The sequence below is a fragment of the Vigna umbellata genome, chromosome 4 (assembly GCF_029865625.1).
Source record: "Vigna umbellata cultivar VRB3 chromosome 4, Vumbellata_1.0, whole genome shotgun sequence".
NCBI classification, from domain to species: Eukaryota; Viridiplantae; Streptophyta; class Magnoliopsida; order Fabales; family Fabaceae; genus Vigna; species Vigna umbellata.
The window spans coordinates 23,027,043-23,099,131 of NC_142168.1; the positions used below are offsets into that span (position 1 = coordinate 23,027,043).

Genomic DNA, 72,089 nt, shown 5'->3' on the forward strand with positions numbered 1-72,089 from the left:
AATAGTTGTTTGTGACGTGGACGATGAGATGATGAATTTTATCTTTAATATTGTTTTAAAAAAATATGAAAAATAAACAAGAGACGAATTGAAACAAATTAACCTTTTAAAGATTCCTAGTGTTATTTTAGAACTATCATTTTTTTGGTTTTTAGATATCTAATAATGATGTCAATAGCTTCTATTAGTACAGCAGGAAAAGAACAAAACCACAAAAAGGAAATGTACTGGGCCTTAGTGGCCCTATACTTTTTATGAATGTAACTCAAACAAGGTTGTTAGTTGGTTCTTTCTGCACCTCCTTTTCTTATTTCTGCACTCCCATAAAATTCATATATCTTAAATTATCCCTCATTAAAAATGAACTAAAATAGTGTTCAATAAATAAACATGAATTAAATCTATTTGGCACTGTAAACATAGTGTTCAAACATGAACTAAATTCATTCATCCTTTACTTGGCACAGGAAGAAAGCACATGTTTGGCATGAAAAATACAATGCAAACTGATTTTATGGAAGGTAACAACATACTCAGCTGTCTTTTAGTTTACTTTGTCTCTTCTTCCTCCAATTGGTACTCCTCATCGTCATCATTCTCATCTTCATCCTCTTCATCAAGTTTACTCATTTGGGAAAATTTGCTTAACTCCAACCTGCCTTCATCCTCTAAAACATCAAGCCCAAATTTTGTGTTACGTTGTTTGACCAAAAGCCAACGCAATAACCGGTCTTCTTTGTTTAGGTAATGCATCTCTTTGTTGATTTCAGGTGTAGCCATCATGCTCATTTGCATCAGCGTCCCCTACATCCATTAAAAAATGAAAATGGCACACATGCATCATTTCCATTCAAACTCAAAAAAAAATTTAATTTTTAAGTCATCCTGTTTCACTAAAGTCACACTCTCAAACTAAATAAAGTTCACAGAAACTTCAGTAGCTGCAAGCTTAAAACAGAACACTCAATAAACATTTCTCAATCATATGTCCCAATTCATGACTAACACCTGTATCTTATAGTTATTATATTTTTGGATAGTTGTTATATTTTTGGGCTTAGGAATATATGATGTAAAACCTTGGAGGGCAAGAATAAGAAGACAGCTCAAAGGCTTTCGGACTTGAATTTTCTGGCTTGAAGTATTGTTAACTTTGAATCAAATTATTTACTCTATACTTTTATTCTCCAGTTTAAGGCAATCAGCATTTTACCAGAACAATTGCACTAATTGTCATTTGTGTCAGTCTGGTTCATTAGATCACTGATATGCAAGATGGACATCTAGTGTGGTCTCATTCAACAGGTGGCTAATTAAGCAGCAGATTCTACTAAATATGCTCATTCTCCATATAGTCTAATGCCACTTTGGCCAATGTATCTCTCACTTGTTTTTCCTCATAGATTTTAGTGTTTCTTTTTGGGTAATCTCCTTTACACCCTAAAAATTAAATTATTCGAAATACTTCAAGCTATGCAAAACATTTCCAATGATCAAATACCTAAACTACCAAAGAACTTTTTATATCAATCTCTGTTATATTAATTTAATGATGTTATACAAACAGTTCTATCCATGACTAACAAAGCCCAGAACATTAAAGCAATGAAATTTTGACATAAATAGAACAAGAACTATGAAGGATTCACCTAAATGGTGGTGGTCTAGCTACATACTACTAGTGCAATGGTAGTTCAGTTACCGCAATGAGGTTAAATGGCCAGACAAAAATTTCATGAATCTATTACCACATAAATACTCTATCAGAATTAATGTTACAAGAAAATTTAACTATATTATTAGCAAATTAATTCGTTAACTGACAACTGTTAAATAAAATATGAGTTAATTGAATTGCACCATCTAAATAGTAGAGTAATTCAGTGAAGTTCCTGAAGTATTCTCTAGGCTCAAAATTACGTCAATACTTATATAAAAAAAGGTACTATAAACAGCACAACAACCAATGATGCATAAACTCTCTATAATGTATCACAAACAATCAACCTCACCTGATAATATCTACCATCCAACTTCTTCACACCATATCCCAACTGAATAGTTCCGAGATTCTTAACATCAGTGACAACCCCATTTCTTCCAGACACATGTTTTCCCACCCTTACAACTAAATCCAAAATAGCTTCTTTTGCGATATGAGGTTTAAAAAGAAACATACAGTCGTAAGGAGGCATCTTATTCCTCCTGCTTGAGCTAACAATCTATCTGCATGCAAAAAATAGAAGTTGGTCAAGAAGGTTAATCAAACTTTTTCACTACTGTAACACCCTTAATTTTAATGTCACAAAAACGTGTAAAAAAAAATTTTGCAATCATGAATAAAATCATTCTATTTTAATCTATAAGAATTCTGTACTAAAAATTCTTTCATATTCTACCACATGTAATTTTATCAATTTCATAGTTCAATAAATATACTCATTTAAAATCACAACATAATTAAAATTTTCAAAAAAAATTAAACTTTTACAACATAAAACTAGAAATTATCCAAATCCAACAATAACGTAAAAAGTTTGATACAACCATTTACATAAATAGATCAACTTTAAATAAAACTCCCATAGTCGATCCCCTCTCTCGTCAATCACACTGTTCCTGTAGAATCTACATTCCTATCTAACATATGTTCTACGATCATTGCCCAGGTGTACACACAGACAAGTAGAATCTAATAAAATCATAAAATAGTATAATTCTACACCTTTCCAAAATCAGATATATGACGTAATACCATTTCCCTTTTATACATCATGCTTAATACGACAATTCACGGCAAGTCATCCAGTTCATACTTTAGTCTCTTCAAACAGCATCACCACAAGTTTATGAACATATCTCTAGTGCCAAACACATCCCATACGTACCCTATCTGTTTTATTTTAATTTCCCTGTTCCTACTTAATGTAACTTTAACCTCAAATACTCATTAATTTACAGTAAGATTAACTATGTGAACCTAATTATAACTTAACAGCAACATTTTCTAATAGCCTAAAACCATTTACAATTAAACTTCTACTTATACTCCTATACAAATAATTTCAGCACCTATATATATATTATCAATCATAAGCAAATGTCATATTACAAGAAACACATACATCTCACTTACTTATCCAAGTTACAAGCTATATACTTACCTCAGTCCACACCAACGTTCCCTCCCTGCACATTCCTTAAAGCTATACTAATTCTAATAAAATGATGCAGATTAATTTTTCAAGCAATATATATATTACGCAACCTGAACCGGGTTTGAGACCTACATTATCCCAATCACTTGCTTCGATAATACCCGAAACCTCCTCCTATTCAATTAACTAATTTTATCTTTACTAAATTATAATTCCAATCACGAGGTATATGTTAGAATATTTACCTATTTTTCATAATTATATTGTGTTTAGAGTTACTTTATTTATCATGACTATATTGTGTCTAGAATTATCCTATCTATCATTATATTGTGTTTAGGACTACCTTATTTATCATGTATATTTGTAACAATTTATTCTTATAAATAGAAAATTAGGAGAGAGATCAATTAAGCCCTCAAGAACTATTTTACAGTTTCAATCTCAAGTGTATCCAAACAATCTTCATAATATATTTCCTCTTAGCGAATAATTATACATTTAATTTATTTTACTATTATTATTAATTATTATTATTATTTTCCAATTATGCAGATAGTTATCTGCACAATTTAATATTATCCTGGCTGTTGAAATGTATTGTTTACCAATCAAAACCTTAAAAATTAATTTTCTACTGTTATTCCCAAATCTAATTTCAATTCTTTCACTTTATTAGCCTTTATAATTGAAATAGCACACAGACATAATTAGTCTAAGTTCTAATATGCATACTTGCCATTTATTAATTACCATAAACCATCCTTTGAGCATATTACTGTAACATGAATTATAGCCTACCAACCCACATCAATGATTGCCAACTCTTTTTCAAAGTGTTTATATTACTGGACAGGGTTTCATAATACTCCTACTGCATTTTAGCATCAAATAAATTCATACAAGTAGAATCTACACCCCCTAATAACAACAACCGTTGCACGTTGCACCAATTTTATTTTTCATTAGGTTATACACACCAACCAGCCAATATACACATCATCAACCATTGATTTAGAGATGTTAATTTATAACCCAACAACATGACTTCCTCTCGCATAAAAATTTCCAGTTTATTATCATCTCAATTATAAAACCCAATAAAGTTGCAAAACATCAATGTTTTTAGTACAGAAACAGCAGTAAAAACAACCTAATACAGCAAAGATGTTAATGCAGTAACAACAATCAAAACAGCTCAATACAGCAAGGATTTTAGTCAAAACAGCAAATAATTTTCTGCAGCATTTTAATCAAAAAAACAAACAATTTTCTGCAGCAATTTAAACCCAAAGAGCCAACAATTCAGCATTTTAATCAAAACAGCAATGACAGAATGTGCAGAATTCTGAAACAGAAACTGCAATGACAGCAAGTAGTGACAGCAAACCTCTTTGATAACAAACCACAAAGTGTCTTATATAGATTTTATAAGAGAGCACTTAACACACAAGCTGGAATCTAACTTATACACAACCAAAACCATTTTGGAACTTATACAGTGACTTAAGGATGAACTAAAAATATACAAATGCATTAGAGTCTAATTCGCCACCTAAAACTTCCAAACAATTAGTCATAAAATTCATGCATCAACAACCTCACCCTTCAAACCACAATTATCCCAAACATTATACAATATTTTTTTTAACAATACATGATTTCCAACCCTTACATATTCAGACAGTTAATCACGGTTATGTAAAGTTTTTAGCAAGAATTAGTAATCCAATCAATCATTTTACAAGTCCCAATAACTTCTACTCTTTGTTGCAGTACAACTTTCCAATTACAATGTAACTCTTTGCTTTTAACTAATTGGTGCTCATTAGATATAATACTACCCTATGCCTATTTATTTCCGTTCAATTAGAGTATGCAACATAATTATAAGTTCAATTAATCAAAAATAGCGTAATTACTGAAAAACAGAACATGATATGAATTAGCATGCCATACTCTTAAATTCAAGACATTTTCATTGCGTAATCATTACTTAGAAGTGAGAAGAACCTATCATAAGCTATTCAATCTTATTATTTAAATTTGAATTTTCGATCAGAAGGGTAGTGTATACTATTTATTCAAAAAGCTTCTCAGTACAAACTTAAACTTAAGAAAACTTTTGGATTGATTCAACATCTATAGGCTGAACAGAAATACAACAATCGAATAACCCAATCAAAAGCTAACAAAACAAGTTTAGCTCCCTATACCTTGATCCGAAGTCCTGTCTTTATGGCAACCTCTCAAATCGAAAACTCTTCGAATACCTCACGTTCTCACCCTCCACGCCCACAGCTCACGATTCTCCTCCGTTCTGTGTCCTCTTCTCCTTCTTTCCCAAAACGCGTTGCTATTCCTCTCTATTGTTCTCACACCGCAGAACCTCCTCTTCCTCTAGGGTTTTTTTTTTCTTTAGGGTTTTGAAGAAGGAAAAGAAAAGGGAATTAGAGAGGCGAAGGAGCTCTTGTACCTAAAGAAGGTAAAGCAAAATAAAACACCCTTCAGACAAGTACACATGGAAACGCACTTAACACTAGGTGAATCTTATTTTGCTGATATTATGTTCTCTTTATTTTTATTATAATTTTTAGTTATTGAAATTAGGATCTTTGAGTCCTCCATAAAACTCTACTTATTGATACATATTCTAATCATTTAATTGCCTACCATACAAATATTTAGTTGGAAATTAAGTAAATTTTCAAATTCCATAAAAATTAGATTTAGATTAGCACAGAGAAATGAAGAACATAATTACTTAAAACAAAATAAAATAAAAAATCATATGCAAAAATTGTGCTATTTTATTGAGTATATAAAAAAAATTGATTCTTTGACGTTACATGCCAGTGAGTATATACAAAAGATTTGAATTCTATGATCACGGAGGCTGCGGTGAGTCACGAAGGCTGCGTTCATGGGTCACTGCTGCGAAGGCGGACGAAACCATGCTCGCGGCTGCGGATGAAGCGAAGCCGGCGGCGGCTCTGGACAAGGCCAAGCAGCCGCCAACTGCTGATGAGGCCATCTTGCCGCCACCGACGGCTGACGAAGCCATCCCACAGGCTGCAAACGAGGCGTTGTCGCCGGCGTCCTGCCTCTTGTTGCAGTGTCTTCAGAATTTTCAAGGTGTGAGAGATTTTCAGAGACTCCTTATGGGCGTCAATGTAATTTCTCATGCGAAGGAAATTGAGAGTTCGAGTAACGTAGATTTCGGTAAGTTCAATTTTGAAGTTATTACTACTATAATAAGATTAAAATATACCGGTTATTTTTCTTATAGGTATGTGTTCTTCAGACATATATGGATGAGATAAAAAGAGTAGGCTTTATCTCTTGGTCAAGGATCGAGATAAAACAAGATAGGATTATGCTTCAGTTTTTAGATAATCGAGGTAGTAGCGTATTTTTTTTTTCAAATTTTAGGACTCGGTTCATACTGTCATGCTTCGTTTTACTTTATCAGGTTGCAAATGAAATGGTAAAAACAGCATCTGCACATCCTGTTTTCAATTATCAGGAAATTAACAAAGTGAAAGGTGAAATAATATGGTAGCAAATCAGGGAGATTCTCAATTGATACCTACGTTGTTTCAATTTCTGAGGCTAAATCTGAATGTCAGAGGATAGAGGTTCCAACATGCACACAAGAAAACCCAAAAAATTATCAGCAGGAAGACAAGAAAACTCTCGCCACCGTCACCGGTTTCCTCTGCTCCCCCTCCTTCCATGAATCCTCCGGCGTTGTCATCCCCTCCGCCCTCCACCCTCACTCCTCCGTCCTCGGGTGGTTCTCTACTCGCCGCTGATCCGCACCGGGGTCCAGTGGTTCAAGCCCCGTTCCTCGACGTCGTCAACATCAGCCCTGCTTTTCGCGGCCACTACGGTGCTTTCAGCCCCACCTCGAGCCTCCTCGCACTCGACTGTGGGCTCCGTGGCTCCCCAATGGATGAAGCTGGTGACGAGAGGCTCGCCCGGATGAAGCAGGCCGCCAATGACCAGAGGGAGCTCGAGGGACGACGGCAACACTGTCTTGACCGCGTGACGCCGAGGCAGCAATGGGGAGGTAGCGGCGGTGACGTTGTGGACGCAACCGGGAGGGAGCAGTAGCGAGGCAACAACGGGGAGGCACGACGGTGAGGCAGTGGTTGGATGGCAGCACCAACATCTAGATCTTGCGCGATAAAAGGAATCGCGAAGCAATGCGAGAACACTGTAGCGACGGCGACCACCTATCGGCGACCCTGTGGTGGAGACGATGATGGAGCGCTTGGATGCAGCGAGAGAGAAGAAAAGTGGACAACTTTTTCTTGGATGTGGATGCAACGAGAGAGAAGAAAAGTGGAGAACTTTTTTCTTGGATGCAGTAGAGAGAAGAACATTGCAGCAGTAGGTAGGGTAACTGTGCAGTAGTAGGTAGGGTAACTTGCCTTGGTTATTATACCTTTAACCGAAGTAATACACTTCTACTGCCTCGAATTCCTTCCTCCAACCGATGCCTATACGCAGATTATATGCTTCAAGGTAGTTCTAACCGAGGTAACTGTGACTATTATGCCTCAATGCCTGTTGAACCGAGGTCTATAAGTTCACTCAAATTGTAATACTGTCACCGCATTTATATTTACTTTCGGGTTTGTGCAAACCAAAGCCTATTAGCTGCGTTAAAAAGCATTTTTTTTTACTAGTGAATATTTTGTTTGCTTACTTCTATTCGTACAAGTTTCTAAATACGTATAAATTTCAAAATCTAAGGATACAGACTAACTTTAAAAAAGAGAAAAAACTAAAGAAATATTAATTAAGATTAAAAATACAAATTTTTAGAAGTGTAAGAAGGATTCAGAATAAAGTACACCTAACAAGTAATGGACTTTTTTTTCTAATAATAAAAATAAATATCCTAATAACTCATCACTTATAGGGTAATGGGTTTCTCGACATGCAATTTCCTCTTTTTATGCAATTGATGATAAAAAGTTTGATAATAGTTAAATTTTGAAATGATTATTTTATAAATATTGTAGTTAATTGTTAAGTTTGATAATAGTTATAGTATATATTGCTAACTTTAATAATATGTGTTTATATAGTTAAATTTGATTCATTAATGGTTAAAGTTATTTTTTAAAAATAATATATAAATATGTATATTTTAAGTGTTAATATTTATAATTAGAGCAACTTATAATGGTCAATTAATTAACTTCTTGAAACAAATTACTTGCATGTCATTGACTTGCAATTAAAGATGCAAAATAAACAAAGAAAGACGCTAAATCAGACATGAAAGGATAACTTCTTATTAATAATAAGATCAAATAAACAAATAAATGAATAATAAAACTGAAAAATAAAAATCAAACTTTTTCTATTTAAACAGAGAATAAAAAATTTAACCCTTAAAAAAAACTGTGTATATGTAGTCTCGTTTTAATCAATAGGTTCGGATTTATGCTTGAATTATGTGATTATATTAAATATTTAAAAAATTATAATAATTTTTTTAATATAATGAAAATGATGTATTAGATTAATTTTTTTTCTGTGTTCAATATATACATAATCTTTTATTTATAATAAAAAGAGATGAACTAAATTCAAAATATAAATAAAAAATAATAATATATAAACTAAAATTAAAAATAAAAGAAAATAAAGATAATACTTTAACAATCTTGATCAAAAATATTGTCTTAAAAATGTTAAAGTTTTCTCTCGTCAAATTTTTTTTAGATAATTAACTTTTATTATAAGTTTTAGTTATTTAAATTAGAATCTTTGAGTCCTCCATAGAATTCTACTTATTTATACATATTCTAATCTTTTAATTGCCTACCATGCAAATATTTAGTTTTGTTTTGGTTGATATTTTTGTGGGACCGAGACACATGACTTTGACCGCTTCTGGATGACTCTGCCGCTTGCTCTCCTGTAATATAGACCGAACGCTCGTCCTTTGATGGGTCGCCTGAGCCGTTCGCCTGAGTCGTTCGCCTTTCTTCCTTCTGGGTCGTTCAGGTCACGTCAGTCTTAGGCCGATCGGTTGCCTTTGTGCTCCAAGGGAGAGGTACCTGCAAAAGATACTCCGACACTCAAGTTAGGCGTGTGATTTGAAGAGTCCTCGGCTCTTGGTTGAATATTTAGTGAATGGTTATCACTATTGAGTATTTGAGAGTAGCGTAGAGTGAATAATGCTGTAAGTGGAACGTATCTTGGCTTTCGGCCCTAGCTTTGTAGTTATAATTTACCTCATGGATCCTGAGCTGATACACGCCCAACAAAATATAAACAGAATAAAATATAAACAAATTACCTGAAAATTCCGGTTGGTTGTTTATAACCTTGCTTATCAATATCTTTAATTAGATATTCTTTGATTATTTTATCATCTGCTCGACTGTTGGCCCAACAACAGCTTAAGCGATGGCCCAATTGCGGCCCAATCTTTGACCTGAGTGGATGGATCGAACAGGTGCTTAATGTTAACCAGTTCGGCCTCCACTGGGTACGATACATTATGTCCCTCAAGTCCTGAGTTAAGCGTTCGGCTTTAGCCGTGGTTAACTATAGGACTTATGAGTTTGAGGGAATGTTGTTTTTCTTGTAGTGAGGAGCTTGCTTTCCATGTGCTTCACATCGTTGCTTCTTCTTTGGGTCGGACGGTTTAAGTAGTGGATGTCAAATGAACTTACCACCTGAGGCCATGGAAGGCCGAGAAGTGTAGGTCGAATGGCCAAATACCTAAAGCCGAGTGGCCGAACATTTGGGGATGAGAGTGAGCGTTCATTGAGAATGTTCCCCACCACTTTGGTTTAGGACGAGAGTGTTAGTCCTTGGGGACGTTCAACACCGCTCGGTTTTTCAGCGTAGGAGTTCATTTTGGAACTTCCTAGAGGACGAGCTTTGTCGTTCGGCTTTGCACTAGGAGTTCCTGGAGAACTTCCTAGTGAGAGGGCTTTACCTCTTTACTTTGACTTTGACCTAGGAGTTCTTCCTAGGAAACGAGCTTTACCGTTCGGCCTGGACGAGAGTGAGCGTTCACTTAGAACGTTCCCCACCACTCGCTTTAGTACGAGAGTGAGGCCGTATAGACCCTCACCGCTCGATTTAGGACGAGAGTGAGGCCGTATAGAACCTTACCACTCGGTTTAGGACGAGAGTGAGGCCATATAGAACCTTACCGCTCGGTTTAGGATGAGAGTGAGGCCGTATAGAACCTCACCGCTTGGTTTAGGATGAGAGTGAGGCTGTATAGAACCTCACCGCTCGGTTTAGGACCAGGGATTCTCGGAGAGCGTTCCCTAGGTTTTGTTGACACCAGTGATGGCTTACTTCTGAGAGGGATTTACCTCTTCGGTCTTCGTCTTCAACGAGAGGGATTTACCTCTCGGTCGAGAGGAATTTACCTCTCGGTCTTTGACTTTGACTTTCTGGCGAGAGGAATTTACCTCTCGACCGAGAGGGATTTACCTCTCGGTCTTTGACTTTAACTTTCTGGCGAGAGGGATTCACCTCTTGACCGAGAGGGATTTACCTCTCGGTCTTTTCTTCAATGAGAGGGATTTTACCTCTCAGTTCTTGCACTCCTCTTGGTCCGAGTGGTCTGCATGGTCCTTGTCACCTGCACAAGACTTCTAGTTGATGCGCCTTCAGGATTCTGCGGTCAGAGATAGGGTTGCGGCTGCGACTCCGCCTATGTTTCCGCTCCTCCTTTCTATGAGGTCGTTCGGTATTTCTTTGTGGAGACCTTGATGAGCTTCTTATCCGCGATCGATCCGTCTTTACGTACTTACGAAGATGGCTGACACGAATGAGCTCTTCGATTTTATCTTTGAGTGTCACACACTCTTCGAAAGTATGTCCTAGGTTTTGATGGTATTGGCAGTGCTTTCTTCCATCAGCATTATTAGGTAAATGAAGCTTCCTGACCGAAAGTAGTTCGGCACTAAGGGCTTCATCAAGGATTTTTGCCCTGGGTGCATTGATAGTTGTGTAATGATCAAACTTTGGCATTCGGGGGAAGTCCTTTGGTCGAGAACCCCCTCCCTTGTCGTAGTTGTCGAACATTTGTCTGTTGTCCTTTCTCTTTCCGCTTACATCAGCTTCCTATTGTTGCTTTCATTGTGAGCTCCTCATGTCCTCCATACAAACAAACTCAGCTATCCTTTCCTGAAGTTCATCAATTGTTTTTGGTGGTCGTGCATATAGTTTTTCAGCAATATATCCTGACCTTAGACATGAAGGCAGGTTGCTGATGATAAAAGTGTGATTAACATCTTTAACTCGTTGTGCGGTTTTATTATACCTTTTCATAAAGGCTTTCAAAGTTTTCCCTTTCTCCTGTTTAGTATTTACCAATTCCGCTAGTGTTATCTATTGTTTCTGATTGAAGGCGTATTGCCTTCTAAAGAGGATTTCTATAGTGGCGAAGCAATCCACTGTGTTTGGGGGAAGAATGTTATACCACTCCAATGCTTCGTCCTTGAGCGATAAGGAGAAGGCTCTGCATATGACCAGAACATTGTCCATGTAGAATGTCATTGCATTGGTGAAGATCTTAAGGTGATTATCGGGATCCGTTGAGCCATCATACTTCTCTAATACCGGAGGATTCTTCTCTGGCATTGGAGTTTGCATGATGGTTGCCGTAAAAGGGAGTAAGCTGGTTGGCTGAACAGTTTGGATGGGCGAAGGTCCTCTCCTTCTTCGACTGTTCAGGTTGGTGTGCTAGTATGGTTGTCGATTACTACTTCCCTCATTTCCATTCTTGTGGTTGGAGGCGGACCCCTCGGTATGGACTCGTTTTGCCCTTAGCGTCGCAATCTCCTCTGCATGCTTTCGCCTATGCCTGTATGGTTCTTGCCTGTGCTTGTATTTGCGTTATCAAATCTCTGGTATTCTGTTGTCCGTCCATGCTCCTCGCGGTCACCATCTGGGTGTCTTCTGCTTGCTCTCACCCTCACGGTGGGCGCCAAAATGTTTCGGTTGATATTTTTGTGGGACTGAGCCACGTGACTTTGCCGCTTCTGGATGACTCTATCACTCGCTCTCCTGCAATATAGACCGAACGCTTGTCCTTTGATGGGTCGCCTAAGTCGTTTGCCTTTCTTCCTTCTGGGCCATTCGGTCACGTCAGCCTTGGCCGATTGGTTGCCTTTGTGCTCTAGGGGGGAGGTACCTGCAAAAGATACTCCGGCGATCGGTTGCCTTTGTGCTCAATAGTTATCACTATTGAGTATTTGAGAGTAGTATAGAGTGAATAATGCGTAAGTGGAATGTACCTGGCTTTCGGCCCTGACTTTGTATTTATAATTTATTTCATGGATCCTGAGCTGAACAAGCCTAACAAAATATAAACAGAATAAAATATAAATAGATTACCCGAAAATCCAGTTGGTTGTTTATAAATTGTTTATCAATATCTTTAATTAGATATTATTTGATTATTTTATCATCTACTGGACTCTTGGTCCAACAATAACTTAAACGTTGACCCAATTGCGGTTCAATCTTTGACCTGAGTGGATGGACCAAACGGCGTTGAATGTTAATCGTTCGGCCTCCACTGGCTACTATACAAGTTTGAAATTAAGTATAGTTATTTATCCATTTTCAAATTCCATAAAAATTAGATATAGATTAGAACATAGAAATGAAGAACATAATTAGATAAAACAAAATAAAATAAAAAATCATATGTAAAAGTTGTGCTATTTTATTGAGTATATACAAAAGATTGATTCTTTGATGTTGCAGGGAGTAAGTATATACAAAAGATTTAAACTCTTTTGATCACGGAGGCTGCGGTGGCGTCACTGCTGCGGGGGAATCAGATTAACTCATTTTAATATTCGTTTATTTGTTTAAATTATTAAAACATTTTTAATTTAAAAATTTTATGTTAACTTTTTTGTTATTATTTTTATTTGTAAAAACATACCTTTTAGTACTTTTACTTCTTTATAATCTTCTAACTTTTACTTAATTACAATTTGTTTCTTAAGATTTAATATTAAAAATGTATATCTTTTGATATTGCGTTTCTTTTAATATAATTTTATTTTAAAAAGTATTTAAAAAAAAACACATATAGACATATATAAAGATATATTTATATTGTAATAGAGATAAAATGATAAAAAAAATTATATATTTAAATACAACAATGATTATGAACTTTTACGGAGTATACAAAGTCAACCCTTAGACATTTAATATCCTTTCACTTCTGCAGAATACCGAATCTCCATCTGTTATTGACGTAGTGGGCTTAATGTTGTTCAGAAGATCTACTTGTTGAAAAAAAATAAAAAATCAGACAAATGTTGTTATTAAAAAGTAGACTTAATATCTTATTTTGTCCCTAATTTCGTTCGAAAATGTCAAATTAGTCCATCCTTTAAAAAATGCGTCAATTACGTCTTCACTTAATAAAATTTGCATCAATGAAATTCCTTCCGTTAAATCCGTACAAACGGCGTTAACTAAAGAAAAAGACAAATAATTAACGCCGTTTGTACGGATTTAACGGAAGGGATTTCATTGATGCAAATTTTATTAAGTGAGGACGTAATTGACACATTTTTTAAAGGATGGATTAATTTGACATTTTTAAACGAAACTGAAGATAAAATAAGATATAAAATAGGATATTAAGCCTAAAAAATAACAATGTTTTGTAAAGTAACGAAGGCGGCAAGAGGTTTCGAGGCAATATTATTGTAACATCATATTTTCACACATCCTAATTTATTACTCCTACCCTTATATTTTTCATTGATTAAAATGGAATTAACAAATATTAATGATAATTTCAGTTAATAGTGACTGTCGCGCAATAAATCTTATTTATATGGTCATCGTATGTAAACTAAAATAGTATTTTCTTTACTCACTTTTAAGACCTGAAATTACGATTACAATTCCAAATATCATAAGGATTAAAATATAAAAACTAAATAGAAGAAAATATTTCAAATTATTTAATGTCATAAGGATTAAATAATTTTAATGCCTTAAATAGTTTTCAATTATAGAAACTAAATTATAACAATTTTATAAAGATTAATTATAGGGAAATTATAGCATAAATTATATATTCATTCCTATTATCACCTACGAAATCTAAAAATTAAGAACATATTTAAAAATATAATTTAGACTTTAGAAATAAAAAACTTAATTGGTTAAAATTATTTTAGTCGAACTTTAAAATATACGTATGCTTACTTTTTGTATTTTTTTTGCTTTTGTTTTATATTTAACACAAATATTTAATAATTAATAATGTGTATTAAATATTGAATTGTTGGCTTGGACAATTTAGAAAAATGATTTTTTATAATATATTACTATAAGAAAATTCCTAAATAGAATTAATTTTAGTGACAAAAAATATTAATCATAACCAATTTACATTCTAATTTATAAACTAAAATAATTGATAACTAAAATAGTCTCTATTATGAACCAAAAAAATATAATTAGTTTATAAATAAGTTTTTAACTTTAGCTACCAAGATTTTAGTTACCAAAGAAATTAGTTTCTAATAATTTTTTAGTTAGCAAAGAAATTAGTTTCTAATAATTTTTTAGTTACTAAAGAAATTAGTTTCTAATAATTTTTTAGTAAGCAAAGCATTGATAACTAATGTGTTTTTATTAATCGAATGTGTAAAGAACTTGAAGAGATACATAGTCATCTATTTATCTTAGGTATTACTCAATTATGTTTGTTCTTCATTATCATTTGCATGAATGTCACTGACGCTCACAAGTTAGATAAGTTGAAAAATGAAGTAACAATCTTGTATTAGTTGAAAATGTATTTTTTGCTTTTATTTTTTATATATATTTAATAATTTATTGTGGGAGATTTTTGCTTTTATTTTATTTTTTATTTAAGTTTTGTTCACGTTACAAAATGATATGGATCCTTGTTCTAGAAAGGCGTCCAGCCTAATAGCTACTAAGTTTAGAAGCTATTTAAGAGCCATGATTGGATGCCCTGTGGATAATACCATTCCTTCCTTGAATGCTGTTCAAGAGAGAACCTCATAACAAGATATTAAGGTATATTACCTTTGTGATTTATTTGTTCTTAATTAATATATTTGTAATGTAATATTTTTTCTGTTGTTAAATTTACAGCAAAGTTTTGAGATTTCAAGCATTAAAGCCATGGGGCAGATTGCTACTACGTAGATGGACTTGAAAATTTTGATACTTTCAAGATATTATTTACGAATTTACCTATAAATAATTATTTATGCATAAATCTGTAAGTAATTTTTTATGAATTTTCGTAAATAATTATTTACAAATAAATCAATAAATAATTACATATGAATATCCGTTTATAATTATCTACATATATATCTCTATGTGATTAAATTGGTTTTTTTCTAGTAGTTGTATAATTAATATAAAATTTTGGACATTAAAATTTCTCATAAAGTTTTATATAATTACTACAAGAATATAAATGTAAAGAATTTATAATATATAATTGTGTTTAAAACAAATAATTAAAACATGAAAACTTTATTGGATGGTTCAATAAATAAATCTCAAAGAAACATACACAACTCTTATTCTTTAACAAAATCCTAAACAAATACATTAATTAGGAAAAATAACAAAACTGTTACAATGTGTTACCTATTCAACTACCATAATTTTAATATATATTCATTATAAACAAACTTAAGAATTTGGTACCATGTCAAAACCATTTACAATGAAAGTGAGATAAAGAGTTTTCTTAACTCAGCCAACTCCAATTTCATAAAGCCAGTTACAAAATTACAATCATAAAACTATTAAGATCACGTACATATTTTAATTCTAATACAAAACCATGTTGAGTTAGTTAACTAAACATGTGTTAATTAAAGAAGTGTGTATACCTGGCCAAATGTGACTCAAGACTCTCTAAGCTTGTCTATTTAACACAAAAACCATTGAATGTAAAATAATAGCTTTAGTCATCATAAAAAATTTATGGACAACAAATCTATGTCGTATTCTTCAAATTGCAGGTTAATGAAAATAATAAAATGCAGTAAATACTTTTATTCAGAACAACAAAATATCAAATCTGATCTTATAATTGCTTTGATTGTTTGGAACCTTTTTATCATGATATTTCAAATAGGATGTTTGGAATCTAATCCCATATGTATTTTATGGGAATCATATTTCAAAATAAACTCTTTTAATTTAATCTCTTTGACTCATTATTTGAGGACGATTTTCCATATGACGTATTAATATAAAACTCCACACTTGTAATTTTTTGAACCTTAAAAAAAGTTTATCTAATTGAACAATTGAATCATTAGTATCTTAGTATGATGCTTCAAAATATCAAAGAAGATAAATTTATCTTGTTTTCATCTTCATGGGCAACTTCCCTTTTATTACTTTTAAAAAATAAATCTATTCTTTTATTATTCGTCAATATAAATAATTTTTTGAACAAAAAAAGTGTAAGATTAAAAATTAATTTATTGTAATTTAATAAAAATTTAGAAAAATAATTACTAAATAAAAATTTATGATAATTAAGCCACAATTAAAAACTGATTATGAAAAAATATATACTTTTTTTTCTATGTCCATAAAAATCAATATATAAAAGGTTCATGAGATAAAAAAAATGTCAACTATTAAACGAATATTTCATTATCAAGTTAAACAAGAAAGAGTTTTCCTTTAAAAAAACGAAAGATAATATATGAGAAATGATAGAAAAAAATAGTAGTTTGTGTCTAAATTTATTTTTTCTTCAAAAACAAAAACAAAATATGTGAGAGTAGAAGAAGAGTAGAATCTATTGAAAACTCAAAAGACAATGAAAAAGAAAAAGTAAATATATTTATTATTTATTATATTTGATTTAATTTTTTATTATTTAGTAGTTGTGCTTAATAAAAGAAATAAAAAGATACCTAATTTAATTTTCATAAATTCTTAATATATATTATATTTAATTTTAAAAACTTCAAAAAAATTTGAAAATTTCTAATATATACTACATATAATTTAAAAATTTTCAAAACAATTTGGGGGGCATGGCAACCCCTAGTCCCTTAAATGATCTCTCCTATTTATTTTGTGCTTTTGATCTGACTTTATTCATGTTTTATTTTAATAGGACTTAATTGACTAGCTTGTGTATGTGTATTTTTATTTCTCATATTGAAAGAGAGTTTTTCTACTTTAAAAATATCAGTGTCTTTTACTGTGGTTATTGTTGTCATTTCTGTTGTTGATCCTCACAAATAAAATCTTGTAAGTTTATGAAATTATTTTCAATGTTTGTTTTGTTATTATTTCGTTAAAGTAATATCAAAGCTCTTTAGTTTTAGGATATATTAACTTACTTGAATAATGAAAGAAAATACTAAGATTATTGATTTAAATAATAAGAAGTATTGTTCGAAAAGAAATTACTTCTTTTCGTCTTTACTATATAAAAACTGAATTAAATGTCTAATGAGAAAATGATAGGATTGGATTTTCAAGAAAAAAAAATTGGAGTGTCAAAATTTTATTTATAGATACATAGGCCAAACGAATATGCTACATCCGTTCACGCAGAGATGTTTTTTTTTTTAATTTATTATTAGTTTTTATTTTAATTTTTTATTTTCAATTAATTTGTTACGTAATTATTTTATTTTAATTTTTTTAGTTTATTAATTTATTATATTTTTAATTAATTTATAGAATATTTAAATTTAGTATTTTTTCTAATTTGTTATTTATTTATATCTAAATTAAAATTTTTTTATTTAATGAAATAATTATTATAAATTTAATGAAAAAATAATATTAATTTAATGAAATAATTATTAATTTAATTAAAAAAATTTGTCAAAAATGACAAGAACACGAGGTGCATCTTTTAGTTTTCGTAGAGAGAGTTTTAGAAGAGAGAGTTCTGCACAGGGTGGAGGTAGGAGACGACCTACAGCTTCAGCTCGGAGAAGATGTGCAGCTCCTATTCAGGATGACTCTATAGCCGAGGACCGAGCGTTTGAGGAGGAGACATATTAGGCCTATGAGGGTCCTGTTTAGGAGGAGGCATTTGAGGCCCCTGATGACGATAATGAGGAGGAGGAACATGTCGATGTTCCTGACATACAGGAGGAGGATCTTGGTGGATTTCCTGGAGGTCCACGTGATGCTTCATTGCTGACGCACTATGTTCAGCATGTTGCTTATGGTATTTCGCAGGGTCGGGTAAGTGCATAACTTAAATTTTAATTAAGTTTTTTTCTAATACAATTGATATTAAATATTGTTGTATAGGATCGAGGGGAGATACTGAAGTTGATCTCCCATGATAAAAAGGTTAATAAGTTAGGACCGTGAGCCGAAGGAATTCAACGTGTTGAATTCCTCTGCCATGCCTCTCACAGATATTTGCTATGATTACGTTGATAAGGGCTTATTGCTCGGTTTCATAGAGAGATGATACTTTGAGACGAGTAGTTTCCATCTCCCTATAGGGGAGATGTCGATCACTCTTGACGATGTCTCCACTTTACTTCATCTTCTAGTACTGTGACAATTATGTGATTTGGAGGAGTTGGAATTTGAGGAGGCTCGTATAGACCAGCTCGTCGTTGATGGCGGTGCAGCTGGTGCTGAGATGGAGGATGCACGTGGTCCGAAAGTCAGACTCAGCTGGCTCAGAGAGATATATGTTCAGAGGTGTCAGTCGCAGCATTGGGACTATGCTGCTAGAGCATATCTGTTGCATCTAGTAGGATGCACGATTTTCGCAAATAAAAGAGCCACTTCTATACGCGTGTCTTACCTACTATTATTTAGAGATGTACATGGGTGTGGCAGATATGCTTGTGGTGTTGCTACACTCGCCCATTTTTACGACCAGCTCGGGGATGCGAGTCTGGCTTCCACGAAGCAGATGACTGGATTTCTGACTTTGTTTCAGGTACAAACATATACCCTTCACATTTATTTTATGTACTTATTTCCATGTTCAAAGAAGAAAGATATTTAATTGAATAATTATTTTTTAGAGTTGGATATACGAGCATTTCCCTAGCATGGGAAGGAGGCGGTTGGTGTCTTCTTATAATGAGACCACACCACGTGCGGCTAGGTGGCAGAGCCCTCGGCAGAGTTCGACTCTTGCAGAGATTCGGTCGTAGTTGGATGGCCTGACATACAGTGGAGTTGTATGGCATGCATATGAGGGACATCGGGGCATTCGTCCATTCTTCGACATCTGTATGTATTCTTGATGGATTCAGATTGGTGACACCCTTTCCCGTCATTAGCCTGAGCGTGTGATGAGACAGTTTGGGTTGTACCAGGAGATTCCACGACCACCCACTGTCGTTGCAGATGCAGATGTAGTCGCTATTGGTTATGCGTGGTTGCACTTCATGAATCACGTTATTATGAATGTGAGACAGACATCATACCCTTTTGAATGTGTCGATGGATACATACAGTGGTTTAGGAGGGTTTCACATCCCTATATTATTCCTACTGCACCTGACGTGAGACCGGCTCTTGCGCCTACACAGCGCCCTGATGTTCCACAAGAGGCACGACCCCATCGTAGATCCTCTCCACCTTCACCATCTGGCATCGTGGTATGTTATTTTTCATTGCTTATGTTATTAAATTTTCTTAACCATGTTTATTTATTTGTTTGATATAACTATAATGCAGGCTAGATTTAGGCGATAGAGAAAATGTTACAATCGTTGATATCGTGTCGTCATGTGACCGAGGGTACTGTTGCACATCAGGTGTCGGTGGACCTGCTTCAGATTGCTAATGAGGGCATCGACGAATATTCTCCGACTAGGAGAGGGCAGAGGCATGTGCGTGGTAGACGACCGACGTCTAATTGATAGGACTTTGTATTTCATTTTTTTAACAAGTTATGACTCACGAGATTATGTGTTATTTTTGGACACACATAAATGACTAAGGTTACAACTTTTCTTTCATTTAGCTTGCAGTGCAAATTGTTTTATGCATTCACCCTATTTTCATTTAATATGATTTTCGTTTTATAAATATGGTGCAGAGGTTTATTTCAACTAATGACTTAGAGTTGTAATTTAATTTTTATAAAACTTGCATTATTAAATGTGGTACAGTACTACGATTTTCTACAAAGATTATATTATTCGTTTTATTTTTATTAATCTAAATATACACCATTAATCATACTTTATATGGAATCCTTGCATGTAGTACTTATTTCAAGGTAATATGCCATTCATTATGAAATTTTTATGGATTCCTTTCAAAACAATTGCCATTCATCACAATACATTTATAGAGTACATAAGTTTTACTTTTCTTCTAATTCCGTAGGTTGGGTGCTGTTTAAATTCTTCAAAATTTTATGTCAGGTATATTAGTGATTTTATCATTGGATTGAAGTGGGGCCGCTTTGATATGCATGCTATAAAGTTACGTACATATATCTATATATAAATATATAATATATTATATTAGGTGTTATATATATATATATATATATATTATATTAGGAGTTACGTAAAGGAAAAGAAGCGAGAGATATACGTTCAGGAGTTTTTTATAAGTTAGAAAAGTAAATGTTTAGTATTTTAGTTGAATGAAGGGTGTGGGTGTTGGGTAATTTCGGCAAGTGCACCGAATCGTTTCAAGTAATATAACTATGGTAAGATCAAGTATCGTTTTTCCAAGAGACTCGTAATACTAAAGAATTTTGCGATTAACAACTCATATAGACTCAATAGAACAACGTTCATTTATATATATGTGCAATAAGATAAATTCACAAATATACAATGGTTGGACTTTGGTCATAAAAGGCACTTAGATATGGACAAGACTAGAAATGGTATGAAATGACATTGCTAAGGTTAGTTTTCACCTATTTCACTCTTGAGCTTACCCAATTTCATCTCCTCTCCATCAATTTACTAAAGTCAATCCACAAAAACACTCTAGCCCTAATCCCTTAGGTGGAAGAGCCTAGGTTTTCCCTATTAAACTCCAATCCCTTGGATAATCTAACAAGCAAACCCGCATTAAAGAGCTAGGATCTTAAGACAACATGTGAATCATCTTCCATCCCTAGAATCAATGACCACAAGGACTCTTGTTTCAGTTCAAGGTTCCATCTTACGTCCCCATAATCCATGAAACCCCAAATTCAAGTCATGAACATTCCTATTACATGCAAGCTTTAAGATTGGAAGCAAGAATACTAGCAATTGATAGAAAAGACATATATATAATCAAATCAATCATCCATTACACAAGAATTCTTAGGCTACAACAATCCCTAACAAGATGAATTTGGTTCTCCACTTTCATGGAGAACCCTAAAGCTTACAAAATGGAAGATGGAAGAAGAAGGAGACCCAAAGGAAGAGGATGAGATGTTCCCACAAGCTCCTCACGGCCTCCATGAACTCCAGTAGAATCGCATCTCAAAAGAACCAAAGACCCAAAGCCCTTCGCGTTTCTGAGTTAAATAGACAAATCTGCCATGTTAGCAAAAATGGCGCTTCAGCGCCCCTAAAGAGCGGGGGCCCGGGCGCACGTCAGTCAAACTCAGCAGTTGGTGCACTGGCGCTCAAGCCCCCATGGAAAAAGGGGGCCCGAGCCTGACTCTGCTACACTGCTTCTTTTTCTGGTTTTTTGTGCAGATTTACTTGCCTTTGTGGTTGGTTCAGTTCTTTACATTGTTGGAGATTCTTCCAACCACATTATTAGCTACAAAATAAAGGGATTATAGATAAAATTACATCAAAGTAGCCAAACATAATTATTCATAAAACTAAGATAAAAGAGAGAATTAAGCAAGTTACAAGCTAGAAAAGAGTTTATTTTGCTACTAAATTCATGCTTAGAGAATGGTAATAATTAGCATTATTAGTGGGTCCATCAAAAAGCTTAAAATACACCTTAACAAAAAGTAATAATGTATTTTTACATATCTTCATAAATATCACGAATCACCCAAGTCAACATAAGATGTCGTTATGCCCATCAACTGTGCAAATGCTTGCATCCTACTAGTATAAATAGATGATCACGCTCATGCCTCAGGGAAACAGTGGGTTGAGGAGATGATATTCACCATGGGCAAAGGACAACCTTCTTGTAACTTAACCTGCCATAATACAAATTACAATAGTTAATTGAGTCATAAGTAATTTTCAAATGAAATAACAAAATAATACAATTACCTCTACGAAATGACATCCATGAACATGTCCTATACAAATTAACCAATGTTGAGTTATATCAAAAGGTGGTGTGGAACGTAATGGAAAGATAGTATAATTTTGAGATGATGACATACACACTAAGATGACATTATATCGGTTAGCAATTGCATAACCAATGTCTGGTAATGCATCCACTTATTCCTGTTAGCCTGTTATGAATAAAAGAAGTTGTTAGATAAAATAAATATAATAATTAAAATACATAAAACAAGAAACACTTACCGTCGACTGTGACTGCACCAACAAAGAGTTCCTCAATTCTTTTACTCTATCATACCCTCCTACTAGGCATGCGTATTCATCACGCCATTGAATGAGTTCTTTGTATAAATCATTTTTGATAACGAGCCATGAATCTTCGCTGAGTTCCAACGACGCATCAATGCATCTATATCCATAGTGACCATCAGCCACAACATCAACAACGTCCACAATGAAGGGGTGAGTAATAGAATGAAACTGGTCTATCATTGGAACTCTCTTTTTCTTCACTATATTTGGCTTTGATTGTAATTTACTTTTCACAATTGAAGATTCTATGGTTGAATGAAAGGCATCGACATACTCAAAATATGATGGATCCCACGTAGTAGACCTTTCTCTTCGTTGAACTTTACTTTTTTGAGCACTCTTTGTCTTGACTTTATGTAATGGAGGGACCATTGATGTCAATGTAGAACAAGTAATTTCAAGTAACTTATGCTTGATGGTGACTTTACCTCCAATGTCAACCTCATTGAATCGTTCTTCTACTTGTTTCAGCTCATCTTTAATGGATAACTCGGGCTCAGTTTCATTTAATTCAACATTTGAGAAATGCAATCTTCACCACATGATATGAAATTCACCCAGAGGGATCAATCCAACATTATACCGTGCTAATTCACATGCATAGGGGACACCAAATGTACGTCTCAATACGCATCCACACTTTGATGAGTCCAATCCTATCTGCTGCACTCTTTCCAATTCCTTAGCAATGAGATCCAATGCATATTGAGAGACACGCCCAATAAGTTTTCTATATCTGTATCCTTTAAAAGGGTCACTCGTGAGCAATAGACTTCTTTCAAATGATGCCTTAATCTTGTTGTGTTGTAGGATAACGACATTATGAATACTATCCCAACAATAACACAAATCACCCATACTATTGCCCAGAACTTTCTTCAAACTCCTTTGAGCAGACTCAACCCTGAAATAAAAAAAAAGCCATCAACAAGTGCAAATAAATATTTATCTACAAAACAAATAAATAAAATAACATTACAACATACCTATTTGTGGTTGTGTTCCCTAAATGCATTACTCTGTTCATCCAGAACTTTACAAAGTATGTACTGTACGGAGTAATCCAAGTCTGATTCACATATTCAAAGAACAAAGGCCATGAACTGCTCGCGTATTGAAGACAATTCACATACTCAGCAAACAAGCTCTCACCATCACAATCCATCACATTTGCCCATGCATCCATCAACACATCCCAAACCTCAGTAGAATGAACTAACATTTTGCATTTAGCTTTAACATTTTTAAGGATGTGGAATTGACATAACATCTTATATGACTCAGGGAATACATTTGCAATGACATTCATCAAAGCCAAGTCTTGGTCAGTGACAATGACTTTAGGACCACCCTCAGATGTTAAAAATAAACCTTTCAACTTTTCCAAAGCCCATGTGAAATTACTCTATCGTTCAATAGACAAGAAAGCAAATGCTGCAGAGAAGTTTAACCCTGTAGACGTCATGCCCACAATCTCAAGCAACATAAGTCTATATCTATTTGTTTTATATGTGGAATCCATAAAAAATACAACATTAAATGAGTTTAACAATTTCACCGCATCAGGATGTGTCCAAAATAGGTCAGTAACAACCTCTGAATCGTCGGCACACCTACTCCAATGAATGTACTTATCCCGGTCCAACAACATCATAAGTTGTTGTAGTTAAGTTCTAGACCCTCTCAATGATCGTTTATACGCTTGCCTTGCGTTGTAGATTTGTTTAATCGTTGTGACATTTCAATCATTATTTTGTTTGAGGGTTAATAAAATATTTGCAGGTGTAACTTTACTCTTTGTCATATCAACCAGTAATGACTACTCACTCATATTTAACCTTCCAGCATAAGGATGCTCAACTAAAGTTTCAGCCAACTCATGGTTGTGATGTCACACATCACTTTCAACACCCATCCATCCCCGTCTGAACATGGTTTACCCTTTAATCTAAACAGACACTCACATTTACAAGTGCCGTATATACTAGGCACTGCATCGACTTTGTATTTCCGATATTTCCCTCCTCTTTCACATCCAAGTATGACAAACATTTTTCTTCCCCGTACACCAGTAGCTATATCAGATCTTACTATTACCACAACAAATCTTAAATCATAAGCTATCCCTCTCACCCAATCAATTAAGTGCTCCCGTGAACGAAATATTTCATTTGTGGTAAATTTTTTTGTCAAATCTCCCTCTCCAACTTCACTAATGAATGAAGAGAAATCAGATATCAAACTAGAACCAACTTGAGAATCCATATGAAGATATTCATCCATTTTAAACAATAATCACCTATAAAATTATAATAAGTCTTATTAACATAATTAATAATTAATCAAACAAATATAAAAATATTAATATAATAAATTATATATTTCATATAATTAAACTAATAAATAATTTTTTATGTAATTATAAAGTTGTTAAAGAATACAAAAATCATATATAAAAAATATATATTATATCAAAACATTAAAACAAAAAACTAAATATATACAACGTGCAAAATAAAAAAAGATATAAATATAAACTAATAACAATAAAGATCTTCATAAATACATTATTAAAATACATCAAAAATATATTCAAAAATAATACATCAAAACATATAAATTACATAAATAAAATATCTTCAACATTAATATAAAAAAATAAACTAATAAAAATAAGCCGGAAAAGTAATCATTTAATTTTTAAACGGATGTTGACATCCGTTGACGGATGGTCACTTCCGTTGACGGATGGTCACATCCGTTTAAAGATTATACAATTACTTTTTTTAGGGTTTATTACGCACCTTCGCGACGAATCCTTCAAACACCACCACACCACCACCACATAGCGATCTTGCACGGCTGATCAATTGCTTCCACTACCACTTGCAATTTCTCCACACCAACTAATGAAAGTCCACCACTCTCAGACCACAATTCTATCACAATTAAAGAATGAAAGGAAGAAGTGTGGAAAAAAAGAAGAATACAATGAAAGAATGAAACAATGAGGACACGAACGAAAAAGAAGAAGAGTTGCCACTGCCTAGAAGATTAGAGTGGGTAAAGGTTAATTAACCCTAAAATTTTACTAAGGGTAAAATAGGAATGAGAAAATAAAGAGAGGAGTAAAACAGGAATGGAGTGGTGAAAGGAACAAGGTGGTGGAGGGAGCAACACCCGAGAAAGAACTTCAGAAACTATATAATCATATTGAGTATAAACTTGTAATTTCACTTTAAAATAGAAAAAAAAAATATTTTAAAGTTTAAATTTTGTAAGAAAATTAAAATTAGTTATTTGGAATTACTTTAAATAATAAAATTAATTTAAATATCACGTTACATTTAACTAAATTTTTAAATTTAATGAAAAGAACAACATTTCATTTATTAAATAGCATATTATATTTTGTAATATCAAATTAAGTTTAAAATTTAAAGTCTAAAGTTAGACTAAGTCGAACTAGATGAATATGACTTTGGGGTATATTTGATTCTATTTCGTTTACTGAGATGACCCAGTTTTCAAAGTCTTGTATTGTTTTGTTAGGAAAAAGTGGTAGAAAGGACCATCCCAGTGTAATGAGATGACTGAATTTTCAAAGCCATTTACTTTTTGTTAGAAAAAAGTGGTATACGGGATCATCCCACTATACAATATCCACATTTATTGTTTCAAAGTCTTTTAAAAGTCTTTTCTAAGTTTTTTTTTTCTTTTGTGGAATCTGATATTAGGGGTCAATGCATTCACATCAAAATTTCCACATCTGGATTGGGATTGCTCAAATCCTTTTCATGTTCTTTTTATTTACTTACATGATACTATCTAAATAAAATAATATCTTCACATAAAATAGTATAAGCATACTAAAGATCATATATGAAATCTCCACTAAAAACTTTTAGAAAAAAATAATATTAGATCTTTTTTAATGATTTGAGTAATGCACTATTTAAGATGTTTGCGTGATTTGTAATATATTTTTTTTCAAACATTACACTAAACAATCATATCTAAAATTCAAGTGATGGTTTTAGTTCAAGCATTACACTAGAAGGCTTTATTCATCTTATTTTTTTGGTGCAGGAGTGTCTTTATAGTCTTTCAATATTGGCTTTGGAATTTCATAGTAGATAACTTGTTTACGGGGGAACAAAAAGTGACCACAACTAACTATATTTGTTTGATTAAATTATAGTTAATTATACATCTAGAGATAAAGAGTGCGAATTCAATAAATTAAGTGAGACATGTGAAAAATGGATTATTTATTGCATTTAATTTTTTTAAAAATGTTTTATTTTTTTATTTTTAATATTGACAATTTTTAAAAACCATTTTAATAAGAGAACTTTATTTTGAAACTTTTATTTCTTTATATTTTCCTTGTGTTTTAACCGTATAATGTATATGAATTATTTTCTCTTTTATTTTTAACATTATTGAGAAACTATTTGAGATAGGAAGGTAATTGTGGTAAAAGATTAAGTTATTATTGTAATATTATATATTTATACAACTTGAAACTTATTTATGAATAAATATAAAATTGTAAGAAATATACAACATAGTTCTTAGGCTTAATTAAATTTTAAGTATTTCATAAAGTTAAAATTTAATATATATACTCAATTAAAAATTACCAAATATGGTTAAAAAATCGTTTATATTTAATAACACTTAAGCAAAAGTAAATATTAAAAAATTTAAAGTCATAAAAAAGAAATAGAAATAATAATTATTTAGTTCTGGAAAAGAATAATTAGCTCTATAATTGTGTATTTTATAGTTTGATTGGTTTTAGAATAATTGCAATGAATTCGCAAAACGAATGCTACCAGTCGTTTCCAGTTTGGTCATTTATATATATGAATACCAATCTAGCGTAAATACTCACACTCACTGCATTTGATCCATCATCACTTTTTCTGTGTGATGATAAGACCCACAACAACCTCAATGAAGAATCCAGTCCGTTTCAGATTGATGATGTTTGTGTTGTATGTGTTGCCGCAGCTGGTTGTTAATGGAGAACAGGAAATGAGATGCATTCCAAGGGAGAGAGAAGCACTGCTACAATTCAAGGGTGCCATTGTTGATAACTACGGCATGCTCTCCTCTTGGACCACTCCAGACTGTTGCCAGTGGGAGGGGATTCGCTGCAGCAACCTCACCTCTCACATTCTAAGCCTCGACCTTCATGGAGACTATGCAGAACCCTTTGTACGTTATATGAGCGGAGAGATCCACAAGTCGTTGATGGAGTTGCAACAATTAGAGTATTTGAATCTCAGTTCCAATGATTTTCGGTGGAGTCCCTTTCCAGAGTTTTTTGGTTCTCTAAAAAACTTGAAATACCTTGATCTGTCGTTAAGTTATTTTAATGGAGAAATTCCAAGTCAGTTTGGCTCTCTTTCTCATTTGAAATACTTAAATCTTGCACTCAATTCTATGAAGGGTTCAATTCCTCGTGAGCTTGGAAATCTCTCCCAGTTGCAGTATCTTAATCTTTCCTACAATTATTTTTATGGAAATATACCATCTGAACTTGGAAATCTCTCCCAGTTGCAGTATCTTGATCTCAATAGAAATATTTTGGTAGGTAGTATACCATCTCAACTTGGAAATCTATCCCAGTTGCAATATCTTGGTCTTTATAGCTACACAAGTTTAGAAGGAAGTATACCATCTCAGCTTGGAAATCTCTCCCGGTTGCAGGAGCTCTATCTTGCACGATATAATGCTCTCAATATAGACGACGGAGGTCAGTGGCTATCCAATCTCATTTCTTTAACTCATCTTTATTTGGAGTCTGTACCAAATCCTAATACTTCTCATAGTTGGTTGCAAGTGATATGGAAGCTACCCAAACTTAGAGAACTAAGTTTAGTTCGTTGTAGCCTTTCCGATGATTTCATTCGGTCATACATGCCTTCTAAGTTCAATTCTTCTACTTCCCTCTCGGTCCTTGATCTTTCTGTGAACTCCTTCACGTCACCAACAGTATTCCAGTGGGTGTCAAACATCACTTCCAACCTTGTTGAGCTTGACCTTAGTCGTAACCTCTTGGAGGGTTCCACATCAAGTCATTTTGTCATGCTCATGAATTCTCTTAGGCACCTTGACCTCTCCTTTAACTATTTCAAGGCCGGGGATTTGAAATCCTTCATTAATATATGCACCTTACATTCTTTAAATATGGTTAGAAATAATTTGACCGAAGACCTTCTCTCCATTCTCGGTAATTTGTCCAATGGTTGCGTTAGACACTCATTGCAAGAATTAGATCTAACAGATAATAACATCACTGGCACTTTGTCTGACATTTCAGTATTCTCCTCTTTGAAATCATTGTTTCTTGATAGAAATCGGTTAAGTGGAAGGATACCCGAAGGTGTGAAGTTACCATCTACTTTGGAGGATTTGTCAATGAGCTCAAATTCATTACAAGGTGGAATTCCAAAATCATTTAGGGATGCATGTTCTTTGCAATCATTTACCATATCTGATAATAGCTTGAGTGTTGAGCTTCCAATGATAATTTCTCACTTGTCTGGATGTGCTAGATATTCGTTGCAAGTATTAAATCTACATGGTAATCAAATCAATGGCACACTACCTGACTTCTCAACATTCACATCTTTAAAAGATTTATCTCTTTCTGAAAATAAGCTAAATGGAGAGATTCCTAAGAACATTCAATTTCCACCTAAATTGGAGGACCTCGACATCTCTTCAAATTCTTTAAAGGGTATGCTTACTGACTACCACTTTGCTAATATGTCTAAGTTAAATAACTTGGACTTATCTGACAACTCATTGAGTTTGGCATTTACCCAAAATTGGGTTTCACCTTTTCAGTTGGTGGTGATAAAATTGAGATCCTGCAAGCTAGGTCCAACATTTCCCAAATGGTTGCAAACTCAAAACAAATTTGTTGATATTGATATTTCAAATGCTACAATATCAAGTATTATTCCTGAATGGTTTTGGGCTAAATTACCACAACAAAAAGTGATCAGAATGAATATTTCATACAACAATCTACAAGGTAGAATTCCAAATGCTTCATCAACGTATTCTAGATCCATGTCCCTTGAATCAAATCAATTTGAAGGTTCTATTCCTCTGTTCCTACGGAATTCTGAAATTCTTGATTTTTCAAAAAATAAATTCTCAAATCCTCTTTCTTTTTTATGTGGAAATGGAACCATCCAAGATTTATACTATTTAGACCTTTCACATAATCAATTATTCGGTCAAATCCCAGATTGTTGGAGACAATTCAACTCACTAGTTTATTTGGATTTGAGCCACAACAACTTCTCAGGAAAAATTCCTACTTCAATAGGATCACTTCTTGATCTTCAAGCATTGCGGTTGAGAAACAACAATTTAGTAGAAGAAATCCCTTTCTCCTTAAGGAATTGCCCAGAGCTAGTAATGCTTGATTTGTCAGAGAACAAATTATCAGGATCTATCCCTGATTGGATTGGGACAAAAAGTAAATTACAAATTTTAAGTTTGGGAAATAATCAATTCTTTGGGAGTTTAACATTAGAGGTTTGTTGTCTCAAAAACATTCAGGTCTTGGATCTCTCAATAAACAACTTATCTGGAAAAATTCCTAAATGCATAAAAAATCTTACTTCAATGGCTCAACCGACATCTTCAATATATGGTGGAGATCACTCATATCTTTCCAAGCATAGTTTTTTTATAATCAGTGGTGGATACGATTTGAATGCATTGTTAACATGGAAAGGTTCTGAACAAATGTTTATGAATAAAGGTTTGTCACTTTTAAAAAGCATTGATCTTTCAAGCAATCGTTTCTCAGAAGAAATTCCAGTAGAAATAGAAAAATTATCTGGACTGATCTCATTGAACTTATCAAGAAACAATTTGATTGGAAAAAATTCCTTCGAACATTGGAAAGCTAGCATCACTTGATTCTCTTGATTTGTCCAGAAACCGACTTGTTGGTTCAATTCCTCCAAGTCTTGCTCAAATTTATGGACTTGGTGTGTTAGATTTGTCTCATAACCATCTAAGTGGAGAAATTCCTACAAGCACACAATTACAGAGTTTCAATAAATCTAGTTATGAAGATAATCTCGATCTTTGTGGACCACCACTTGAAAAATTGTGTATTGGTAGGGAACCAACACAAAAACCAAGTGTTAATGTTTATAAAGATAAATACTCAATTTTTAGTAGTGAGTTTTTCATGAGTATGGGAATTGGATTTGCTCTAAGTTTTTGGACGGTGTTTGGCTCAATTTTATTCAAACGTTCTTGGCAACAATCCTATTTCAACTTCTTGAACAACTTAAAAGACAATGTTCATGTCAAAATAGCAATCTTTGCAAGAGTACTTAAGCGGGATAAAGACTAACAGGTAATAATATCATAGATTTTATACCACTTTGATTTTTCTATATATTAAATGCACATTACCATATATCCTTTTAAAATATTTCTATAGCATTTTATTGATTAAAATAAAATTTAAAAATAATTATTATGTTAAATATTGAACCAATTTTTACAATTGAATTAGTTGCTTTTGAAACTAATTATGTCAAAGACATAAGATTTATTGCACAAGAGCAATTAAATGTGTAAATATAGCATGTTAAGTAATAAGAAAATGACTTCTTGCTCTTTTGAATGACGAGTGCCATTAGTTTTTATTTACTTAATTTTTTTTAATAAAACTATTCTATGGACAACCTTTTGCAAATTTAGATGAAAAGTTTGCATGACTATGACTACAAAATAAAATAGCAACAAAATAATTGATGTTCAATGCTTGATAGTCTTGTAAAAAAAAACAGTTTCCTTGCTACCATGAAATCATGTTTTTTCCATAGTAAACTTCTGAGATCTTTATCTATCATTACTTTTCTTTTAACCTGATTATTATTCTTATTACTCTAAAATTCTAAACAAAGCCATTTCAATGTACACATTTCGAATAACTAACATTTTTTGTATTTTATTCTTCAATTTTCAGGCACTTGAAACACATATCCTCTTGCCGGACTCCACCTTTGAGCATGTTAATGCTTGGACAAGGCAATGGTTTCTTCAAATTCACTTGGCGTGCTGATAAACTGGTGTTCATGTTTGTATTGTTTGATTTTTTACTTTTAATGAAATATAAATTATCATACATTTTATTAATAATTCACTCACTCAATACTTTTCTTATCATATCGACTTCGTTCTGACATATTTTTTAGTTAATTACATTCCATATATTTGCCTCGGGAAAGTTTCATCATTTCAATGTTATAAATCACTTTATAGAGAAATTATATATATATATATATATATATATATATATATATATATATATATATATATCCATATATATATATATATATATATATATATATATATATATATATATATCCATATATATATATATATATATATATATATATATATATATATATGGGGTTTGCTAACGCGCGTACGCCTGTTTTTCAGTTGGTACATTTTAGCAATGTGTACCGGATTTTAGTAGACAAAAATATCCTTATATACCATGGATTCTAAGTTCTAAGGTTAAGGGTATTTTAATAATTTTCATTCTCAAAACTAAAAAAATAAAAACTCCAAACCCTTACCCACCTCTGTCATTCCTCTCAATCCTTTCTCTTTCATCTCTCTCACTCCAACCTTTTCTCTATCATCCCTAATGTAGCCCTAATTGAAAAAATCAGGAACATTTGTCGTTAAACAATTTGCCTTTGTAAAGGGTTGAGTCATTGACATATTCACCTTCAGGCAAAGGTTCATTCAAGATCTCTTCAATTTCATTATCTTGACTAACCTCTCTAATTTCATCATGTGCATATGTTGAATCATCATCTCTAAAACAAACCCTCCAGGCCAATTATCAATTCCTTCATATGTCATTATGCTTGTGAAAATTAGATAGAATTATATACAACAAAAATTATAAAATGAAAATTCATTATAAAATCATTTTTTTGTAAGAAATTGTTTAACAACGAGTGTTTCTGATTTTCACCATCATTTTAAACTTATAGAGATTAAATATTTAATATATATACATATAGTTGATAAAAAACTAAAAAGAAAAATAATCATTTCAAATCAAGACATTTTAAATATTCAAAATAATATATGGAAATGAAAATACAGAATAAGTTCAGAGTTTAAAACAGAAAGGAAAGTAGAGAAATATGTTGCCAAGGATGTGTGAGTGTATGTGATGGTATTAAAGTAAAGGATAATTTTAACCAATTCATAATTTTAATCAGGGTAAGATTTTCTCTTCTCTTATATCTCTTCTTTTGGTAGGTTTGTATGTAGGATCTAAGCTTGAGTTTTTAACTTACACATGAAATCTAAATTAGTTAGATCACTTCCTATTAATTTAGATCCATAGCGATATGATGAATTTGTAAATAAAACCGCCTAAACAAGTTAACATATATCTAACTATTTCTAAATTATAAAACACAAGAATTAAGAGAAGGTATCTTTAAAATTGTACTTTCAATTTGTTTGAGAAGTTAATAAATAGTGTAATAACATCTTTAGATTTAATCCCATATATGTTTGAATAGAGTAGAAATACAATAAAATTATATTCTCATGTTTACCTTTTATTAGACAATTAAAGTTTATTATTGAGTTAAGGTAAACTGAAATTTATTCAGCTTGAATTATAGTTGGAGTATAACGAAATTAATTTTTATTTTGAATTGATTGAAATGTCTAATTATCTGCTTATATGATATATTAAATTGATGACAATTTTAAGTGAATGATTAATTTTCTGAGTGTGATTTATAAAATTAACATCAATTTTATAAGGGTCATGTTGAAATAAAAACTCATTTTTAATTGAAATTTGGTAGAATAATTAGCTTTCCTTTATTGAATTGTATATGAAATTTGTACCATATATGTGGTTGTATTTCGTTTTCTGCGATGACCAATTTTCAAAGTCTTTTTGATTTGTTCCGAAGAAGTAGTAGAAGGAACCATCCCCTTGTTAAATTCCCACATTTATCGTTTGACGTGATGAATGCTAAAGTTATGAAATTATCTAAATTCATGATTTGGGCATTTTCTTGCAAAGACTTTTGTCTTTCCCATGTTTCATAAAGTACTTCATCAACTTGTGAGAAAGTTGCAATAGCATATTTAGTAATGATACATTTATCGTTTCACATAACTCATAGAATGTGACAAAATGATTGAAAGGATCCCCAAGATCTAAGCCATAGAACTTATTTGTTGTGATCAAAGAGAGTAGTGTTGGCTTCATCTTAACGCCTTTAACAGATTTTACAATGTTGTAAAAGTGACGTGGTCCTTGTTGATGTGTGTAATCACCTAGCAATCTCCTTTGATTATTTCTTCCAACCATTTGGTTTGGTGGATGACAATGCAAACAAAATTTTAATACGCTTCTTCTTCTTGTTACTGTTGTTGTATTTTCATGTGCTGCTTGTGCTTCCTGGTTTTGCTGTTATTTCTCCTTGTTATCCTTTCCATACATGACATGCTTTTGTTTTCTTCTTTGCATACAAAATAGCTTCAAGCAGAGGCGAGTAAACAGAGCATGCAACAAGTGCTAAATACTAATATGATCTATTAGAAACTTTTGTACAGTTTGTACAACAATCAAACTGGTTATAAACATTGGTTTTCTTAATTCAAAACCCTAATAACGATACCAAAAACTTGTGTTCTAATGTAATCAATTTTTCAACAAGTATACTAGGTAGTTATGGTACAACAAGTATTATATCTATAAGTATTTGGAAGAATACATAACGTCATTAGTAAAAAAAGCGGATTTTGACGTCCCATATACGCTTCGGTTATTGAGAAATCGAAGCGTACAAGGTTATATGCTTCGGTCCCCATTCAACCCGAGGTTCAAAAGCTATATTGCTTCGGTTAACACAAAATCGGTGCCTATACACCTCTGCTGCGCTGTCTGAAAAATCTAACACGTAACTACTGCCTCGGTTTGCTACGAAACCGGTGCCTAAACCCTTCCTATTGCTTCGTTAGGAATGAGACCGAAGCCTATACGCCTCTGCTGGTCACTCTATTGACTCGGTTAAAGGTAGAACCGAGGCCTATTACCCGGTCAAATCACTCACGCCTGATCCGCTTTTTCATTTTTTTCCTCTTCTTTCCTCTGACACTCTCATCTCACTCTCATCTCCCCTCTCGTTCTTTCCTCGTCTCACTCTCATCTCACTCTCATCTCCCCTCTGCCCTCTAGCACTCTCGCCCTCTGCCTCTGCCCTCTCGCCCTCTCGCCCTCTCGCCCTCTCGCCCTCTGCCCTCTCGCCCTCTCGCCTTCTGCCCTCTGCCCTCTCGCCCTCTGCCATCTCGCCCTCTGCCCTCTCGCCGCAAGCCGCCGTTCAACCCTTGCCGCAAGCCGCGTTCATCCCTTGCCGCAAGCCGCCGTTCAACCACGCCGTCGGCCGCTGCCGTTCCACGGTGCTCGAGAGAGGGATCTCATCATCGCAAGCCTTTCATCGTCACGGTAAGCCTTCTACACTCACAGAATCATCTACGTTAGGGTTTCTTCTCCTTTTCACCATTTCCCTTCGATTCCACCGATTAAAAGCTTGTTTTCACTGTTAGAAACTTTTTCCACCGGTTAAACTTTGATTTACACCGATCAATCGGTCCATAATAAGTTTCCTTTTTCTTCTAGGGTTTCTAGGGCGGAAGAGGGCTTTAAGGGCGGCGACGACGGCAGTGGATGGAGGTTTGCGAGCAGTGGCGAGGCTGTTGTTGTTGTTGGGGTCGAGGAGGACGAGGCGTTTGCAGAGGCATGCGGGACAGAAGCCGGTGAAGGCTTCGTCGGGGTAGCGGGGCAGGAGGTGGAGGGATGGCGGGCCTGCAGCGGTTGGGGTTTGGAGGAGCAAAAGCTCACACGGTAAATCTCAGGCTTTTGTATTTTACAAACCTTTGGACCTCTGACCACGCCATTGGGGGAAGAATAGAGAAACTTGGCTTTCTGTTTCACCATGTGCAAAGAGGAAGAAATTTGGCTTCTCTGGCTTTCTGTTTCATCTATGAGTTTCTTCTGTTGTTGTAATATTGCTTCTGAGTATGTAATTTTGCTGCTTCTGTAGAGAGAATTTTGACATTGGATGTTGTAATATTGTGTCTTGTAATATTGCTGTTTCATCTGAGTATGTAATATTGTTGTTTTATCTGAGAATGTAATATTGATGTTTCATCTGAGTATGTAATTTGCTGTTTCATCTATGAGTTTCATCTCTGGCTTTCATCTCTGGCTTTCATCTCTAGCTTTCTGTTTCATTTTTAACGTTTTTCCGTTTGGGGTTCTAGAGTTTGAAATTAGAATCAGAAAAAAAAAGATCCTACTACCTCGGTTTAGGTTCTAACCGAGGCCGTAGAAACAGACAACATAACTCGGTTTGGAACCGAGGCAAAAAGGCTACCACTTTTTGCCTCGCCTGAATATGCCTCGGTTCAAAAACCGATGCCTATGAGTGAAATTAACCGGTGCCGTATCCTCTTCCTGCACTAGTGCGTTTAGAACGTGTTTGATTTTAATAAGACAGGATTTGAGTTGTGCAAAATGAAGTAAAACAAATTTTATATAAAAGAGTTTATCTCAATACGATAAATATGTGTTGGAATCAGATTTCATCACTTACCCCTCTCCTGTACTATTTTTAAATATCAAGATCTCTAAACTATTTTCTTATAAATTCTTAGGTTTGTCTTTAAAATTATGGGATTGATTCTCATAATTATTTCGATTAAAGAGTGTATATGTGACGGTACTGAAATAAGAGTAAATTATAACCGATTAAAATGGTTGAAATAAGAGTAGTGTAGAAATGTACTAATATAGTTGATTTGGAAATCAAGCACCGTATGAAGGAAGTTAAGACATATAACTAGTGCAGTTAAGAGAAACGACAGCGGTTATTTTCGCTCATAGATAGCGGTTCCGCAACCGAGGTATATATTGTTGAAGTAAAAAGTCTCTTTTTTGCCTCGGTTCTGAACCGAGGCATAAAGATATATGCTTTTGCTTCGGTTAAAATACAACCGAGGCAGTAGAGGGTGTTTCTTTTTTACTTTTTTTATTCTGCTAGATTTTTTGCCTCGGTTTATTGTTGAACCGAGGTAGTAAAAGGGTTTATTTATTTTTTTTTCCTCTAATTATATGCCTTGGTCTTATGCCTCTGCTCAAGCTCCTTGACAAAGTTAATAGCACCTCCAATTATAGAAGCTTGATCACCCTTCAATGGCCAACCAGACCAAACAACAAGAGACAATATCTTGAGAACATGAAAAAATGTACAATCCGACACTTACATGTATTTCTGGTTCTTGAAACTCATAAACCTTTATTTTATTAAACCAAACAAATTCTAAGATTGCTTATAATGCTACAAGAAGAAAAGCCGCACAACTTGTAGAAACCATCACATACAAAGATCCAACACTGCAAATGCATAATTTCTCCATCATCACCATCACTTTCTACAAATTATAGGTAAAATTCATGAATAATACAAAGTGTAATAGCAAGCATACCTTGGAGGAAAGAAAGGAGGAGGTTGCTGATGAAGTGAGTCCTGTGAAACCTATATCATAAGCAATGCTACCATCTGGTTTGAACAATCCAAAGTTTCTCTCAAACGTTGGACTAGGCTTCAAATTCCCGTTAAACAAAGGAAAAATATAAGCTCTCACAACCATCTTAGGCCTATAAGGGGTACCCGAGGAGAGGTGGGAATCGGTGGTAGTTGAACTTGGTAGAGGTGGCAATCGGTGATAGAAAGAGCAGGGGCGTGGTACACGAGGGTTTTCTTCATCCCCACGGTGCGGTCGCCATGGGCCACAAGGCGGTCCTTTCCAGTGGTCTTCCAGTACCCCTTCTCGGTGGCGTGGTTGGTCTTGGAGCCATTTCCATACTTGCGGTCCATCACGCTGAAGAAGTACCATTCCAAGTCCTTCGTCTTTAGCTTCGACAGAGCTGAAAAACAAAAATAACTTAGAAAACACTTTGAATCCTTTGAACCAAACCCTATTGCTAACAATTCAACACCACAAAAAAGGGAAAAATGCTAACGGGGAAGGTCCCAAGGCTCGAGCTTGTAGACATCAACCATTGCAATGTGGTCGTATCGGGACAAGTTTCCGGTGATCTTGCGCTTCAGGTTCAGGTAGAACACCACCAGCTCTTCGTCGGCGGTGGAATCGGAAGCCGGGACCCATAGGTGCCATGGATTGGATTCAAGAGAGATGAATCGCTGAGAGAGAAAAAGAGTGAAAGAAAATTGGGGATTAGGGCTTTCGTTTATGATTGATGAAGAGGGAGACGGTGGCAGTGAGAATAGTAGGTGGCGACGATGTCGACAAACGGCAGAGACGGTGGCGATGTTGGACGACGACGTTGGAGGCAGTGAAGGTGAGAAGAGAGGACGTTCAGTCGTGAGGGGGAGAAGTGGAATAGTGGATTCACGAAGAAGAAGCAATGAAGCAATGACGAAGCAGCAGCGCAAAGAAGAAGAACCGTAGAAGCAATGAACACAAGGAAGCTTAAAGTGAAAGAAGAAGCAATGAACACAAAGAAGAACGAAGAAGCAGTGAACACAGCCAATGAACAGCAACAGCGCGAAGAGAAAGAAGAAGAAGCAGCAGCGCGAGAAGAAATGAACAAACTCTGAGAATTTTGAAGCTCTACAGCACCGGTTATGAACGAAACGATGCTTAAAATGAAAAATCTAAAGCCTATATTCTTCGGTCAGAAAGGAATCGAAGCCGATGAATGTTTTGGCACTTGGTCTAAGTTCACCGAGTTGGCAGCTCAGGCTTTATGCCTCTGTTCTGCGGGAAACCGAGATAGTATCACCTTTTTATAAAGTTGTCAGCCAAAAAGCCTGAGCTCGTATCACTTTTTCATAAAGTTGACACCTTTTAGGCACCTGTTCTGCTTGCAACCGAGGTTGTATCTCTGTTCTGCACTGGTTCTGCATGCAACCGAGGCCTATAAGGTACAATTTATTACAAAACTGCCACCGCCTTGTGATAGGCAGCGGTTTGGTGTAAAATGAAGTATATTGTGCGAGTTTAAAAGCAAAAATTGTATTAGTGTATATAGCTTTCCTAAGTCTTTCGTTTACTAATCAGATAATTGACTTTTCAAAGTCTTTTTTCTCTTGTGGAAACTTGTGTAATTGGCTTTTACTAAGATATTTTTTTGTTCTTTGTAAAGTTTTTTCAACATTACACTAAAAAATCATATCTAAAACAGAGTTCAGACATGACACACTAAAGAATATCTAAAACTTAAGTGACAATCGTTAATTATGTAAAAAAATATATTCTTTTTTGTTTTAGACTCAGTAAATTACAAAAATAAATTTTTAAGTCTGGATAAAAATTCGTAGATAACTGTATTAGCTTTTAAACATGATAAAAGTAAATTTGGCAGATAACTATTAGCTTTTAAACAAGATAAAAATAGATTTGATTCAATTAATTTGGATGTAAATTGTACACCCATAAAAAGTTTAAAAAAGTAGTGATTTATTTCACTAAGATTTGTGCTTCTTTAAATGAGATATATAGTGAATTACGCATTTGGACGTCATGATTTGTGCTCTAGGCATCCTTCTTCAGTAGATCAGAATTTTTGGAGGACTATTTCCATGATGGTAATAGGTCATGTTAAATATCAGTTTAAAAAATTACTTGTGAATATTTATGGATAATTAAAAAAATTGTTTCGTGATTTTTTATAATAAAATCTAAATAAAATTTTAAAAAAATATAATATAAATTAAATTAAAACTAAATTTTAATTAAATTAAATTTAATAAAATATAAATTAATTTTAATTTAAATTAAATTTAACCTAATAAAATATAAATTAAATGTTAATTTTATTTTTTGGGAGTAATGAATATCGGTGGGTAAGGATAGTATAAATCGAAGCGTATAAAAATGCGGTGACAATTTCGTAATTCTGGTTACACTATATGTCTCGGTTCAGTCTGAACCGATGTCTAAGGGGTTATACTGCCTCGGTTCTCTAACCAACCGAGACAAGAAAACCCTGCTGAATCAGATTTTTCACCTAACAATTTTTTCGAAAGAGGTCTACTGCCTCAATTCTCTAACCAATCGAAGCAAAAAACCCTGACAACTTTTCGAAATAGGCCTACTGCCTCGGTTCTCTGATCAATCGAGGTAGTATGTCTTGCTAGAAACTGATTTGAACGTTTCAAATCATTTTGTCAACCTCTACTGTCTCGGTTCCATTTTAACTGATGTCATAGGCCCTTTATGTCTCGGTTTAAGCACGAATTGAGGCCTATAGTTAGCAGATATTTTCAAATTTTTCATTTACAATTTTATTTTGAATTTTTTTTGGAAGGTTTACGCATCAGTTGTTTTTATAACCGAGGTAATAGCCTTTTCGATAATTTAAAACCGTAAAACAGTAAGCACATTTTTGCTTTTTCTTCTTCTTCTTTCGCCAGAGAGCCGTTTCTCATCTCGTATGAGCAACTTCTTCGTGTCACTCTGTTGCCGCTGCCTCCATCACTAGACACCGCGCTGCCTCCAACATTGGTTGTCGTTGCTACCTCCACCACTGGCCACCATCGTTGCCTCCACCATTGGTCGTCGCTGCATTTGTCACACGAATGTTGCTGCCTCTATTTTCATTTGCACATAAGGAAAGTTTTTACATATTTGTTCTATAGTTTTGTGTCCTGGATGGCCTAATCTATAGTGCCACAGATTTACATCAATACACTCATAGGAGAAAACAAATTTGTGAACAAAGTTCTGGTGAGAGATGGGAAAAAGTTGTAAGTAATAAAGTCCCTAGGAGATATTAGCATGCCCAATCATCTTCAATGTAGAGTTGTCCATTATCTGACGAGGAAAAGGTTAGAGTGCAGTTGAAGTCCTTAATTAGACTTTGGACAAAAATTAGATTAAAAGAAAAATCAGGAATGTATAAGACATTAAATATGACAAAATCTTTAGAAAATTTGATATAGTTCTTGCATGTTTAACAATGACAGCGAAATTATTTGGAAGTTTAACATATATATGTTTAATTTTATAAAAGGTAAAAAATTGTTCTTTCTCATGGATCACATGATCAGTGGCCCAGTGTCAATAATCCAAGAAGAGTTACCTTTACCTTGTTTATCCTCTATTGTGTTTCTCTGTACTTGATTGACCTTGTGTGAAGGATCATCAACCTTTTCTATCATTCTGAGAAGTTTTTGCATTTGTTCTGGGGTAAAAGAGTTGAAGGCAGCACTGGTGTTGGCCTGTTGAGTGGGTTGTATACCTTCTAGGTTAGAATCACTCTTATAGATGTTGGCAGAATTTCAGTCACTTTGCCACCCTTTGTCCTGATTGTTGTTATTCTTTTTGTACCATTGTGGATAACCATGCTAGAATAACATTCATCCATAGTATGATTCATTTTGTGGCAATAGGAGCATTGTTTCCCATAATTGAGATTTCTTCCTCTCCTTCTTCCTGACCCACGTGATCTAGCACCACGTGTTTGGCCCCTCCAAGTTTGCTCAGGTTTCCAGTGGTTGTATTTATTTGCAACATTAACCAGAATTTTGATTTCAACATTCTGGTTGGTGGTTCCGATATCTTGTCTTTCTTGCCTCTCTTGTTGCATGACAAGGGAGAAGGCATGACTGATGTTGGAAAGGGGTTCAATTAAGAGAATCTGAGTTCTCAGAGTGTTGTAAGTGTCATTCAGCCCCTTTAGAAAGCATATTACATGCTCTATTTATTTGTATTTAATAGAGATCTTTGATAGTTCACAATTGCAAGGGATGTTACATGTACAACAAGGTATAGGTCTAAGGGATTATAATTCTTCCTAAAGAATTTTCAAATATGTAAAGAACTAGCTTACATTTCTTTCTCCTTGTTTAATTGAGTGAATGTCTTGAAGCAAATATGAAATCTTGAAATAATCACCTTTTGAGAACCTTTCCTTTAATTCATCCCATAATTCTTTGGCATCTTCAACATATATTACACTTTCTGCAATCTGTGAAGAAAATGTCTACATGACCCAAGAAAGGACCATCGTATTGCATCTTTCCCAAGCATCAAAAATAGTATCACCTCTTGGAGATTTCTTGATAGTATGAATTTGATTTTTGTTTTTGGAGAGGAGGGCCCTTCTCATATTTATGCTCCAAGAAGAATAGTTTGTCTCATTTAGGACTTGAGAGATAAGGGTGAGGCCTGAATTTTCTCCATGATGTAGATAAAAAGGACTGGCAAGATTGGATGATTGATCCATGTGTTCCATTCACAACAAAAACGAACCAAGAAGGAAACAACAACGAACCATGGTTAAACTTCAGAGATTTTATCTATAGTTTTATTAACTAACCTGATTATTATTCTTATTATTAGTTCAAATTTTAAACATGGAAACTATATTTGTTTAGAATATAAGAATACAAAGTTAATTTATTGTAATGTACAGATTTGGAAGAACTAACAATCTGTTGTAGAAAAGCGAACAAAATAGTATTTCTTGAGACGTGTAGAGTCACTGTCCTTAAGGACTTATCCGTGGTGTATTGCGCAAGTCCCCCAGGATACAACAGGAACTTCTCAGAATTTCTAAGGATCTTAGAACTAGCAAGGATCTCTTAAAAAGAGTATAAAAATAACCCAAAATATCTTTAGAAGTGGAAAAGAAGAAAGGAGAATGAGAGGAGGCTGATTTTGGTGTGTTAAGATTGGAATCAATTAAATAAAAGAAATTAAAAATCATAAAAATGTTAACATTGGAATTAAATGTTGCTGAACTTTCTTCCCGTTGCCAATTAATTTCCAATGTTCTAAAACAAACGTTCAAATCAAATTTTAACTTTTGCAATAAAATTAATATATTATAACAATCCCTCACATATTGCAAAAGAAGGTTGAAAGAAAAGTCTTTAACTCAAATAGTTCAAACATTAAAAGAAAGATAAAAACTTTTATCCTGGGTCTCATAGGATGTAATGCATCAGAGCTGGTATAGCAAGTTATATGAACCAGTCTTAGATTTAGAAACTTAACACACAATGTAGTTGGTATAGCAAGCTATATGAACCAAAGACACTTGACGTGTGTTAGAGGTTTATCAATCACAATACACCTCCACAATCCTTGTTCTTATCGCTGTGTTGCGCTTACTAGGCCATGCGTGTGCCCGATATTTATGAGTGCTCTAGAGATCATGCCAAGATCTCATGCAAGTGGCCCCAATTGACACTTATATAGGTGATTTCATCAAGTGTATGCTGCAAATCATACACCACCCATAAGGGATATGAAAATCATTAAAACCTTTGTTTAAACTAAAATTCTTTCACCACATAGAATTTTAATAACAAAGTTTAGCCTCTCAATAATGCAGTTTCTAGCACTTTTACACACACCATATGAATGACCATAATTGATTAAAATTAATTTAGTGTTATCAGAACTAACAAGTGACTTGTTTTTACCCATATGAACCTTATTCATGGGATCTTCAATCACAAAGGTTGGGTTACCATCACTTGTTTGTTTGCAAGTGGCTTAAGTCTCATTCCCCTTGATGTTTCTAATATCATTTGTCTTCCCAAGGATTTTGTCAAAGGATCTGCTAGATTTCGTTCTGATTTCACATAATTGATGGAAATAGTTTCACTCTTTAGTAGCTACTTCACCAAATTGTGTCTCAATTGTATATGTATATTCTTTCCATTGTAACTCTTGTTTTTAGCTATAGCTATTGCCGATTAGCAATCACAGTGTATTGATACCGATGGGGTTGATTTCATTCCTAGTAGAATGTTCGCTAAGAAGTTTTTCAACCACTCAGCCTCATTACCAACCATCTCAAGAGCAACAAACTCAGATTCCATTGTTGATCTTGTAATAATTGTTTGCCTGGTTGATCTTCATGTAATCGCAGCACCCCCGAGTATGAATACATAACCACTAGTGGATTTTGTCTCATCTGAATTAGAGATCCAGTTAGCATCGTTGTACCCTTCTAGTACAACGGGAAATCTATTGTATTCAATGACATAATCCATTGAACCTCTTAAGTATCTCATAAGCCTAGCAAGTGCATCCCAATGTTCCTGATTTGGACATTGAGTGTACCTACTCAATCTACCTACTGCATAAGCAATATCAGGTCTAGAAAAGCTCATCAAGTGCAGTAAGCTCCCAATTATCTAGGCATACTGAGGCTGAGATAATGATTCTCCTCTATTTTTCATTAATTTAGAATTAGCATCATAAGGGGTACTCACTGGTTTCAGGTCATAAAACCCAAACTTCTTAAGAAGTTTCTCAATGTATTGTTCTTGAGATAGTAATATACTATCTCCATTCCTTATGATTCTAATACCTAAAATCACACTAGCTTCAACCATGTCTTTCATTTCAAATTTTGATCCTAGAAACAATTTAGTTCTAGCGACAATCTCATTGCATGTACCAAAGATTAACATTTCATCCACATACAAGCATATAATGACACAATCACCATTTTCAAATTTAGAGTACACACATTTATCAACATCATTAGGTGAAAAACCATCATAAAGCAACACATTATCAAGTTTTTCATGCCATTATTTGGTGCTTGTTTCAACCCATACAAGGATTTTAAGAGTTTGCATACTTTATCCTCTTGACTAGATACAACACACCCTTCAGGTTGAGTCATATAAAATTCTTCCTCTAAACCACCATTCAAAAAGGTATTTTTAACATCCATATGATGTATCACTAGTTTATGGATAGCTGCTAGAGTTAATAACACTCGAATAGAGGAAATCCTAGTCACAAGAGAAAAAGTATCAAAGTAATCTATGTTGGGTTTTTGAGTAAATCCTTTTGCTACTAATCTTGCCTTATACTTCTTTATGGATCCATCATGGTGATACTTTTTCTTAAATATCCACTTACAACCAAAGGGTTTTGCTCCTTTAGGAAAATCTACTAAAGTCCAAGTACTATTTTTTTGAATTGATTCAATTTAAGTCCCAATGGCCTTATCCCACTGTTTGACATCAAGAGCACTAGTAGCTTCTACAAAGCTTGTTGGATCATTATCAACAAGATAAGTATAAAAGTCATCTCCAAAGGAAGTTTCCTTTCTCCGTCTTTTACTTCTTCTCAAATCCTCATTCATGGTATCACTATTATTACTCTCATCATCAGGTTGAGACATCTCACTAACCTTTAAGGGAAACACGTGTTTAAAGAAATCAACACTTTTCGTCTCCATTATAGAATTTCTCTCAAGTATGTTACTTTTAACAACTAGAAATCTATAGGCAGCATATGTTCAGCATAAGCTAAGAACATACAATCAGAGGTTTTAGAGCCCATTTTTCTTTTCTTAGGATCAGGTAACATCACCTTAGCTAAACACCCCCACACTCTTATATATTTAAGGTTAGGTTGGTAACCTTTCCACAACTCATAAGGAGTTTTACCGGTTTTCTTATGGGGTATTCTATTTTGTAAAATACATGTAGTAAGCAAGGCTTCTTCCCAAAGGTTATCAAGTGTACCAAAACTAACAAGCATAACATTCATCATCTACTTAAGGGTTCTATTTTTTCTCTCAACTACTCCATTAGACTCAGGTGAATATGGTGTGGTCACTTCATGGATAATTCCTTCTTTAACTCAAAAATCATTCAAGAGAACATACTCACCACCTCTATCTGATCTAATCCTCTTAATTTTCTTATTCAACTGATTTTCTACTTCTGCTTTAAAGGTTAAAAACACATCAAAAGCTTCATCTTTATGTTTGATTAAGTAAACTTTGGTGTATCTAGAATAATCATCTATAAAGGTCACAAAATAATTTTTACCTCCTCTAGACATGGTTTGTTTGAAATCAGCTAGATCAGTATGAATTAACTCTAACAGTTCAGTTTGACGTTCTACAAAAAAACGTGTTTTCTTTGTTAATTTAGATTCTACACATATATCACATTTACTACTCTGTTTATCATGCATATTAATCAATCCTAGTCGTTGTAATTTCAAAACATATGAGGAATTCACATGTCCTAATCTAGCATGCCATATATCATACGAGTCAACAATATAAGTAGAAGAACTTGATTCATTAATATTTTCAGAAACATTTAGAATGAAGAGTCCTTGATCACAATATCCCTTCCCCACGAAAACATTATTTTTTATCATAATGATCTTGTCAGACTCAAATGACACTTTAACCCACACCTTCCCCAATAGTGCTACAAAGATTAAATTAACTCTGATTGATGGCACATGTAGCACATCACTCGAGGCTAGAGTCTTTCCATGTCTGAGTTTGAGAAGAGCTTTTCCTTTTCCCAGAACAGGAGTGGTGCTGGAATCACCGAGGTAGACGTGTTCTTCTCCTTCCCCCACATGAGTGTAAGAGGTAAAGGCACTTCTGTTTGCACAGATATGCCTGGTAGCACCAGAGTCTACTACCCACTTGCTCACATTGGTCATCAGATTTACTTTAGAAATGACCGCAACAATAATGTCATCTCCTTCGGCTATATTGACCCTAGGAGGATTGTCGTTTCTCGCTCTGTGCCTGTACTGTGGTGCATGATGGCCAAGCTTCCCACATACGAAGCAATTTCTTTTCTTCTTAAAGGTGGGTTTAGATTCATTGGGACAAGATTTAAGAAAATTATTTTTCTTTTTGTGATCAGGTTTGTATTCGTACCTTTGCTTCCTTGTAGGAACAGTACACATCGAATAAATCATTAGAAAGTGTACTAAGCAAAGTGTGTCACCATACCTTGTTCGCGTAAGTCCACTCTTCAACTAGTTTTGAGTTTGAAGGAATAGTGAAGTCGGGCTTTGGAGATGAAAGAGCAGCAGCAATTTCATACATGTCTAAAAGGGTGGACACACGTTCCTTCTAGTGTCGAAAGTTCGTCCAGAGAAAACCTCGATTTTTGACATGTCCGGAAGTAATTTTGCGAAGACTGTCTGGGTTCCGGAAACAATGGTTTAACTATCTGAAGACATGTTGTTGATTTCAGGCCATAGGTCCTTAAGACATTCTTTCTATTTTATTTTTGAATTTTCAAAAACTTGAAACCCATCCTCTTGCACGACTCCACCTTTGAGCTTGTTAATGCTTGGACAAGACAATGGTTTTGCCTATAATGAAATATAAATTATCATGCATTTCAGTATTAACTCTTAGTTTTCTTATAATCCAAACTTCGGTCTCATGTTTTTTAGTTAATTACATTTCATACATTTGTCTCAGGAATGTTTCATCATTTTAACGAGTGAGTTGTTTTCAATTTTACAAATTCTATAAATTACTTTATAGAAAAATTATTTATTTTAATGTTATATTTCTGTGACTAACATTCTTTGTATTTCAACCCATCATTTTTATGAGCGTTTCATTTTCAATTAAAAATATCACTTTATAAATTTTATATATATAACGTGATAACCAGCATGCTAAACTTATTTAGCGATTAAACATTTGCTATATACATATATATAGTTAATAAAAACTAAGCATAATATATTTCAAATAAACTAGTTACACAAAACTAATGCGCACTCATCCCCAAATAATGCGGGTACAAAATCTAAAACAATTCAAATTACAAAAGGTTATATTACAATGAACTACGACGTAGAAATTAAAAGTTCTAATTAAAGTCTCTACAATAACAAACATGAATTAGGTAGTTGGGGATGATATTTCAACCCTAATTTTGGTCGGTATAGAGTAGTCTACGAAGCTCATTCTGAAGCCACACTTCCCAAATTTCCACGCATTGCAAACAAACTCGTGTCAGGGAACGTGTAAAATTCAGTATCGGAATAGTCTCGGCCATATTTTTAAATGATATTAATTAAAGTTTTATCGGATATAAAAACTATGAAAAAATTTAAACTTTTACTTAAGAAAAAAATTAAATATTAAAATATTTTTTAAAAACATAACATAATATTAAATATTTGATGAATTTAATATTATTTTAAAAATATGTAATATATTGTATCGTATTTAATTTCTAATGTGTGACATGCTTTATTTTTTATATTTAATAAATTAGTTTCTATTAGATTAATTTATTTGATTTTTATATTTTATTTTTATATTGAAGTAAAATTTTTATATTTAATTTTTTTATTATAAGAAATTAAGATAAATATAGGAATAAAATAATTATAAAAAGTCAATGTTTTTTTTTTTGTATTTGTAAAAGAAGAAAAAAAATTAAAAAAATATGATATTAAATAAATGTAAACATTTTGTGTGTACGAAAGAAAATAATTGGAGTAGAACTTACTGGACATGTGCTTTAAGGAAAAATTACTAATAAGGTCAATTTGTTATATTATATATATATATATATATATATATATATATATATATATATATATATATATATATATATATATTTCTTTTCTTTAGTAATGTTATTTTATTTTACTTTCTTTTCTAGATGGTTAGAACATCCAAGTCTCCTTATATTTATATTATTTATTTTGTTTGTCGATAAAGAAAAAAAAGAGAGTAACATGTTAACTAAATCATGAATTTTGGATGCTGAGTGAATTCAGTGATTAATAAAATCATTGATGTTCAATACTTGACAGTCTTATGAAAAATAACTAACCTGATTATTATTTTTATTACTTCAAATTTTAAACATAGGAACTATATTTTTTTAGTGAATAAGAATGAGAAGTTAATTTATTTTAATGTACACATTTCAAAGAACAAACATTCTTTGCATTTTATTTTTCAATTTTCTAGCACTTGAGCTTGTTATGTTTAAACAAGAAACACTTGTTATTCGAAACCATTCAAGTTATTTAGAAGCCAAGTTTTCTCCAAAAAGAAAAACTGTTTCAAGTTATAGTTGATGCAAACTGCAACAGTTAACACAGAAAAGAAAATACGGATGAAATTAAGAAAGAAAAGATCTAACAGTTAAATATTTCATTTTTGTGTTACCTACCAATGAAAAAGGAAACAAACTTCAATTTTACAAAAATATAGTCAAGTGGGCTTATGGATTCTCATAAGATAACTCATGAAAGTGATTATTCTGCACCATATGTATGAACTCAATTGGTAAAATAATTGATCTGAAGAATTAATGCTAGAGGTTTCTGATACAACGGTTACTTCCTGTGCTTCCCTAAGAAGTCTCATTTGCCTACTACTATTTCTCTAAAGTGTTCGTTCAATTTAAAAATCATGAAATAATTGATCATTCGAAATCTAGTCTCTCGTGCAACTAAAAAATAACACTAAAAAGGACACATTAAATAATATTTTTTAAAAATGAAATAAAATAAAATTTAACTATACTTAAATGATAAAAAATAAAAAAAATAAATTATAAACAATTTAAACCTCAATTAGTAAATAAAACATAATTCAGTAAACCAAATGTCAGTCTCAATAATGAAACTAAAAATTTGTTACGAAATTAAATTATATAAATAATAAAGTAGACAAATTTCATATATAATTTTTCTTTATTTAATTTTAACAATTGAAGTAACCCAAAAAAATAAATATAAATAAAATAAAAACAATGATGATGACAATTATAAAACAAATCATCCTTATACAATTTACATTATTTACTATCATGCCATCGCGTTTCATCGTCTTGAAACTTTTTCTTGTACGGTGTAACTCTTAATTTTTAAATTTCTTCTTCCTCGTTCTAATTGTAAAAGCATTGGTGTAACTCTTAATTTTTAAATTTCCTCTTCCTAGTTCTAATTGTAAAAGCATTGGAATGTAAATGAGTTTTTAAAAAGAAAAAAAAATTAAGAAGGGATGGACCTGTAATTTTGTACATATGTGATTATATAATTGAAGAAAATTTAGTATGACTCTAGGTTGAATGTTGATGTTTGTTATTTTTATTAATGTTTCAGTTAGGATTACTAGTTAGGATTACTACTTTGCAGTAGTAATCGGTTAAGTTTGTTATTTTTTCGTATTTTCCCTTTCTCTTAACCTATTTAAGGTTAGGGTTTTTTCTTTCCTCACTAGTGCAGCGAAGGGCTTTTACCGCGGTTCATTTTCACTATACGTCGCGGTTCTTGAACCGCGGCATATTCAGCCGCGGTAGTAAGTCAGACACTTTATACCGCGGTTCGAACCGCGGTATATAGGCTGCGGAATATGCCGCGGTTGTCTAGGGAACCGCTGCCTAAACCCTAAAAAAATTTAAAAAAAAAATTAAAAAATGCACTATATGCCGCGGTTGAACCGCGGCATATAGGCCGATGAATATGCCGCGGTTAGTGTCAAAACCGCGGCCATATGTCTCGTTTGTAAAAAAAAACGAAGCACTATATGCCGCGGTTGTGGTTAGAACCGCGACATATTCCCCTGCAGTTTTTTAAAATTGCAGGTCTGTTTTTGTGATATCCATTACCACAAAAACAGACCTGCATATAAAAACATTTACAGAAATTCAATTTCAACATAAATAACCCATGTTCAAATGTATTTCAACATCAAATAAAGTAGAGAGTCTAAGAAAATTCTATCTAATCAAATGCATTGTTTAAATCTAAATCTAAGAGCTATTGTATAATCTAACTATATACTTCGCAGCAGCGTTCCTAATGAATAGTAGTGACTTCTCAGGAACTGGTGTAGTAGTCTTGAATCTCTGCAAAAGACAATTCATTTTAATTAGTGTATATGAATTCAACATTTGTTAAAAAATCAAAATTTGTTAAAGTTAAATATTACCGTTTCCCAGCTTCTTGTGATGTGAGAACGAACAATATGGGTCATCCAATACATTACATAGTATCCACACTCATATGACCCATTTTGTCTGTTACACTACAATATATCATCACAGTTGATAATAGTTAGTGAATAACATTTGTTATAAAACAATTATAACAAAGTCAGACTTTAGCATATGTCAAACCTTGAGAGAAATCCAAGCAATCTTTCTACTCTTAGCAATTGATCTCCCGTCCATCATCATACTTGCTGGAATAGAACTGTATATAAAAAAATGTTTTAGCATTCAGTTATATAACAAAGAAAGTCCAAACATTGAGGTTCTTACCAATCAATTGCTTGTCTGAGTTGTGTGGGAGGAGGCCTGTGCAATGAGCAGAACCACAAAGCATAGTTGTCTTGCACAGACATAACAAGAAGTTGCCAATGGCGCCTGAAATTCATAATAACGTAACTATTAAATATTAAAATCACATATGGAACATTATTATGTTAACAAAGTTCACTTACCCGGATATATAAGGCAAAAAGTATATTTTCTTGCCCCTTCCAAAACTTCTTATCAGAGTCATGTTGATATGGTCAAAATCATTTGATTCATGAATTTCTTGGGGATCAATGAATCCATAATCATCAGAACGCCCCAACTTATTAGCGACCCCAAACATATACCTGAAATCAAAAATTAACTTTGATATAAGGATACTTGATATATAAATCAATTTTATATATAAATAATTGGTCATAGACTTACATCGTCCATAGTTGAATAATTGAAATATTCAACTCTTGTGTTCCCGACGCAAGCTCACGGACATCTTGGCTATTAAGGTATATTGGGACCTCAGAGCCATGCCCAAATACATTAGCATCATACTGAACCTCCAAAGGCTTATCATCAAGGATGTCAGCAAGTAGATGCAATGAAGAAAGAGGGTCATCCTCAGATAGAGGAATCTTCTGTTGTTCCTGCGTCTGTTGTTACATGAAAAGATAAGATAAGTTTTGACATCAAAAACCTTTAAAATTGAGAAGTGTAAAGAAGAATTTCATACCGAGGGGTCAGAAACTGGTTTAACCAAAAATTTAGGTCAAGTGATAAACGACTTATATGCTTGTTCCACAGTGAAAATCTCTTCCGTGGACAGTGGAACCGAGGCATCTGGCATGATCATTTCATCCACTGAGACCTTCACCTCATCCTCTAATAGTTGCATACCATGACATACAGTCGCTGACCTAAACTCTGTTCCACGAGCTACCAGCACCATCTCATCTTCTTCTAAAATGTATAGCAGACATGGACTACCATCGTCCATGTCATCCTCTGGGATGGCTGATGCGGAACAACTTCCTTTGCCGCTTCTCCCTGTCAGAGTAAATGTTAGATTATACAAGAGATAGAAATAATTGCACATAAATGTTTATTAAGTTTACCTGTGGGAGGGGGAGGGACCACATGTTCCTCTATAGGAGACTGCATCGGGCGCATGCTCTGAAACTGCTCCTGGTAGAGCATCTGGAATTCAGCCCTCACCTCGGCCCTGATCTCCTGCATAAGGTCTTGTCGGACCTTTTTTGTGATCTCTTCTGTCATCCTTTGTGTATCGCTGTACGAATATGAAGGCTGACGAGAAGAGCTCCCAAAATAATCCGTAATGCCTACTCCAGGACCTGCAGCACGTACACGTCCAGGGTGCTCAGGTCGTCCAATTGCAGCAGCAAGAATATCCTGGCGACCCTCTGGAGTGAATTGGCCTTGGGAGCTCTGCTCAACCAAGGCGTCCTGTAACATTACAAAACACCATTATTCTTTAAATAGTTTAATGTAGTATGTATAATGACAATATTTATTATTTTAGGAACAGTGATAACTTACAATTTTTTCAGAAATCTCTCGTGCAGTGTCGGAAGAGTAGGTGCCCGATGGTCGCATACGGGCCAACTTCCATTTCTCATGTCTAGACGGTGGAGAAGGAGGCTGAGGAGGGCTACCACTCTGAGATGGTGGTATAGCATCTGCCTTTTGCTTGAGGATTTTCTCCTCAAGCTTCCTATACCCACCACGAGATAATAGGTGGGGGTTTTTGTTCTTAGCACTTGTTCCTTGTGCTTTGCTTCTAATTGCCTGTCACATACACATTAATTAATGAGTTCATATGATATATATTTGTTAATGAGGAATTGAATAATATGAACTACACTAACCTGCCATTCCTCTGACATCCGACTCTCTTTAAAAACCCGCCAAGTCTCCTCATCAATGGACTTATATGCATTACATGGAGTTTTATGTTTAAGGTGTCCAAAGATGTACCTTGATGTCAACTTGCTTTTAAAGTTTCTGAAATTTTCTGCAACAGTTGACAAACACTTATTTCTAAGTGTTGGGACATTTGGAATGTCAAATGTCATCTGAAAAAAACATAATAAAGTTGTATTAGTACAAAATTATCAATATAAACAAATTATAATTCAAATGCTATTAACTAACTTACCAATATATCTTGCCAAATAATGTTCCGATCACCCTCGGACACATGATCAAAAGATGGAATGAGAATGCTAATCTTATCACGTGCCACTACTCCAAGGTATGATCGGAAGTCATCTGCATAGGGGCCAGTTGCCACACCCGTGGTGACATTCACATTCACCGGAGTTCTTTCACCACTATTTTTCCTGATTAATAGTTGTTTCATCCTAGTGGGTCCTCTAGTGGATCTGGGTGGGGGAGCCTCATCCCCTGAAGAATGTGGATGATCAGCCATATATCTGTCAAAATAAATAACAACATTAAATTTTCTTTCAAGACTTATGTAATATCATATAAATTAACAAAACATGTAATAGTATCCAAATTGAAAATTCATACATAAAGATATGGATTCATCATATGTATATTCCCTCATCATGATCTGACCGAATTGCATGTACATCATCGTCAACTACAGATTGGTCATCCAACTTTGTTGTAGTTTGAAATGAATGGTTGTCAGCAATATCAATATTAATTAGATTGTCTTCGTTAACTTCAATTTGTTTTTTGCCTTGAAGAGCAACATACCAATGGTCAGACGAAGGATCTTTGACATAAAAAACTTGAGATGGTTGATGTACCATGATAAACGGTTCGTCTCGATAACCCACCTTGCGAAAATCAACCAGTGTCATACCCGAGTCATCTATTTTCACACCACTCTTATTGTCAAACCACTTACACTTGAACAATGGAACGGAAAACTTGGTGTAATCAACCTCCCATATCTCTTCTATTATACCATAATATCTCATTGATCCAAGTACAGGAGATTGATCTTTTGATGTGGAAAATTGAAGTGACTCAGCTTCTAAACTGACTCCACTATTTTGTACTGTGCTTTTATCATCCAAAGTCTTCGTATAGAATGTGCAATTATTGACTTCATAACCTGTACAACACACGACATCAAACTTCAAACCATTTGCAAGCCACAATAAAGTTTCAGAAGAATGTGGCTCTTTGTCAATTTCAGATTTGAACCAAGACATAAATGTTTTGTTATGCTCCATCAATTGCCATTTCTCTAATTGTCTTGGATTTTGATTCTTAACAATGGCTTTGTGTGCTTCCAAAAAAGGGATCACCTCATCTGTGTTGTTCAATATATAAAGATGCGCTTGCAACAATTCTTCGCGATCTTTTGTCACCACATTGACACCTCGGATGCTTTTACTTGTAGAAAATTTATTCAACCATGCTGTGCGAGGAACTCCTATTGGATTCGTTGATGTCATGTAATCTGAACAAAACTCGATACTTTCTTCAGCAATATACCTTTCAATCATCGAACCTTCAGGATGATATGGATTTTTAACGTACCCTTTCAAAATCTTCATATAACGCTCAATAGGATACATCCATCTTAAGTATACCGGTCCGCACAACTTGATTTCTCTAACCAAATGAACAAGTAAATGTACCATGATGTCAAAAAAAGATGGAGGGAAAAAACATCTCTAGTTGACACAAGATGATAACAATCTCGCCTTGAAGTTCATCTAACTTTGTAGGATGGATGGCTTTACTACATATTGACGAGAAAAATGAACACAACCTGTTTATGGTGTGCCTAACATTTTTGGGCAAAATTCCACGAATAGCCACCGGTAACAACTGTTGCATTAAGACGTGACAATCGTGAGACTTCATGCCAACAAGCTTTAAGTCCTGCATTGACACTAAACTCTTCATATTTGAAGAGTATCCTTGTGGTACTTTGATACTCTTTAAACATACACAAAAACTTATCTTCTCTTGTCTAGACATTGTGTAACATGCAGGGGGCAAATAAGTACGTTTACCAATCTCCTTCGGTGCCAACTCTTCTCGGATATTCATGTCAACCAAATCCAAACGAGCATTCACTCCATCTTTTGTCTTTCCCTGAATGTTGAGTAATGTACCAATCAAGCTATCACACACATTCTTTTCTACATGCATCACATCTATGCAATGTCGAACATCTAACTTTGACCAATATGGAAGATCAAAGAATATTGATTTCTTCTTCCAAGGGGTCGTTACAGATGACTTCTTCGATGTTTTCCCAAATACATGATGTATTTTATTAACTTTTTGAAGAACTTCAAGGCCAGTAAGTGGATTTGGTACTTCGTCCCTCTCTTGATCTCCATTGAATGCTTTTTTTAACCTTCGATATGGATGATTACGTTTTAGAAATCTCCGATGACGCAGATACACCGTCTTTCTTCCATGTTTCAATTGATGAGCTGCAGTGTTTTCTTCACATATAGGACACGCTTTATGACCCTTGACACTGTATCCTGACAAATTACCATAAGCAGGAAAGTCATTAATGGTGCAAAATAACATTGCGCGCATCATAAAAGTCTCTGAAGCGAATGCATCAAATATTTCAACCCCGTCAACCCACAAAACCTTCAAGTCTTCAACTAGTGGGCTTAGATAAACATCTATGTCATTTCCAGGTTGCTTTGGACCAGATATCATCATAGATAACATCATGTACTTCCTCTTCATGCACAATGCAGGAGATAAGTTGTAAATTATCAATATAACTGGCCAACAACTGTGATTGGTACTCAGATTACCAAATGGGTTCATTCCATCAGTGGCTAAAGCAAGCCTAAGATTTCTACACTCTTTACCAAATTCGGGGAATTGTCGATCAATATTTTTCCATTGCTTTGAATCAGCTGGATGACGAAGCAGCCCGTCAATTTTTCTCTCATCTGCATGCCATCTAAGATTTTTAGCATCTTTGGGATTCGCAAACAAACGCTTAAGTCTGGGCACTATTGGAAGGTACCAAACTACTTTCAAAGCAGATCCATTTTTTTCTATCTGACCATTATCTTCACTATTGTTTTTTGACTTGTATCGTGATAAGCCACATTTTGGACACTTTGTCAAAAATTCAAACTCTTTCCTATACAAAATGCAGTCATTGGGACAAGCATGTATCCTTTTATACTCCATACCCATTGGACAAAGAATTTTTTTCGCATCATAATTACGAGTGGGCAGTGTATTTCCATCTGGCAACATTTCATTCAACAACGTCAACAGTTCTGTAAAACTCTTATCAGTCCATCCATTGCTCGCCTTCAAATTCATGAGCCTTAACACCGCTGATAAACGTGTGAACTTAGTTGAACCGACATACAAAGGTGTTTCCGCATCAGTCGACATCGTCTCATACACATGAGCTTTGGCAAAATTTTCTGCTCCAACATCGCGGATCATGTCCTCCAATTTGTCTTCATCCGGTCGATCTTCTTCCATGGTGGAATCAGTAACATTTACACTTTGAGAGTCAGTGGGAAAATCCATTTCTTCGCCGTGCCAGATCCATGTTGTATAGCATCTTAGAAAACCATCACATATAAGATGTTCTCTAATTTGAGTTGCGTTCAACTTTCTCCCATTCAAACAGTTCACACAAGGACATCTAAACTTCACTTCATCATCAGTTCTCCCCTCATTACGTTGCGCAAATTGTATAAATTCCTCTACACCTCTCTCGTACTCAGCACTAATACGTGGTAAATTAATCCAATTTCGATCCATATTCCTAAATATTACATAAATAATATTTTAAGGTTTATAAATAATACAAGAACTACAACACACATTACCAAAACTATAGCAAAAATCATACCATACATTACCAAAACTATAACAATTTCATGCATTATCAAAATTAAAGCAAAAATTATACCATACATTACCAAAACTATAGAACCTTCATACATTACCAAAACTATAGAACCTTCATACATTACCAAAACTATAGCATTATGCAAAAACTAATGAAGAAATCATCTTAACAATGCAAAAGGGCATAAATACCTGGAAGAAGAACGACGAAAACGCTTGGTGCAAAAAAAACGAAATCGCAAAGGAGTGGGAATGACGCGTTTCAAATGCTTTTGATCGGCCAAAAACTGTTGTTTATCGTCACAAATGAGAAAGAACCGAACAATTTGAAGTTTAAACGGAGAAAAATAGCGTATCGGAGATGATGGGAGTCGGAGGGAAAAGAGAAAACGCGAAACAGCTTGCGGGAAGAAGACGATCACTGTTCAAAGTTTTAATTTTTAACTCTGAACGGGAGAATCTACCGCGGTTCACTACTTAACCGCGGTATAATAGGGGTATATGCCGCGGTTCTACGAGCAACCGCGGCATATACTGATTAAAAAAATAATACTAAATGGCATTTTTGAAATTATTTTCAAACTATATGCCGCGGTTGCCCGCTGAACCGCGGTATATACCTCGAAATATTTCAAATCAATATTAAATTAATTTCAGATAGCAGAATATGCCGCGGTTGCTCGTAGAACCGCGGCATATACCCCTGTAACGTACTCAACACAACTGCTTCCCAACTGCCTTCTGGGGAATTTCAGAAGTTACAGGGGGTATATGCCGCGGTTCCCCAGAGAACCGCGGCATATACCCCCTGTAACTTCTGAAATTCTCTGACTGGCAGAGAAGTTGAGACGTTACAGGGGTATATGCCGCGGTTCTCTGGGGAACCGCGGCATATACCCCCTGTAACTTCTGAAATTCTCTGACCCAGTCAGCACCTTCAATAAATTGGCTGGGTATATGCCGCGGTTGTGCAGAGAACCGCGGCATATACTCTGTTATTTAATTTTTTATTCATACGTGGCGTCAAAGGCAATGGTTGACTGGGGTATATGCCGCGGTTCCCAGTAGAACCGCGGCATATATGTTCGTTTTATTTACAAAACTGCCACCGCGCACCATTATGCTGCGGTTTTCGTTGAACCGTGGCATAATGTGCGCTGTAAAAACCCGATTTTTTACTAGTGCCTTTTAGAATGTAACACAGAAGAACTACACCATCACAGAAATGCAAAAGCTTAAGTTTTTTTTTCTTACCTCTGTTGAAGACTTTGCTTCGATAATCTTTTCTTCTTTCTTCAGAAGCCATGAACACTCACCACCAAGAGCTTCGTGCTCCTTCTCTCTAACTTCCAGAAGTCTCGTGCATTCTCTCTCTCTTGTTTGACGAAGACTGCTTCAAGACAGTGTCTTTATCCAGAGATATTTTTATCTCTTCGTGCCTTACATTTGGGCCTTGGTTTAAGGCTTTGGGCCTATAGCTTAATATGGTATCAGAAGTATACATTTTTTGATTGTTTCTTGGAAGGATGGACACCCCAGATCCCACTACTCAACCTTCAAGCCCATTTTATCTTCACCCGGGAGAAAATCCAGGTATTACTCTTATTTTCCAAATTCTCAATGATACTAACTACTCATCTTGGAGCAGAAATTTAAAAAAGGCTCTTCTCTCCAAAAATAAGATGAAATTCATTGATGACAATATCAAGAAGCCACTAAGAACCGATCCTCTGTTCGATGCTTGGGAAAGATGTGTCACCATGGTTTTATCTTGGATCATCAAGACTCTTTCAACCCATATTGCAGACAGTGTCATCTATGTTGACAATGCCAAAGATTTGTGGAAAGAACTTAAACAAAGATTTTCTAAAGGAGACTATTTTAAGATTTTTGATTTACTACAGGATATCCATTCCATTAAACAAGGAGAGCGCAATGTCAGCCAATATGTCACTGACTTGAAAATTCTATGGGAAGAATTAGAATCCCTTAGACCCATACCCTGCTGCAGTTGTCAAATCCCTTGTACTTGTGATTTGTCCAGAGTTACTCTCAAATACAGAGAGGTAGAGCACATCATATGCTTCCTGAAGGGTTTAAATGACACTTACCAAATTGTTAGAACTCAAATTCTCTTGATGGAGCCTTTGCCCAATATCAACAGAGTCTTTTCTCTCCTCATGCAGCAAGAACGTCAGGAAAGACCACATCCTGGAATAATTCCTCAAACTGACACCTTCAAGATCCTGGCCAGCACCACTGATAAACCCACTTGGAAGCCTCAAGGACGTGGCACTAGCTCACGTGGCCAAGGTAGAGGAAGAGGGAGAAATCCCAATTATGGGAAACAATGCTCCCATTCTCACAAGATGAATCATACGGTTGATGAGTGTTATTCCAAACATGGTTACCCATCATGGTACAAGAAAACTGACAATAACAACACTCAAGACAGGGGAGGACAGAATGAGTGGAGTTTTACTAATGTTTGCAAGGATGACTCTACCTTTACCCACACACAGAATGCCCAACAGGGACATAACAATAATCCTATGCAATCTTTTACCCCTGAACAGATGCAGAAACTACTAAAAATGATAGAAGGCATTGGCAATTCCTCACACAGTGTTAGCCAAGTGCAAAGAAACACTCTTGGAGACAACCCGATTACTTTTTCATGGATTATAGACACTGGGACCACTGATCATGTGACCCATGAAAGAAAACATTTTATTACCTATCATAAAATTAAACCCATATCTGTTAAGCTTCCAAACAACTCTATAGTTACTGCCCAACATGCTGGAACCATTCAGTTTTCAAAGAATTTCATTATCTTTAATGTTCTCTATATTCCAAAATTTTCTTTTAACCTAATATTTGTACAAAGTCTAACTAGAGACTTAAATTGCACTCTAACATTTTCTTCTAAGACTTGTCAGATACAAGATTACTCTACCTTGAAGATGATTGGGCATGCTAATTTGAACAAAGGCCTTTACTATCTACAATCTTTCCCTGTTTTTAGTCAGGAATATGTTCCTAAATCTGTATTTTCTTGTAAACAAGTTAATGATGATTTGTGGCATTATAGACCGGGTCACCCTGGCCACAAAATCATAGAACAAATCTATAAGAATTTTCCTTATGTCCATATGCCATCCAAAATTGTTTGTGACATTTGTCATTAATCTAAACAACATAAACTTCCTTTTTCTAAAAGCACTACTACTTCTACCAACTGTTTTGAATAAATACATTGTGATATATGAGGTCCTATCTCTATTCCTTCTATTCATGGACATAAATACTTTCTTACAATTATTGATGATTACAGTAGACACACTTGGGCTTTCTTGATGCACAATAAAGGACAAACTATAGAACTTTTGCAGAATTTTATTCTAAAGATTAAAAATCAATTTGGCAAAATCGTTAAGACTATTAGATTTGACAATGATCCTGAATTTAACTATGTTGTTATGTATGATTCCTATGGTATTGAACATCAAAAAAGTTGTGTTGAGACTCCCCAACAGAATTCTATTGTTGAACGTAAACACCAACATATCCTAGATAAAACTCATAGTCTTCTTTTTCAATCCAATATACCTACTGCCTATTGGTCTTATGCTATATCTTATGCCATTTATTTGATAAATAGATTACCCACATCTATTCTAAATGGTAAGACTCCTTATGATTTAATGTATGACAATCCTCCCACCTATTTGAATTTAAAAACCTTTGGCTGCCTATGTTTTGCTTCCACTTTAGAGCATAATAGAAATAAACTTGATTCTAGAGCCAAAAAAGGTGTTTTCCTAGGTTATAAAAATGGTGTTAAAGGATATGTTATACTGGATGTTAGTACTAGGGAGATATTTTTAAGCAGAAATGTTATTTTTTATGAAATGTTTTCTCCTACAAGGATGCACAAGGTAATGAGACCAGCCATGATGAGAAAGAGATTGACAACGTTTTACCTAATGATATTTGGTATGGTTAAAACTGTGATGAAGTTCAGAATTTTGAAGAGAATAGAGATATAGAATAGAGGCCTGATGACAATGAAGATACTACCATTGACACTGGTACTAATCACACTCATGATAGAGAAGATCACAATTCCAAAAAATCTACCAAAGTTAAAAGGGTTCTTGGATACCTAAATGACTACATACACCAGGTTAATCATTCCTCAACCAGTTATCTTCATGCAAAAAATAGCTACAAGACTCCTTATCCTATTTCCAATGTTCTTTCTTATAACTCTTTATCGGAAAAACACCTAAAGTACACTTTGGCCATATCTGCCAACGTTGAGCCTAAGTCCTATAGTGAGGCAAAAGACAACAGTGAATGGGTCACTACCATGTAAAGAGAATTAAAAGCTTTACAGGACAATGGCACTTGATACCTAACTCAACTTCCTCCTGGAAAAAATTCCATTGGGTGCAAATAGGTGTACAAGATCAAATACAAAGCTGATGGCACCATAGAAAGGTATAAAGCTCGTTTGGTTGCTAAAGGTTATACCCAGCAAGAAGGTATAGAATTTTTGGACACTTTTTCTCTTGTAGCTAAATTAACCACTGTTAGAATCCTTCTTGCTATTGTTGCCTCAAGAAATTGGCATTTACATCAATTGGATGTTGATAACGCCTTTCTACATGGAGACCTAAATGAAGAGGTATATATGGAGCCACCACCAGGGCTAAACATAAATACAAAAGGTCAGGTTTGTAGGCTAACTAAATCCTTATATGGACTGAAGCAAGCCAGCAGACAATGGTTTGATAAACTATCATCCTTTCTTCTTTCTGTTGGTTACACTCAATCTAAATCTGATCATTCTCTCTTTATTTAGAAAACACCCACAAATTTCACTGCTCTCCTTGTGTATGTAGATGATATTATTCTGGCCAGAGACTCTTTCACCGAGATAGAACACATTAAAGGTCTTCTTCATCATGCCTTTTGTATCGAAAACCTAGGGGAGCTGAAATACTTTTTAGGCTTTGAAGTAGCCAGATCTAAGAGGGGGATACACCTATGCCAGAGGAAATTTGCACTGGACATTCTTGAAGAGAAGGGAATGCTAGGATGCAAGCCCTGCACTACCCTCTTTCTAAGTGACACCAGCTCCTTGTCTAAGACAAAGAATTATTTGGCCAATCCCAACTCCTACCGTAGACTTATAGGGAAGTTACTTTACCTCACTAACACTAGACCTGATCTATGTTTTTCTGTTAAACTTCTTAGTGAATTTGTTCAAGCTCCTACTGATTATCATTATCGGGCTTTGCACCATATGCTAAGATACATTAAATCCATCCCTTCACAAGGCCTTTTCTTTGCTGTTGACTCCTATATCCAAATAAAGGCATTTAGTGACTCGGACTTGGCAACTTGTCCTAACACTAGAAGATCCACTACTGGATTTTGTATCTTCCTCGGATCCTCTCTTATATCATGGAAGACTAAGAAGCAGAACACTGTGTCGAGGTCGTCTACCGAAGTTGAATACTGTGCGCTGACTGCCACAGTTTGTGAGATTCAATGGATCCACTATCTCCTACAAGATATCAATGTTGAGACCATTACTACTGTTGCGATTTACTGTGACAATAAGTCTGCTAGACATATTGCTCACAATCATAGTTTTGACGAAAGAATTAAACACATCGAATTAGACTATCACATTGTTCGTGAGAAGATTCAAGAGAATCTCCTTCGACTTCTACATATTCGCTCCATCGAGCAACTTGCTGACATCTTCACGAAGCTACTCACCGCGTATGCTTCCAATTTATCGTTCCTAAGCTTGGATTGATAAACATACACAATCCAGCTTAAGGGGAGGATGTTGATGTTTGCTATTTTCATTAATGTTTCAGTTAGGATTACTACTTTACAATAGTAATAATATAAGTTTGTTATTTTCCCGTGTTTCCCCTCTTTTGTAACCTATTTAAGGTTAAGGTTTTTCCTTTCTTTTCAGAATGTTACACAGAAGAACTACACCATCACAGAAATACAAAAGCTTAAATTTTTTTTCTTACTTCTGTTGAAGACTTTGCTCCGATCATCTTTTCTTCTTTCTTCCGAAGCCATGAACACTCACTGCCAAGAGCTTCGTGCTCCTTCTCTTTAACTTCCAGAAGTCTCGTGCATTCTCTCTCTCTTGTCTGATGAAGACTGCTTCAAGGCAATGTCTTTATCCACAGATATTTTTATCTCTTCGTGCCTTACGTTTGGGCCTTGGTTTAAGGCTTTTGGCTTGTAGCTTAATATTGAACATGAAATTTGTACCATACGTGGTTGTATTTCGTTTTCTGTAACAAGATGACCTACTTTTCAAATCTTATTGATTTGTTTCGAATAAGTGGTAGAAGGTACCATCCCACATTTAATGTTTTATGTCATGATCCTTTTCGGTCATCGACAAGTCTTTTCCGAGTCCTTTTCTTAGAAATAAATGTGATAGATAGTTGTTTTAGCTTTTAAACAATAAAAATAATTTTGATAGAGTTTATATAATTTTTTAGGCTTTTAAATGTTTAATTCGTCTCCAAATTAGGAGTTGAATTTTTATTTTGTATCCGGTTTAGAAAATGAAACTATTTTATTCCTGTTACGAATTTTGTAACCCTTCCGTTAAATTACCACTAATCGCGTTAATTTCGTATGGGCGTGGAACACTTCTTACCCTCTCTCCTCTGCATTTTCTGTAGCTTTTTCTCTCTTCTCTCTCTTCTCTCTTCTCGTTCCACCACCCAACTTCTTTCTTTGAAGGATCGCGATATTCTAACAACGCAAATTTGACAAAAATTTGACAACGCCATGTGTCAAGTTTTAATTGATCGAATTTGAATGTTTTTTTTAATTTAAAATCTGATTTGGAATGGTTTGAAGTTTGGATTCCGAAACTGCCCTCTTCGTTTTCGAACTCTATCTTCTCTCCTTATCATTGTCTTCTCTCTCCATTTTAGGGATTTGAATTTCATTTCAACTTCTCTCTTCATAGCAGTGTTCTCCCTCCTCCATTTTTAGGGTTTCGTTTTGTTTTGAACATCTCTCTCCTGCTTCCCTGTCACCATTGTTTTCCTTTGAATCTTTGTGGACATTGGGTTTGTTTCTTTGAGTTGTAGATTACGCTTGTCTCGTTCGGTGTGGATTTGTCTCGTTCGGTGTCTCTGTGGACATTGAGTTTCTTTCTTTGAGTTAGAGATTACCCTTGTCTCGTTCGGTGACGATTTGGTGGAAGTTGTTACCTTTTTGGTGCAATGGGTTCGTCCGGTGACAATGGTTCTTCGAACAAGGTATGAACTTTTTCGTGTCTCGGTATTCGTATTTTGGGGAGTGGATTTTGGTCTTGCATCTGTTCGTCATTTTTTTGGTGTGTCTTGCTTTTGGGTTGTCACTTACATTGCTTTTGGGTTGTCACAAGACTGATGTTGTTGTAATCGATTACAGGGAGCTGATAATCGCTTACCAGTAGAAAAATCTCCTTTTGTACCGAAAGTTGAAGAGTGCTACCCAGACGTGGCTTAAGCACTCCCCAAGAATATTTTGGATTCGTTATGACTGTCTTTTGAAGGTTTTATGGATGAATCATTAATGGAACACTTCAAGTTGGAATACTTCAATATTAAACAAATATAAACGAAATAATGAAGGGTATTGAGTAATGAAAAATTATAATAATATTAAAAAACACATACATTAATAAAAAAACGTAATGACATTTCACGAAACAACAAGTTTTGAAATGAAAAGATACATAACAGTATACAATGAAATGAAATCTAAGAAGATGGTTGTCGATCAAATTGATTGCGGAAGTTAATAAGTTCTTCCTCTACGAGTTGTGCAAAAATTTTCATGAACTTGAACTACCTTGGTTCAAACACCTATAGGTGGTTTTCTCCAATTGAGGTGAGGTGCATAACCCATGTTGTCAACTTTGACCTTTGCTGACTATTTTAATCATAACTTTTTCCACAGACCTCCTAATAATGTGATTCTTTTTTTATTAGAAAGTAGACTCAAATATCTTTCCAATGACTACTAATTTATAATTATTGGACATCTGAGTAGGTACAGTTAATTCCTTGAAGTTAACGTTTTATATATTTCTACCACCTATGACCTTTGCTGGTTGTTTTGCTCATAACTTTCCCCATCGAACTCCAAATGAGTTGATTCTTGTTTTGTTGGAAATCTATTTGAGTCTAGATTCCAACAAAACAAGAATAAGGTCATTTGGAGTTTGGTTGACAAAGTTAAGAACAAAACAAGTGGCAAAGGTTAGAAAAACAGAGTTGGGGAGGAATGTTCATCCAGTTGGGGGGTACAGTTGAAGTTTCTGTACAAATTACCCTTTTCCTCTAGTAATTGATTACAAGACCCCTGTAATCGATTATCAGAGGAAAAAGGGTAATTTGTATAGAAACTTCAACTGTACTCCCCAACTAGATGAACACTGCTCCCCATTCTCTATTTTTGTTGATTTTTTTTCTTTTTTGAGATGGGTGAGTGAGTTCAATGTTACTCGGTGAGCTCCCTGCACCAATAATGAGGTTAGGTCATTGATTTCTTCAAAATAAAAATGTCCATTTAGGTGGTTTTCTCCAATTGAGGTGAGGTACATAACCTATGCTGTCAATTTTGACTTTTGCTGACTATTTTAATTATAACTTTTTTCACAGACCTCCAAATGATGTGATTCTTTTTTTATTAGAAAGTAGACTCAAATATCTTTCCAATGACTACTAATTTATAATTTTTGGACATCTGAGTAGGTGCAGTTAATTCCTCGAAGTTAACATTTTATATATTTCTACCACCTCTGACCTTTGTTGGTTGTTTTGCTCATAACTTTCCCCACCGAACTTCAAATGAGTTGATTCTTGTTTTGTTGGAAATCTCTTTGAGTCTAGATTCCAACAAAACAAGAATAAGGTCATTTGGAGTTCGTTTGAGAAAGTTAAGAACAAAACAAGTAGCAAAGGTCAGAAAAACAGAGTTGGGGAGGAATGTTCATCCAGCTGGGGGGTACAGTTGAAGTTTCTGTACAAATTACCCTTTTTCCTCTAGTAATTGATTACAAGACCCCTATAATCGATTATCAGAGGAAAAAGGGTAATTTGTATAGAAACTTCAACTGTACTCCCCAACTAGATGAACACTGCTCCCCATTCTTTATTTTTGTTGATTTTTTTCTTTTTTGAGATGGGTGAGTGAGTTCAATGTTACTCGATGAGCTCCCTGCACCAATAATGAGGTTAGGTCATTGATTTCTTCAAAATAAAAATGTCCATTTAGGTGGTTTTCTCCAATTGAGGTGAGGTACATAACCTATGCTGTCAATTTTGACTTTTGCTGACTATTTTAATTATAACTTTTTTCACAGACCTCCAAATGATGTGATTCTTTTTTTATTAGAAATTAGACTCAAATATCTTTCCCATGACTACTAGTTTATAATTTTTGGACATCTGAGTAGGTGCAGTTAATTCCTCGAAGTTAACATTTTATATATTTCTACCACCTCTGACCTTTGCTGGTTGTTTTGCTCATAACTTTTCCCACCGAACTTCAAATGAGTTGATTCTTGTTTTGTTGGAAATCTCTTTGAGTCTAGATTCCAACAAAACAAGAATAAGGTCATTTGGAGTTCGGTTGAGAAAGTTAAGAACAAAACAAGTAGCAAAGGTCAGAAAAACAGAGTTGGGGAGGAATGTTCATCCAGCTGGGGGGTACAGTTGAAGTTTCTGTACAAATTACCCTTTTTCCTCTAGTAATTGATTACAAGACCCCTATAATCGATTACCAGAGGAAAAAAGGTAATTTGTACAGAAACTTCAACTGTACTCCTTAGCTAGATGAACACTGCTCCCCATTCTCTATTTTTGTTGAAGTTTTCCTTATTTGAGATGGGTGAGTGAGTTCAATGTTATTCGGTGAGCTCCCTGCACCAATAATGAGGTTAGGTCATTGATTTCTTCAAAATAAAAATGTCCATTTAGGTGGTTTTCTCCAATTCAGGTGAGGTGCATAACCCATGCTGTCAACTATGACCTTTGCTGACTATTTTAATCATAACTTTTTCCACAGACCTCCAAATGATGTGATTATTTTTTTATTAGAAAGTAGACTAAAAGATCTTTCCAATGGCTACTGATTTATAATTTTTGGACACCTGAGTAGGTGCAGTTAATTCCTTAAATTTAACATTTTATATATTTCTACCACCTCTGACCTTTGTTTGTTGTTTTGCTCATAACTTTCTCCACCGAACTCCAAATGAGTTGATTCTTGTTTTGTTTGAATGTAGACTCAAAGATCTTTCAAATGATTACTAACTCATAATTTTTAGACCACTTTATTAGATGCAGTTAATTTCCCAAAAACAACGTTTTTCTAAGCTTTCCATCAATGATTAGCAACATGAGACATCCATGCAAAAGCTGGAAGAAATCACCCATAAGGACATAAAAATAACCCTGGGGAGTAGTGTTCATCTAGTTGGGGAGTACAGTTGAAGTGTTTGTACAAATGACCCTTTTTCCTCTGGTAATCGATTACAGGAGTCTTGTAATCGATTACTAGAGGAAAAAGGTTCCTTTGTACAAAAACTTCAACTGTACTCCCCAGTTAGATAAACATTACTTCCCATGGTGGTTACTGCTCTTGTTTGTGACTTTTTGCATTTCTTGTGAATGGGTGACTGAGTTCCATGTGAATGGATGTGTTCCCTACACCAATGAATACATTAGGTCATTGAATATATGGAAAAAATGTGATGGATCTCATCTAGCTTATATGAAAGTGTGTGAATACAAAGTGTGCGAACACAAAATACCTTTGTATTAAAAAAGAAAAACACGCTGTAGAGAAAGTCACCAAGAAAAGTCCGTCTTGCCCCAAGACGGACGTTCTAAGGGCTGACCATGGGGACTGAAACATTAACTTGTTCAGCCTACTAGACGTCCGTCCAACCCAGACGAACGTTCATAATATTATAAACGTCCGTCTCGCCCCAGGACGGACGTTCTAAGGGATGACCATGGGGACTGAAACGTTCAGTGTTCAGCCTAGTGAACGTCCGTCCCCCCCAGACGGACGTTCATAATATTATAAACGTCCGTCTCGCCCCAGGACGGACGTTCTAAGGGCTGACCATGGGGACTAAAACGTTCACTTATTCAGCCTACTAGACGTTGTCCAACCCAGACGGACGTTCACAATATTATAAACGTCCGTCTCGCCCCAGGACGGACGTTCTAAGGGATGACCATGGGGACTGAAACGTTCAGTGTTCAGCCTAGTGAACGTCCGTCCCCCCTAGACGGACGTTCATAATATTATAAACGTCCGTCTCGCCCCAGGACGGACGTTTAAGGGCTGACATGGGGAGCCTAGTAGACGTTCGTCCCCCCTCCCATGGATGTCTATAATATTATAAACGTCTAGCTCGACCAAGGACGGACGTCTCGAGTTTCACTTATTTACGAATATGCCACCGGTCAATTATATACGTTGGGGCTTTTGTGGACGGACGTCTATGGGGGGACGTTAAAAGCCAATTCTGCACTAGTATGAGAAACGTTGAAAGGTTCAAAAGGGTGGCGTTTTTGGTGAGTCACTCTCCGGAGCACTTTGAGAACGGCGTGTGGAATGAGGGAGGAAGTTGTAATAGGACGAAGCCTTTTAGGTTGGAAGAAAGAGGGGTATATGAGAGTGGAGACAATGTGAAGGCCTTGCATGAGATACAAGTGGAGGAATTTAATGCAACAAGAGAAAAGGGTTTGAGGTTTGGTTTGATAGATGTAACTGATGCAATGGTTATGAAGGCCGATGGACACCCCCATTAAGTTTAAGCCTGGGAATAAGAAGGTTAATGACTTTGTTCACCAGTGCTTACCAGGTGCTTACCAGTAAGTTTTGCATTTTTTGGGAGTGATTTTCAACTATCACTAAATGGTTCAGGAACAATGATAGTTTAATTTTGTAAGTTATAACTGGTCAGAGTTGGTTGGTCTGGCTGGTTAATACCATTTTTGTTTCGCTCTCAAATCAGGCTGTGTACCATTTCTAACAATACTGTATTTGATATAATTTACCAGAAATGTATTTAAATATTAAAGATTGTAATTATTATGTCATTTTCTCATAGCAGTGGTCTAAAATGTTCTCTGTTTGGGATTAATGGTATTTGCATATTTTAATTAATTTTTTCTATCAATGGAGAGAGTCTAATGTTCAGGTTTTGTTTTTAGAAAATACATTTTTGTTTGGTCCGTGTGAGATCTCGAAAATTTAAACCATATTTAAATGTCAAATCTGTAATTATTGCACTGCTGAGTCACCTGGCAGCTTCCTTAAATGCACCGCGCCACACGTTCAGTGCATTAAAAACGCACTAAACGCTGCATGCACGAGCGCCACTTGTCACGTTGGAAGTTTCTGAAGTTAGAGTGGGTGTGCAGGTGTCGGCTTGGGAGACGTTCGTCCGCACGAACGTGGATTGAACAAAAATGATTTTTCGAAAAACCCTACCACTCACCTGTACCACTCATCTTCTTCCTCAGAATCCAACTCTTCTTTTCTCTAACTTCTCTCTAGAACCAGTCCACCTTCTCTCTACTGTAACTCACCATCTCCTTCTCCGATCACGTTTCAGAACCGTAGAAACGTTCCTGGAGACGTGAGCGTCATTCTGATCCGAACAGAATTTGGAACGGAACTGGTAAGTCCTCATTTCTAAGCGTTCGTCTTTTCTGGTTTCATGCGAACCCTAGTTTTGGTTGCATGCATGGGTTCTAGGTCTGAGTTATTCTGAATTCCGATGTTTTAGAGTAAGTGGAATTATTGAGCGAAACCTGAGGGTAGGACGTTGTTAAAGGAAGCCTAAATCTTGCTTTTTGGGAGTACACTGCTATCCAGGTAAGGGAAGCTTAATAATTTGATTCATACGTATATGATTGGGTGCGAGCATGATATAAATAGAATGTATGAGATGTATGCTGTGTTTGAGTATGCCTGAACGATCGCTGTTATGCATGAATGAATATGGTATGCGCTGGTTGATACGTATGGATTAGATACTGGATGATTTTTGTATAGTATGATTTATTAATGTGAATTCTATATAGTATGTGAATTAAATGATGAATCGGAAATTATAAGATTATGAATCGTATGAGAAATGTTAAGTTTAGATGAAGATGAAAATCTGAAATATAATGATCCTGTCATATGATAAAATACGTTCGTCATCATACAGTCCTATACCGTTCGGTTTCTCTGAAAATGATTTAGAGTGAAATTCTTTCATTTGGAAAGAATTCTATCCTAGAACGAGCGTCCCCATTTGAAATGCTATTTGAGCGTTCGTCCTAAAGAGCGCTCGGTTATACCAAGCGTTCGTCTTAAGTAGCGCTCGGTCTTACACTGAGCGTTCGTCCTAATAGCGCTCGGTCTTATATTTAGCGTTCGTCCTAATAGCGCTCGGTCTTATATTTAGCGTTCGTCCTAAGAAGTGTATGGTCTTATACCGAACGCTCGTCCATATCTTTGATTCCAGAACGTACGTAAATAGCGTTCGTCTCAAATGTTCAGTAAATGAATATTCGCTTGCGGTCACTGACTGGCGTTCGATTCCTGTTTAAACAATTTTCCTCAGAGTACTAAATAAATCGTCTTGTTGTATCTTTATCCTTTTGAATTTAGTCTAAAGTCTTTAAACTTAAATTATTCTGAAACACTTATATTATATCGCTATGAGTCGGTTCATTCAACTGATTTTAGCAAAAGTAACGTTCGTCATGTTCAAAGCGTCAACCTTATTATTTTGAAAAGAAACCCCACGGTCTCACTCTCGACGTTCGTCCTCGTTGAGTAGAGGATTGAACGCTCGTCTTTTTATGGAAGTGGAACATAGAATGAAAATGTAAATAAAAGGAAGCAGTAAGGTGTGCGAACCCTATAATAAGTGAAATTATGATATTGGTATTTGAACGAGCGTTCCATGGAGGGACGACTCTGATGTATATTATTGAATATTAAATTTGGTAAAGTATGACTGTGGATAAGTTAAGACTCGTTGTCCATCCTGATGTTCCGTGAATACTATCTTCATGTAGAGGAAGTATGTCATGTGTGGGAACGGCAGGAGGTCCTTAGTCCATAAGTTAACATGGGCGACGTAAGAACGGACTGACCTCGAGTGGCAGCTGTTTGGTGTATCCCAGTTACTACACCACTCGGGTGCAAGGACGCTTGTAACTACACAGATTCATACAGTCCGGACGGTCGGTCTAGTATATATATATACTTTGAATGATGTTGTGTATTGAAGTTATGCGTTGTTTGGTTTGAAATGTTAATGACTATGTTGAAGTATGAATTAAATTACTTAAGCTTATACCCTTTCATTTTCCTTGTGTTGTCATCTTGTATATGTACGTTCGTCCTGTCCTTGCAATGATCATCCGTGTGAATGTGAGCAGATGGAGGTGCGTCACTTGAAGAGGTGCTAGAAGAAGAAAATTTGGAGGACGCTAATCTGGTGAATGTGGAAGTTAAAGTCGAGCCGTAGAGCGCTCGCTTGTGTATTTTAGTTTTGTTACGCTTACTTTGTGGACGTTCGGTTGTAGTTTTGTAAAGCCGTTCGTCCCTGAACTCTTGTCTGTTTAAGCATTCGTTATTTCTGTATCTTTATGCCGTTCGGTTTTTAACGCTCGTTCGGTTTTTGTAAGACTGCACTGTTTTATTAGCTTAATGTAATTAATTCTGATTATGGTAATTACTATATTTTGGGATGTTACGGTCCGAAATAAACTTTGAACATTTTCCAGAGACTATACCTTTTATTTTTTATTCTTATTGTCGAAAGAATAGATTAAAATTCGGTGGTCTATCCTAATTTTTCTAAATGAAAATATAAAAAAATTTCAGAGTTTAAAACTGAAAGGAAGGTAGAGAAATATATTGGCAAGGATGTGATTGTATGTCAAACAAACATCGCATAAAATATAGAATGATGAAAAATTATATCTAATTTGGAATGTTTTAAAACCAAGGAAATATCAACTTGTGATCCCTTCTCACTCCTAAAAGTAGAATGTTGAAATTAAAAGAACTTGAGAATAGAATGCAGGATTTCTAACTTACTCCTGACTTGACTCCTTATCATGATTTTGAAGAGTGATTAAGTAAAATTTTGAAAAGCTAATACTCTGACTAGACCTTTTAATGTATATGTGAGCTTATGAAAGATAATATAGTTGTAAGTG

At 34.7% G+C, this 72,089-nt stretch overlaps 4 protein-coding genes and 1 pseudogene across 6 annotated transcripts; 3 read left to right on the forward strand and 2 right to left on the reverse strand.

Moving 5' to 3' along the window:
* Positions 1–371: 371 nt before the first annotated feature.
* On the reverse strand, positions 372–5,622 carry LOC148199605 (uncharacterized). Of its 2 annotated transcripts, none has more exons than XM_088113965.1 (3): positions 5,375–5,622; positions 2,013–2,222; positions 372–804 (listed from the first exon to the last, which is right to left on the reverse strand). In XM_088113965.1, the coding sequence occupies exons 2-3, from the start codon at positions 2,193–2,195 to the stop codon at positions 550–552; spliced, it is 438 nt and encodes a 145-aa protein (XP_087970091.1). In that variant the 5' UTR covers positions 2,196–2,222; positions 5,375–5,622; the 3' UTR covers positions 372–549. The 2 variants fall into 2 exon arrangements, with proteins under 2 accessions (XP_087970091.1, XP_087970090.1); XM_088113964.1 differs by having other exon boundaries at positions 2,013–2,226; positions 5,375–5,616.
* A 162-nt stretch (positions 5,623–5,784) lies between these two features.
* LOC148199606 (uncharacterized) lies at positions 5,785–6,910 on the forward strand. Of its 2 annotated transcripts, none has more exons than XM_088113966.1 (2): positions 5,785–6,380; positions 6,631–6,910. In XM_088113966.1, the coding sequence occupies exons 1-2, from the start codon at positions 6,008–6,010 to the stop codon at positions 6,639–6,641; spliced, it is 384 nt and encodes a 127-aa protein (XP_087970092.1). In that variant the 5' UTR covers positions 5,785–6,007; the 3' UTR covers positions 6,642–6,910. The 2 variants fall into 2 exon arrangements, with proteins under 2 accessions (XP_087970092.1, XP_087970093.1); XM_088113967.1 differs by having other exon boundaries at positions 6,685–6,910.
* Positions 6,911–22,260: 15,350 nt separating this feature from the next.
* On the reverse strand, positions 22,261–25,027 carry LOC148199607 (uncharacterized). Its single transcript, XM_088112723.1, has 5 exons — positions 24,647–25,027; positions 23,731–24,149; positions 23,385–23,648; positions 22,676–23,276; positions 22,261–22,335 (listed from the first exon to the last, which is right to left on the reverse strand). Exons 1-5 carry the CDS (start codon positions 25,025–25,027, stop codon positions 22,261–22,263), a joined length of 1,740 nt encoding a protein of 579 aa, XP_087968849.1.
* A 2,640-nt stretch (positions 25,028–27,667) lies between these two features.
* On the forward strand, positions 27,668–31,966 carry LOC124826398 (receptor-like protein EIX2; annotated as a pseudogene).
* A 26,344-nt stretch (positions 31,967–58,310) lies between these two features.
* On the forward strand, positions 58,311–62,620 carry LOC124833557 (uncharacterized). Its single transcript, XM_088112724.1, has 4 exons — positions 58,311–59,492; positions 60,974–61,150; positions 61,250–61,525; positions 61,655–62,620. Exons 1-4 carry the CDS (start codon positions 58,311–58,313, stop codon positions 62,618–62,620), a joined length of 2,601 nt encoding a protein of 866 aa, XP_087968850.1.
* Positions 62,621–72,089: the final 9,469 nt, after the last annotated feature.

Excerpts from the sequence above, each read along its gene's own strand:
- LOC148199605 (XM_088113965.1), bottom strand. The coding sequence starts at position 2,195 with ATGCCTCCTTACGACTGTATGTTTCTTTTTAAACCTCATATCGCAAAA. Across the intron at positions 805-2,012 it reads TGGATGGTAGATATTATCAG|GGGACGCTGATGCAAATGAG; the intron begins GTGAGGTTGATT and ends TAATGGATGTAG.
- LOC148199606 (XM_088113966.1), top strand. The coding sequence starts at position 6,008 with ATGCCAGTGAGTATATACAAAAGATTTGAATTCTATGATCACGGAGGC.
- LOC148199607 (XM_088112723.1), bottom strand. The coding sequence starts at position 25,027 with ATGGATGAATATCTTCATATGGATTCTCAAGTTGGTTCTAGTTTGATA. Across the intron at positions 23,649-23,730 it reads GGGAACACAACCACAAATAG|GGTTGAGTCTGCTCAAAGGA; the intron begins GTATGTTGTAAT and ends TTTTTATTTCAG. Across the intron at positions 23,277-23,384 it reads ATAGGATTGGACTCATCAAA|ATTGCATTTCTCAAATGTTG; the intron begins GTGTGGATGCGT and ends CATGTGGTGAAG.
- LOC124833557 (XM_088112724.1), top strand. The coding sequence starts at position 58,311 with ATGGACACCCCAGATCCCACTACTCAACCTTCAAGCCCATTTTATCTT. Across the intron at positions 59,493-60,973 it reads ACACTGGGACCACTGATCAT|GTTAATCATTCCTCAACCAG; the intron begins GTGACCCATGAA and ends TACATACACCAG. Across the intron at positions 61,151-61,249 it reads CAAAAGACAACAGTGAATGG|GTGTACAAGATCAAATACAA; the intron begins GTCACTACCATG and ends GGGTGCAAATAG.